We start from the raw sequence: 65,063 nt of genomic DNA, 5'->3' as shown, positions 1-65,063 counted from the left end.
CACTCTTCCCTCTTCAGAGAGGATGAGAACTGTGCAGTTTGGCATCAGATTCTGAGATTTTTCGAAAAAGGCCTCATAACTGTACCCATACTTGGTTTGATGCATTCTTCATTGTTTTCTATTTTCAAAGAGATTGAAATGATTCCAAGTGATAGGGAGACAGCCTTTACTATAGGAGTAGGCACATATATCAGGTAGAGATGACTGAAGGTGCAAATGATATACTCAAAACATATCTAAGAACTGATGAATTCGAACGTGGTGCTCATTCCTAGTCTCGGTCGATGTACCCTTGCACATATGTGGTAAAGTGTCAGGAGCGGATTTTATGGCTCATGCCAGTAGTCCCAAGAATATTGGAGGACAATGACTGCCCTCGCCCTTTACCCAAAGTTGTGTAAAGGCTGACGTATAACAAATAATTCCAGGATCATTCAATTTATGTAGAGGGAAAATTGAAATGGTCTTTCCTGTTGGAGGCTGGGTAAATTCTAGATAATAATGGCTAGGTGATAAGCCAGGGCACATGTTTGAGACATTCCCTAGTTTTATTGGTGTTCTTCAATTATGTCTTAGCTGCCAAAATCTTCCAGAGCATGTTGTGTTTACCTATCTCTCTCTCTCGCATGGAAACCATCTCAGTTGATCCATCATGGAAATGACAATTGGGCTTTGCTTTCTGTTATTTCTTGTTGTTGTTTCTGTTTTCCACCTGCGTACATTCTTCCTCTTATTGCAGCTCTCACACAGATGCACATCATCTCTTCTAACAAAATTTGCGTGTTACCCAAGATCCATGAAAACAACTATTCCTTTAAAAAACAAGGAAAGATATTTCTAAAGAACATGTTGCTAGCTGGTAGACCCACAGTCCTGATAATGGAGCAGACACGCTAACTCTCCAATGAAACAAGAACGAACCACACACTGAATCTTCTTAATATCCTCATGATGAACATAATTAATTCAGAACTTACACACACACACACACAGATATATATATATCTTACGACTAACAGACTTTTTGGAAGCAGGAGGATAGGACTCTTGGTAACTCTTGCTGGATACACAATTTCTACAACCATGGTTGAAAATTGAATATCCAATCAAGGACATCATGTAATCTCAGATGTGTAGTACAACATACTCTATTAAAAAGAAACCCATGAGTATTTGCCCACAGGCTAGTCAGTTAGTGCGTACAAAACATCTTCTTTTCATCAGATTTAACCTGAAGCATGGTAGATGATTCCAACGCTCTTCCAAGTGGAAGACTTGAGTTCCATGAATTGAGACATGGTAACATACATGTAGACAAAAAGGCACCTTTGGATTCCCCTCTCTTCCAAGATGAGGTTGCATGGCATGGAAGAAATCTAAAGTCAATTATGGAATACTCTGTTGGATAAACAAGGAAAGAATTCCATGCACAGAGGATAAATTTCAATGACACCCTGAAATCTCAAAGATACCATAGGGCTTACTGACTTTCACCTCTGTGCTACTTGTTCGTTTTGACTTTGAGAAACGAGGAGGAGTTAAGAATGACCATACTGCAATGCTATAGACAGTGCCTCTTCTTTGCTTTGTTGAACTTCCTTGCTGCCCACTGAGAGGAGTCCACACTGTGTCTGCTGGCACTGGCAAAGATGCTCTCACAGACAGCTTTTGAGGAAGCCATCAGAAGAAGAGAAATTTTTGCCCCAGTGGCTAAAATATGAGGGGATTGGAAGGGAGGAAATGAATTCAATAGTTGGTTCTGGGAAATACTGAACGGCTGGCAGACTTGAAGGTCGGGACACTTTAGAAAGTCAAGGTTGCCTAGACGCATTTCCTTTTCTGATAACCTTCATACTTATTATGTTGCAGGCTAAAACTTGGAGAGGTGCTTCCCTTCTGGCAGGACAGGTAAGCAGTGACGCTGCTTCCCATGGTGTCTTTTGTTTGTAGGCAGGCTGCAGTCTCGGCTGACTAAATATTTACTTACTGTGTACCTCTAGAGATGAGAATCATTTGACGTCCCTCTTATGGCTAAACAACCTAGGCTTCATCTTGCCTCTTGCTGGTGGAACACTTGTTATGGCCCTGGCATTGTAGGGGACTTAGCTAGGTAGTCCCAACCCAAGCAAGTGACAAGGATACTACCTAATACCATTAGTATGTTGATGTGCATTTGGAAAACCATTAGTTTGGTGAAGTTATTGGTCTATGTGACTTTCTTTTGTAGCTACCCTTGAAGCTTCCAATTCTAAATAATATATCCAGAAGTACTAAGAAAAGCCTTCTCCCAGCTCCTTCCCTTATGGACATTCAAGCTCAAAGAATTAAACTCTTCTTTCTGCCCTGAGTGGTTTTGGAACCCAAAGGAAGATGATAGGGTGTTAGGAGTCTAGACCCCTAGAGCACAGAACAATAACCCTCACAAATTTCATCTATCCTTGATCCTCTGGCGTGGATACTAAGAGAGCAACCCATGCGTTTTCACGTCCTTGTAAGTAGCATGGAAACTTGCAATCTTGCCCTCTAAAATTCAGGTGAATTGCCATAAAGTTTTCGCAGCCCCAAACAGAGCTGACAATGAACCATAATTATTCTTTTTATAAATGATTATGGATTATGTTGAGCCAGAAATCTAGTTGTCCATTGTCGGAAATCAAAACAAAACAAAACGAAGAATATTTTTGGTATTAAATGCATTGCCTTCCTTCATCTTGTAAACTGGGTGGATTTGAGTTCATTTGAAGAAACATGACATGAGAGTTGATAAGAAGAGAAGGTTCAGGAATCAGGAACACAGAACCCAACTCCTGTCCCTGTCAATGTCCTGTGGGATACCTGGAAATATATATGGACCTAAATGTAGCTTGGCTTGTGTGTTCCAATTTGTTGTCCAAGGAAATGTGGAACGAGCTGGTGGTCATGTGACATACATCACAAAATCCTCCAGAGCATTGACAATTGCAGGACAACTAGAAGGCTCAATACTGGGCACTGTAAGATGGAGAGGAACATACATGGAAGAAAGGAACAGGATGAGGAATCCTAAAGTAGGGTTAGGAGGAAGAGCATAGAATCAAAACCGCAAATTAGGATGTTGACAAAATCTTATCTAGATAGGAACAAAGTCATTTTGCTTACTTGAATGTTTTCTCTATTCTTAACAAAATCTCTGTTGTAAAGATTAAGTACATAAGTTCAGGGAACATTCACAGCTACCCGATTTGGGGCCAGTGACACCCACCAAATGCAATGTTTTGACCTCTATTTTTCTCATATTGTGTCAGAGGGGAAAGGCTCTTCAATCCTGTCACTGTGTTTCCCCACCACCTTTGACAGAATGAGCTACATGCCTCCTGCACAGTTGTGAAAATCCTTGTCAAGGCCCAAGAGTCTAGCTCTCTGGGGTTTCACTTGGTAGGTGAAAACTCATGTGTTGAGCGAAGGCCTTTCTGGATCTATGATGACAACAGGTATCTGAGGACGTTGACTGACTTGAGCAGATGTAATCTGAGGTCCAGATATGAGGTCCTTGTGAGACCCATGAGGATTTCAGAGCCTGCCTGGCACTCTTCCCTCTTCAGAGAGGATGAGAACTGTGCAGTTTGGCATCAGATTCTGAGATTTTTCGAAAAAGGCCTCATAACAGTACCCATACTTGGTTTGATGCATTCTTCATTTCTTTCTAATTTCAAAGAGATTGAAATGATTCCAAGTGATAGGGAGACAGCCTTTACTATAGGAGTAGGCACATATATCAGGTAGAGATGACTGTAGGTGCAAATGATATACTCAAAAAATATCTAAGAACTGATGAATTCGAACGTGGTGCTCATTCCTAGTGTCGGTCGATGTACCCTTGCACATATGTGGTAAAGTGTCAGGAGCGGATTTTATGGCTCATGCCAGTAGTCCCAAGAATATTGGAGGACAATGACTGCCCTCGCCCTTTACCCAAAGTTGTGTAAAGGCTGACGTATAACAAATAATTCCAGGATCATTCAATTTAGATAGAGGGAAAATTGAAATGGTCTTTCGTGTTGGAGGCTGGGTAAATTCTAGATAATAATGGCTAGGTGATAAGCCAGGGCACCTGTTTGAGACATTCCCTAGTTTTATTGGTGTTCTTCAATTATGTCTTAGCTGCCAAAATCTTCCAGAGCATGTTGTGTTTACCTATCTCTCTCTCTCGCATGGAAACCATCTCAGTTGATCCATCATGGAAATGACAATTGGGCTTTGCTTTCTGTTATTTCTTGTTGTTGTTTCTGTTTTCCACCTGTGTACATTCTTCCTCTTATTGCAGCTCTCACACAGATGCACATCATCTCTTCTAACAAAATTTGCGTGTTACCCAAGATCTATGAAAACAACTATTCCTTTAAAAAACAAGGAAAGATATTTCTAAAGAACATGTTGCTTGCTGGTAGACCCACAGTCCTGATAATGGAGCAGACACGCTAACTCTCCAATGAAACAAGAACGAACCACACACTGAATCTTCTTAATATCCTCATGATGAACATAATTAATTCAGAACTGACACACACACACACAGAGATATATATATATATCTTACTACTAACAGACTTTTAGGAAGCAGGAGGATAGGACTCTTGGTAACTCTTGCTGGATACACAATTTCTACAACCATGGTTGAAACTTGAATATCCAATCAAGGAAATCATGTAATCTCAGATGTGTAGTACAACACATTCTATTAAAAAGCAACCCATGAGTATTTGACCACAGGCTACTCAGTTAGTGCATACAAAACGTCTTCTTTTCATCAGATTTAACCTGAAGCATGGTAGATGATTCCAACGCTCTTCCAAGTGGAAGACTTGAGTTCCGTGAATCGAGACATGGTAACATACATGTAGACAAAAAGGCACCTTTGGATTCCCCTCTCATCCAAGATGAGGTTGCATGGCATGGAAGAAATCTATAGTAAATTATGGAATACTCTGTTGGATAAACAATGAAAGAATTCCATGCACAGAGGATAAATTTCAATGACACCCTGAAATCTCAAAGATACCATAGGGCTTACTGACTTTCACCTCTGTGCAACTTGTTCATTTTGACTTTGAGAAACAAGGAGTTAAGAAGGACCATACTGCAATACTATAGGCAGTGCCTCTTCTTTGCTTTGTCCAACTTCCCCGCTGCCAACTGAGAGGCATCCACACTGTGTCTGCTGGTACTGGCAAAGATGCTCTCACAGACAGCTTTTGAGGAAGCCATTAGATGAAGTGAAATTCTTGCAAGAGTGGCGAAAATCTGAGGGGATTGGAAGGGAGGAATTGAATTCAATAGTTGATTCTGGGAAAGACTGAACGGCTGGCAGACTTGAAGGTCGGGACACTTAGAAAGTCAAGGTTGCCTAAACGCATTTCCTTTTCTGATAAACTTCATACTTATTATGTTGAAGGCTAAAACTTGGAGAGGTGATTCCCTTCTGGCAGGACAGGTAAGCAGTGACGCTGCTTCCCATGGTGTCTTTTGTTTGTAGGCTGGCTGAAATCTCGGTTGACTAAATATTTACCTACTGTGTACCTCTAGAGATGAAAATCATTTGACGTCTTTCTCATGGCTAAACAACCTAAGATTCATCTTGCCTCTTGCTGGAGGAACACTTGCTATGGCCCTGGCTTTGTAGGGGACTTAGCTAGGTAGTCCCAACCCAAGCAAGTGACAAGGATACTACCTAATACCATTAGTATGTTGAGGTGCATTTGGAAAACCAACAGTTCGGTGAAGTTTTTGGCATATTTGACTTTCTTTTGAAGCTACCATTGAAGCTTCCAATTCTAAATAATATATCCAGAAGTACTAAGAAAAGCCTTCTCCCAGCTCCTTCCCTTCTCGACAATCAATCTCAATGAATTAAACTCTCATTTCTGCCCTGACAGGTGTGGAACCCAAAGGAAGATGATACGGTGTTAGGAGTCTCGACCCCTAGAGCACAGAACAATAACCCTCACAAATTTCATCTATCCTTGATTCTCTTGTGTGGATACAAAGAAAGCAACCCATGCGTTTTCATGTCCTTGTAAGTAGCATGGAAACTTGCAATCTTGCCCTCTAAAATTCAGGTGAATTGCCATAAAGTTTTCGCAGCCCCAAACAGAGCTGACAATGAACCATAATTTTTCTTTTTATAAATGATTATGGATTATGTTGAGCCAGAAATCTAGTTATCCATTGTTAGAAAAAACAAACCAAACCAAAACAAAACGAAGAATATTTTTTGTATTAAATGCAATGCCTTCCTTCATCTTGGAAACTGGGTGGTTTTGAGTTCATTTGAAGAAACATGACATGAGAGGTGATATGAAGAGCAGGTTCAGGAATCAGGCACGCAGAATCCAACTCCTGTCCCTGTCAATGTCCTGTGGGATGGACCAAAATGTAGCTTGGTTTGTGTGTTCCAATTTGTTGTCCAAGGAAATATGGAACGAGCTGGTGGTCATGTGACATATATCACAAAATCCTCCAGAGCATTGACAATTGCAGGACAACTGGAAGGCTCAATACTGTGCACTATAAGATGGAGAGGAACATACATGGAAGACAGGGAACAGGAGGAGGAATCCTATAAGCAGGGTAAAGAGGAAGAACATACAATCAAAACCGCAAATTAGGATGTTGAAAAAATCTTATCTAGATTGGAACAAAGTCATTTGGCTTACTTGAATGTTTTCTCTATTCTTACCAAAATCTCTGTTGTAAAGATTAAGTACATAAGTTCAGGGAATATTCACAGGTACCTGATTTGTGGCCAGTGACACCCAACAAATGCAATGTTTTGACCTCTATTTTTCTCATATGGTGTCAAAGGGGAAAGGCTCTTTAATCCTGTCCTATGTGTTTCCTCACCACCTTTGACAGAATGAGCTACATGCCTCCTGCACAGTTTTGAACTTCCTTGTCTAGGCCCAGGAGTCTAGCTCTCTGGGGTTTCACTTGGTAGGTGAAAACTCATGTGTTGAGCGAAGGCCTTTCTGGATCTATGATGACAACAGGTAATTGAGGACGTTGACCTACTTGAACAGATGCGATCTGAGGTCCAGATATGAGGTCCTCGTGAGACCCATGAGGATTTCAGAGCCTGCCTGGCACTCCTCCCTCTACAGACTGGATGAGAACTGTTCAGTTTGGCATCAGATTCGGAGACTTTTCGAAAAAGGCCTCATAACAGTACATATACTTGGTTTGATACATTCTTCATTGCTTTCTATTTTCAAAGAGAATGAAATCATTCCAAGTGATAGGGAGACAGCCTTTACTATAGGAGTAGGCACATATATCAGGTAGAGATGACTGTAGGTGCAAATGACGTAACCAAAAAATATCTAGGAACTGATGAATTCGAACGTGCTGCTCATTCCTAGTCTCGGTCAATGTACCCTTGCATTTATGTGGTAAAGTGTCAGAAGGGGATGTTATGGCTCATGCCAGTAGTCCCAAGAATATTGGAGGACAATGACTGTCCTCGCCCTTTACCCAAAGTTGTGTAAAGGCTGACGTATAACAAATAATTCCAGCATCATTCAATTTATGTAGAGGGAAAATTGAAATGGTCTTTCCTGTTGGAGGCTGGGTAAATTCTAGATAATAATGGCTACGTGAGAAGCCAGGGTACCTGTTGGAGACATTCCCTAGTTTTATTGGTGTTCATCATTTATGTCTTAGCTGCCAAAATCTTCCAGAGCATGGTGTGTTTACTTATCTCTCTCTCGCATGGAAACCATCTCAGTTGATCCAAAATGAGAAATGACAATTGGGCTTTGCTTTCTGTTATTTGTTGTTGTTTCTGTTTTCCTCCTGGGTACATTCATCCTCTTATTGCCGCTCTCACACAGATGCAAATCATCTCTTCTAACAAAATTTGCGTTTAACCCAAGTTCTATGAAAACAACTATTCCTTTAAAAAACAAAGGAAAGATATTTCTAAAGAACATGTTGCTATCTGGTAGACCCACAGTCCTGATAATGGATCAGACGTGCTAACTCTCCAATGAAATAAGAAAGAACCACACACTGAATCTTCTTAACATCCTCATGATGAACACAATTAATTCAGAACTGACACACACATATATGTATATATATATATCTTACTACTAACAGACTTTTACGAAGCTGGAGCATAGGACTCTTGGTAACACTTGCTGGATACACAATTTCTAAAGCCATGGTTGAAGCTTGAATATCCAATCAAGGACATCATGTAATCTCAGATGTGTAGTACAACATACTCGATAAAAAGCAACCCATGTGTATTTGACCACGGGCTAGTCAGCTAGTGCGAAGAAAACATCTTCTTTTCATCAGATTTAACCGGAAGCAGGGTAGATGATTCCAACGCTCTTCCAAGTGGAAGACTTGAGTTCCATGAATCGAGACATGGTAACATACATGTAGACAAAAAGGTACCTTTGGATTCCCCTCTCTTCCAAGATGAGGTTGCATGGCAGGGAAGAAATCTAAAGTCAATTATGGAACACTCTGTTGGATAAACAAGGAGAGAATTCCATGCACAGAGGACAAATTTCAATGACACCCTGAAATCTCAAAGATGCCATTGGGCTTACTGACTTTCACCTCTGTGCAACTTGGTCGTTTTGACTTTGAGAAAGGAGGAGTTAAGAATGACCATACTGCAATGCTATACTCACTGCTTCTTCTTTGCTTTGTCCAACTTCCTCGCTGCCCACTGAGAGGCGTCCACACTGTGCCTGCTGGCACTGGCAAAGATGCTCTCACAGACAGCTTCTGAGGAAGTCATCAGAAGAAGAGAAATCCTTGCCACAGTGGCTAAAATCTGAGGGGATTGGAAGGGAGGAAATGAATTCAATAGTTGGTTCTGGGAAAGACTGAACTGCTGGCAGACTTGAAGGTCGGGACACTTTAGAAAGTCAAGGTTGCCTAGACGCATTTCATTTTCTGATAACCTTCATACTTATTATGTTGCAGGCTAAAACTTGGAGAGGTGCTTCCCTTCTGGCAGGACAGGTAAGTGACTCTGCTTCCCATTGTGTCTTTTGTTTGTAGACAGGCTGCATTCTCGCCTGACTAAATATTTACCTACTGTGTACCACAAGAGTTGAGATTTATTTAACACCCCTCTCATGGCTAAACAACCTAGGCTTCATCTTGCCTATTGATGGTGGAAGACTTGCTATGGCCCTGGCATTGTAGGGGACTTAGCTAGGTAGAGCAAACCCAAGCAAGTGACAAGGATACTAACTAATACCATTAGTATTTTGAGGTGCATTTGGAAAACCAACAGTTGGGTGAAGTTATTGGCATATTTGACTTTCTTTTGAAGCTACCATTGAAGCTTCCAATTCTAAATAATATATCCAGAAGTACTAAGAAAAGCCTTCTCCCAGCTCCTTCCCTTATCGACATTCAAGCTAAAAAAATTAAACACTTATTTCTGCCCTGACAGGTGTGGAACCCAAAGGAAGATGATAGGGTGGTAGGAGTCTAGACCCCTAGAGCACAGAACAATAACCCTCACAAATTTCATCTATCCTTGAGCCTCTGGCGTGGATACTAAGAGAGTAACCCATGCCTTTTCATTTCATTGTAAGTAGCATGGAAACATGCAATCTTGCCCTCTAAAATTCAGGTGAATTGCCATAAAGTTTTCGAAAACCCAAACAGAGCTGAAAATGAACCATATTTATTCTTTTTATAAATGATTATGGATTATGTTGAGCCAGAAATCTAGTTGTCCATTGTCAGAACAAAACAAAACAAAACTAAGAATATTTTTGGTATTAAATGCAATGCCTTCCTTCATCTTGGAAACTGGGTGGTGTTGAGTTCATTTGAAGAAACATGACATGAGAGGTGATAAGAAGAAAAGATTCAAGAATCAGGCACACAGAACCCAACTCCTGTCCCTGTCAATGTCCTGTGGGATACCTGGTGATGTATATGGACCAAAATGTAGCTTGGCCTGTGTGTTGCTTTTTCTTGTCCAAGGAAATATGGAAGGAGCTGGTGGTCATGCGACATACATCACAAAATCCTCCAGAGCATTGACAATTCCAGGACAACTGGAAGGCTCAATATTGTGCACTGTAAGATGGAGAGGAACATACATGGAAGACAGGAAACAGGAGGAGGAAGTGTAAAGGCGGGTTAACATGAAGAGCATAGAATCAAAACCGCAAATTAGGATGTTGAAAAAATCTTATCTAGATATGAAAAAAAGTCATTTTGCTTTCTTGAATGTTTTCTCTATTCTTACCAAATCTTTGTTGTAAAGATTAAATACATAAGTTCAGGGAACATTCACAGGTACCCGATTTGGGGCCAGTGACACCACCAAAGGCAATGTGTTGACCTCTATTTTTCTCATATGGTGTCAAAGGGGAAAGGCTCTTTAATCCTGTCCTCTGTGTTTCCCCAGAACGTTTGACAGAATGAGCTCCATGCCTCCTGCACAGTTGTGAACTTCCTTGTCAAGGCCCAGGAGTCTAGCTCTCTTTGGTTTCACTTGGTAGGTGAAAACTCATGTGTTGAGCGAAGGCCTTTCTGGATCTATGATGACAACAGGTATCTGAGGAGGTTGACTGACTTGAACAGATGCGATCTGAGGTCCAGATATGAGGTCCTCGTGAGACCCATGAGGAGTTCAGAGCCTGCCTTGCACTCTTCCCTCTTCAGAGAGGATGAGAACTGTGCAGTATGGCATCAGATTCTGAGATTTTTCGAAAATGGCCTCATAACAATACCCATACTTGGTTTGATACAATCTTCATTGCTTTCTATTTTCAAAGAGATAGAAATGATTCCAAGTGATAGGGAGACAACCTTTACTATAGGAGTAGGCACATATATCAGGTAGAGATGACTGTAGGTGCAAATGACGTACTCAAAAAATATGTAAGAATTGATGAATTCAAACGTGCTGCTCATTCCTAGTCTCCGGCGATGTACCCTTGCACATATGTGGTAAAGTGTCAGGCTGGGAGGTTAGGGCTCATGCCAGTAGTCCCAAGAATATTGGAGGACAATGACTGCCCTCGCACTTTTCCCAAAGTTGTGTAAAGGCTGACGTATAACTAATAATTAAAGGATCATTCAATTTATATAGAGGGAAAATTGAAATGGTCTTTCCTGTTGGAGGCTGGGTAAATTCTAGATAATAATGGCTAGGTGAGAAACCAGGGCACCTGTTTGAGACATTCCCTAGTTTTATTGGTGTTCATCATTTATGTCTTAGCTGCCAAAATCTTCCAGAGCATGTTGTGTTTACCTATCTCTTTCTCGCATGGAAACCATCTCAGTTGATCCATCATGAGAAATGACAATTGGGCTTTGCTTTCTGTTACTTGTTGTTGTTGTTTTTCTTTTCCTCCTGGGTACATTCATCCTCTTATTGCCGCTCTCACACAGATGCAAATCATCTATTCTAACAAAATTTGCGTGTTACCCAAGATCTATGAAAACAACTATTCCTTTATGAAACAAGGAAAGATATTTCTAAAGAACATGTTGCTAGCTGGTAGACCCACAATCCTGATAATGGATCAGATGCGCTAACTCTTCAATGAAACAAGGAAGAACCACACACTGAATCTTCTTAACATCCTCATGATGAACACAATTAATTCAGAACTGACACACACATATATGTGTATATATATATATATATATATATATATATATATATATATATATATTACTACTAACAGACTTTTACGAAACTGTAGCATAGGACTCTTGGTAACACTTGCTGGATACACAATTTCTAAAGCCATGTTTGAAGCTTGAATATCCAATCAAGGACATCATGTAATCTCAGATGTGTAGTACAACATACTCGATAAAAAGCAACCCATGTGTATTTGACCACGGGCTAGTCAGTTAGTGTGTAGAAAACATCTTCTTTTCATCAGATTTAACCTGAAGCATGGTAGATGATTCCAACGCTCTTCCAAGTGGAAGACTTGAGTTTTTATGAATCGTGACATGGTAACATACATGTAGACAAAAAGGTACCTTTGGATTTCCCTCTCTTCCAAGATGAGGTTGCATGGCAGGGAAGAAATCTAAAGTCAATTATGGAACACTCTGTTGGATAAACAAGGAGAGAATTCCATGCACAGAGGACAAATTTCAATGACACCCTGAAATCTCAAAGATACCATTGGGCTTACTGACTTTCACCTCTGTGCAACTTGGTCGTTTTGACTTTGAGAAAGGAGGAGTTAAGAATGACCATACTGCAATGCTATACTCACTGCTTCTTCTTTGCTTTGTCCAACTTCCTCTCTGCCCACTGAGAGGCGTCCACACTGTGCCTGCTGGCACTGGCAAAGTTGCTCTCACAGACAGCTTCTAAGGAAGTCATCAGAAGAAGAGAAATCCTTGCCACAGTGGCTAAAATCTGAGGGGATTGGAAGGGAGGAAATGAATTCAATAGTTGGTTCTGGGAAAGACTGAAGTGCTGGCAGACTTGAAGGTCGGGACACTTTAGAAAGTCAAGGTTGCCTAGACGCATTTCATTTTCTGATAACCTTCATACTTATTATGTTGCAGGCTAAAACTTGGAGAGGTGCTTCCCTTCTGGCAGGACAGGTAAGTGACTCTGCTTCCCATTGTGTCTTTTGTTTGTAGACAGGCTGCATTCTCGCCTGACTAAATATTTACCTACTGTGTACCACAAGAGTTGAGATTTATTTAACACCCCTCTCATGGCTAAACAACCTAGGCTTCATCTTGCCTATTGATGGTGGAAGACTTGCTATGGCCCTGGCATTGTAGGGGACTTAGCTAGGTAGAGCAAACCCAAGCAAGTGACAAGGATACTAACTAATACCATTAGTATTTTGAGGTGCATTTGGAAAACCAACAGTTGGGTGAAGTTATTGGCATATTTGACTTTCTTTTGAAGCTACCATTGAAGCTTCCAATTCTAAATAATATATCCAGAAGTACTAAGAAAAGCCTTCTCCCAGCTCCGTCCCTTATCGACATTCAAGCTCAAAGAATTAAACTTTTATTTCTGCCCTGACAGGTATGGAACCCAAAGGAAGATGATAGGGTGTTAGGAGTCTAGACCCCTAGAGCACAGAACAATAACCCTACACATATTTCATCTATCATTGATCCTCTGGCGTGGATACTAAGAGAGCAACCCATGCGTTTTCACTTCCTTATAAGTAGCATGGAAACATGCAATCTTGCCCTCTAAAATTCAGGTGAATTGCCATAAAGTTTTCAAAAACCCAAACAGAGCTGACAATGAACCATATTTATTCTTTTTATAAATGATTATGGATTATGTTGAGCCAGAAATCTAGTTGTCCATTGTCAGAACAAAACAAAACAAAACTAAGAATATTTTTGGTATTAAATGCAATGCCTTCCTTCATCTTGGAACCTGGGTGGTGTTGAGTTCATTTGAAGAAACATGACATGAGAGGTGATAAGAAGAGAAGGTTCAGGAATCAGGCACACAGAACCCAACTCCTGTCCCTGTCAATGTCCTGTGGGATACCTGGTGATGTATATGGACCAAAATATAGCTTGGCCTGTGTGTTGCTTTTTGTTGTCCAAGGAAATATGGAAGGAGCTGGTGGTCATGCGACATACATCACAACATCCTCCAGAGCATTGACAATTGCAGGACAACTGGAAGGCTCAATATTGTGCACTGTAAGATGGAGAGGAACATACATGGAAGACAGGGAACCTGAGGAGGAAGTGTAAAGGCGGGTTAACATGACGAGCATAGAATCAAAACCGCAAATTAGGATGTTGAAAAATCTTATCTAGATAGGAAAAAAGTCATTTTGCTTTCTTGAATGTTTTCTCTATTCTTACCAAATCTTTGTTGTAAAGATTAAATACATAAATTCAAGGAACATTCACAGGTACCAGATTTGAGGCCAGTGACACCCACCAAAGGCAATGTGTTGACCTCTATTTTTCTCATATGGTGTCAAAGGGGAAAGGCTCTTTAATCCTGTCCTCTGTGTTTCCCCAGAACCTTTGACAGAATGAGCTACATGCCTCCTGCACAGTTTTGAACTTCCTTGTCAAGGCCCAGGAGTCTAGCTCTCTGGGATTTCACTTGGTAGGTGAAAACTCATGTGTTGAGCGAAGGCCTTTCTGGATCTATGATGACAACAGGTCTCTGAGGACGTTGACTGACTTGAACAGATGCGATCTGAGGTCCAGATATGAGGTCCTCGTGAGACCCATGAGGACTTCAGAGCCTGCCTTGCACTCTTCCCTCTTCAGAGAGGATGAGAACTGTGCAGTATGGCATCAGATTCTGAGATTTTTCGAAAAAGGCCTCATAACAATACCCATACTTGGTTTGATACACTCTTCATTGCTTTCTATTTTCAAAGAGATAGAAATGATTCCAAGTGATAGGGAGACAACCTTTACTATAGGAGTAGGCACATATATCAGGTAGAGATGACTGTAGGTGCAAATGACGTACTCAAAAAATATGTAAGAACTGATGAATTAGAACGTGCTGCTCATTCCTAGTCTCCGGCGATGTACCCTTGCACATATGTGGTAAAGTGTCAGGCTGGGAGGTTAGGGCTCATGCCAGTAGTCCCAAGAATATTGGAGGACAATGACTGCCCTCGCACTTTTCCCAAAGTTGTGTAAAGGCTGACGTATAACTAATAATTAAAGGATCATTCAATTTATATAGAGGGAAAATTGAAATGGTCTTTCCTGTTGGAGGCTGGGTAAATTCTAGATAATAATGGCTAGGTGAGAAACCAGGGCACCTGTTTGAGACATTCCCTAGTTTTATTGGTGTTCATCATTTATGTCTTAGCTGCCAAAATCTTCCAGAGCATGTTGTGTTTACCTATCTCTTTCTCGCATGGAAACCATCTCAGTTGATCCATCATGAGAAATGACAATTGGGCTTTGCTTTCTGTTACTTGTTGTTGTTGTTTTTCTTTTCCTCCTGGGTACATTCATCCTCTTATTGCCGCTCTCACACAGATGCAAATCATCTATTCTAACAAAATTTGCGTGTTACCCAAGATCTATGAAAACAACTATTCCTTTATGAAACAAGGAAAGATATTTCTAAAGAACATGTTGCTAGCTGGTAGACCCACAATCCTGATAATGGATCAGATGCGCTAACTCTTCAATGAAACAAGGAAGAACCACACACTGAATCTTCTTAACATCCTCATGATGAACACAATTAATTCAGAACTGACACACACATATATGTGTATATATATATATATATATATATATATATATATATATATATATTACTACTAACAGACTTTTACGAAACTGTAGCATAGGACTCTTGGTAACACTTGCTGGATACACAATTTCTAAAGCCATGTTTGAAGCTTGAATATCCAATCAAGGACATCATGTAATCTCAGATGTGTAGTACAACATACTCGATAAAAAGCAACCCATGTGTATTTGACCACGGGCTAGTCAGTTAGTGTGTAGAAAACATCTTCTTTTCATCAGATTTAACCTGAAGCATGGTAGATGATTCCAACGCTCTTCCAAGTGGAAGACTTGAGTTTTTATGAATCGTGACATGGTAACATACATGTAGACAAAAAGGTACCTTTGGATTTCCCTCTCTTCCAAGATGAGGTTGCATGGCAGGGAAGAAATCTAAAGTCAATTATGGAACACTCTGTTGGATAAACAAGGAGAGAATTCCATGCACAGAGGACAAATTTCAATGACACCCTGAAATCTCAAAGATACCATTGGGCTTACTGACTTTCACCTCTGTGCAACTTGGTCGTTTTGACTTTGAGAAAGGAGGAGTTAAGAATGACCATACTGCAATGCTATACTCACTGCTTCTTCTTTGCTTTGTCCAACTTCCTCTCTGCCCACTGAGAGGCGTCCACACTGTGCCTGCTGGCACTGGCAAAGTTGCTCTCACAGACAGCTTCTAAGGAAGTCATCAGAAGAAGAGAAATCCTTGCCACAGTGGCTAAAATCTGAGGGGATTGGAAGGGAGGAAATGAATTCAATAGTTGGTTCTGGGAAAGACTGAAGTGCTGGCAGACTTGAAGGTCGGGACACTTTAGAAAGTCAAGGTTGCCTAGACGCATTTCATTTTCTGATAACCTTCATACTTATTATGTTGCAGGCTAAAACTTGGAGAGGTGCTTCCCTTCTGGCAGGACAGGTAAGTGACTCTGCTTCCCATTGTGTCTTTTGTTTGTAGACAGGCTGCATTCTCGCCTGACTAAATATTTACCTACTGTGTACCACAAGAGTTGAGATTTATTTAACACCCCTCTCATGGCTAAACAACCTAGGCTTCATCTTGCCTATTGATGGTGGAAGACTTGCTATGGCCCTGGCATTGTAGGGGACTTAGCTAGGTAGAGCAAACCCAAGCAAGTGACAAGGATACTAACTAATACCATTAGTATTTTGAGGTGCATTTGGAAAACCAACAGTTGGGTGAAGTTATTGGCATATTTGACTTTCTTTTGAAGCTACCATTGAAGCTTCCAATTCTAAATAATATATCCAGAAGTACTAAGAAAAGCCTTCTCCCAGCTCCGTCCCTTATCGACATTCAAGCTCAAAGAATTAAACTTTTATTTCTGCCCTGACAGGTATGGAACCCAAAGGAAGATGATAGGGTGTTAGGAGTCTAGACCCCTAGAGCACAGAACAATAACCCTACACATATTTCATCTATCATTGATCCTCTGGCGTGGATACTAAGAGAGCAACCCATGCGTTTTCACTTCCTTATAAGTAGCATGGAAACATGCAATCTTGCCCTCTAAAATTCAGGTGAATTGCCATAAAGTTTTCAAAAACCCAAACAGAGCTGACAATGAACCATATTTATTCTTTTTATAAATGATTATGGATTATGTTGAGCCAGAAATCTAGTTGTCCATTGTCAGAACAAAACAAAACAAAACTAAGAATATTTTTGGTATTAAATGCAATGCCTTCCTTCATCTTGGAACCTGGGTGGTGTTGAGTTCATTTGAAGAAACATGACATGAGAGGTGATAAGAAGAGAAGGTTCAGGAATCAGGCACACAGAACCCAACTCCTGTCCCTGTCAATGTCCTGTGGGATACCTGGTGATGTATATGGACCAAAATATAGCTTGGCCTGTGTGTTGCTTTTTGTTGTCCAAGGAAATATGGAAGGAGCTGGTGGTCATGCGACATACATCACAACATCCTCCAGAGCATTGACAATTGCAGGACAACTGGAAGGCTCAATATTGTGCACTGTAAGATGGAGAGGAACATACATGGAAGACAGGGAACCTGAGGAGGAAGTGTAAAGGCGGGTTAACATGACGAGCATAGAATCAAAACCGCAAATTAGGATGTTGAAAAATCTTATCTAGATAGGAAAAAAGTCATTTTGCTTTCTTGAATGTTTTCTCTATTCTTACCAAATCTTTGTTGTAAAGATTAAATACATAAATTCAAGGAACATTCACAGGTACCAGATTTGAGGCCAGTGACACCCACCAAAGGCAATGTGTTGACCTCTATTTTTCTCATATGGTGTCAAAGGGGAAAGGCTCTTTAATCCTGTCCTCTGTGTTTCCCCAGAACCTTTGACAGAATGAGCTACATGCCTCCTGCACAGTTTTGAACTTCCTTGTCAAGGCCCAGGAGTCTAGCTCTCTGGGATTTCACTTGGTAGGTGAAAACTCATGTGTTGAGCGAAGGCCTTTCTGGATCTATGATGACAACAGGTCTCTGAGGACGTTGACTGACTTGAACAGATGCGATCTGAGGTCCAGATATGAGGTCCTCGTGAGACCCATGAGGACTTCAGAGCCTGCCTTGCACTCTTCCCTCTTCAGAGAGGATGAGAACTGTGCAGTATGGCATCAGATTCTGAGATTTTTCGAAAAAGGCCTCATAACAATACCCATACTTGGTTTGATACACTCTTCATTGCTTTCTATTTTCAAAGAGATAGAAATGATTCCAAGTGATAGGGAGACAACCTTTACTATAGGAGTAGGCACATATATCAGGTAGAGATGACTGTAGGTGCAAATGACGTACTCAAAAAATATGTAAGAACTGATGAATTAGAACGTGCTGCTCATTCCTAGTCTCCGGCGATGTACCCTTGCACATATGTGGTAAAGTGTCAGGCTGGGAGGTTAGGGCTCATGCCAGTAGTCCCAAGAATATTGGAGGACAATGACTGCCCTCGCACTTTTCCCAAAGTTGTGTAAAGGCTGACGTATAACTAATAATTAAAGGATCATTCAATGTATATAGAGGGAAAATTGAAATGGTCTTTCCTGTTGGAGGCTGGGTAAATTCTAGATAATAATGGCTAGGTGAGAAACCAGGGCACCTGTTTGAGACATTCCCTAGTTTTATTGGTGTTCATCATTTATGTCTTAGCTGCCAAAATCTTCCAGAGCATGTTGTGTTTACCTATCTCTTTCTCGCATGGAAACCATCTCAGTTGATCCATCATGAGAAATGACAATTGGGCTTTGCTTTCTGTTACTTGTTGTTGTTGTTTTTCTTTTCCTCCTGGGTACATTCATCCTCTTATTGCCGCTCTCACACAGATGCAAATCATCTATTCTAACAAAATTTGCGTGTTACCCAAGATCTATGAAAACAACTATTCCTTTATGAAACAAGGAAAGATATTTCTAAAGAACATGATGCTAGCTGGTAGACCCACAATCCTGATAATGGATCAGATGCGCTAACTCTTCAATGAAACAAGGAAGAACCACACACTGAATCTTCTTAACATCCTCATGATGAACACAATTAATTCAGAACTGACACACACATATATGTGTATATATATATATATATATATATATATATATATATTACTACTAACAGACTTTTACGAAACTGTAGCATAGGACTCTTGGTAACACTTGCTGGATACACAATTTCTAAAGCCATGTTTGAAGCTTGAATATCCAATCAAGGACATCATGTAATCTCAGATGTGTAGTACAACATACTCGATAAAAAGCAACCCATGTGTATTTGACCACGGGCTAGTCAGTTAGTGTGTAGAAAACATCTTCTTTTCATCAGATTTAACCTGAAGCATGGTAGATGATTCCAACGCTCTTCCAAGTGGAAGACTTGAGTTTTTATGAATCGTGACATGGTAACATACATGTAGACAAAAAGGTACCTTTGGATTCCCCTCTCTTCCAAGATGAGGTTGCATGGCAGGGAAGAAATCTAAAGTCAATTATGGAACACTCTGTTGGATAAACAAGGAGAGAATTCCATGCACAGAGGACAAATTTCAATGACACCCTGAAATCTCAAAGATACCATTGGGCTTACTGACTTTCACCTCTGTGCAACTTGGTCGTTTTGACTTTGAGAAAGGAGGAGTTAAGAATGACCATACTGCAATGCTATACTCACTGCTTCTTCTTTGCTTTGTCCAACTTCCTCTCTGCCCACTAAGAGGCGTACACAATGTGCCTGCTGGCACTGGCAAAGATGCTCTCACAGACAGCTTCTGAGGAAGTCATCAGAAGAAGAGAAATCCTTGCCACAGTGGCTAACATCTGAGGGGTTTGGAAGGGAGGAAATGAATTTAATAGTTGGTTCTGGGAAAGACTGAACTGCTGGCAGACTTGAAGGTCGGGACACTTTAGAAAGTCAAGGTTGCCTAGACGCATTTCCTTTTCTGATAACCTTCATACTTATTATGTTGCAGGCTAAAACTTGGAGAGGTGCTTCCCTTCTGGCAGGACAGGTAAGTGACGCTGCTTCCCATTGTGTCTTTTGTTTGTAGGCAGGCTGCATTCTCGCCTGACGAAATATTTACCTACTGTGTACCACAAGAGATGAGAATTATTTAACGTCCCTCTCATGGCTAAACAACCTAGGCTTCGTCTTGCCTCTTGATGGTGGAACACTTGCTATGGCCCTGGCACTGTAGGGGACTTAGCTAGGTAGTCCCAACCCAAGCAAGTGACAAGGATACTACCCAATACCATTAGTATTTTGAGGTGCATTTGGAAAACCAACAGTTGGGTGAAGTTATTGGCATATTTGACTTTCTTTTGAAGCTACCATTGAAGCTTCCAATTCTAAATAATATATCCAGAAGTACTAAGAAAAGCCTTCTCCCAGCTCCTTCCCTTATCGACATTCAAGCTCAAAGAATTAAACTCTTATTTCTGCCCTGACAGGTGTGGAACCCAAAGGAAGATGATAGGGTGTTAGGAGTCTAGACCCCTAGAGCACAGAACAATAACCCTCACAAATTTCATCTATCCTTGATCCTCTGGCGTGGATACTAAGAGAGCCACCCATGCGTTTTCACTTCCTTGTAAGTAGCATGGAAACATGCAATCTTGCCCTCTAAAATTCAGGTGAATTGCCATAAATTTTTCAAAAACTCAAACAGAGCTGACAATGAACCATATTTATTCTTTTTATAAATGATTATGGATTATGTTGAGCCAGAAATCTAGTTGTCCATTGTCAGAACAAAACAAAACAAAACTAAGAATATTTTTGGTATTAAATGCAATGCCTTCCTTCATCTTGGAAACTGGGTGGTGTTGAGTTCATTTGAAGAAACATGACATGAGAGGTGATAAGAAGAGAAGGTTCAGGAATCAGGCACACAGAACCCAACTCCTGTCCCTGTCAATGTCCTGTGGGATACCTGGTGATGTATATGGACCAAAATGTAGCTTGGCCTGTTTGTTGCTTTTTGTTGTCCAAGGAAATATGGAAGGAGCTGGTGGTCATGCGACATACATCACAAAATCCTCCAGAGCATTGACAATTCCAGGACAACTGGAAGGCTCAATACTGGACACTGTAAGATGGAGAGGAACATACATGGAAGACAGGGAACAGGAGGAGGAAGTGTAAAGGCGGGTTAACATGACGAGCATAGAATCAAAACCGCAAATTAGGATGTTGAAAAAATCTTATCTAGATAGGAAAAAAAGTCATTTTGCTTTCTTGAATGTTTTCTCTCTTCTTACCTAATCTTTGTTGTAAAGATTAAATACATAAGTTCAGGGAACATTCACAGGTACCCGATTTGGGGCCAGTGACACCCACCAAAGGCAATGTGTTGACCTCTATTTTTCTCATATGGTGTCAAAGGGGAAAGGCTCTTTAATCCTGTCCTCTGTGTTTCCCCAGAACCTTTGACAGAATGAGCTACATGCCTCCTGCACAGTTTTGAACTTCCTTGTCAAGGCCCAGGAGTCTAGCTCTCTGGGGTTTCACTTGGTAGGTGAAAACTCATGTGTTGAGCGAAGGCCTTTCTGGATCTATGATGACAACAGGTCTCTGAGGACGTTGACTGACTTGAACAGATGCGATCTGAGGTCCAGATATGAGGTCCTCGTGAGAACCATGAGGATTTCAGAGCCTGCTTTGCACTCTTCCCTCTTCAGAGAGGATGAGAACTGTGCAGTATGGCATCAGATTCTGAGATTTTTCGAAAAAGGCCTCATAACAGTACCCATACTTGGTTTGATACAATCTTCATTGCTTTCTATTTTCAAAGAGATAGAAATGATTCCAAGTGATAGGGAGACAACCTTTACTATAGGAGTAGGCACATATATCAGGTAGAGATGACTGTAGGTGCAAATGACGTACTCAAAAAATATGTAAGAACTGATGAATTCGAACGTGCTACTCATTCCTCGTCTCCGGCGATGTACCCTTGCACATATGTGGTAAAGTGTCTGAGGGGAGGTTAGGGCTCATGCCAGTAGTCCCAAGAATATTGGAGGACAAGGACTGCCCTCGCACTTTACCCAAAGTTGTGTAAAGGCTGACGTATAACTAATAATTAAAGGATCATTCAATTTATATAGAGGGAAAATTGAAATGGTCTTTCCTGCTGGAGGCTGGGTAAATTCTAGATAATAATGGCTAGGTGAGAAGCCAGGGCACCTGTTGGAGACATTCCCTAGTTTTATTGGTGTTCATCATTTATGTCTTAGCTGCCAAAATCTTCCAGAGCATGTTGTGTTTACCTATCTCTCTCTCGCATGGAAACCATCTCAGTTGATCCATCATGAGAAATGACAATTGGGCTTTGCTTTCTGTTATTTGTTGTTGTTGTATCTGTTTTCCTCCTGGGTACATTCATCCTCTGATATCCGCTCTCACACAGATGCAAATCATCTATTCTAACAAAATTTGCGAGTTACCCAAGATCTATGAAATCAACTATTCCTTTATGAAACAAGGAAAGATATTTCTAAAGAACATGTTGCTAGCTGGTAGACCCACAGTCCTGATAATGCATCAGATGCGCTAACTCTTCAATGAAACAAGAAAGAACCACACACTGAATCTTCTTAACATCCTCATGATGAACACAATTAATTCAGAACTGACACACACATATATGTATATATATATATATCTTACTACTAACAGACTTTTACGAAGCTGGAGCATAGGACTCTTGGTAACACTTGCTGGATACACAATTTCTAAAGCCATGGTTGAAGCTTGAATATCCAATCAAGGACATCATGTAATCTCAGATGTGTAGTACAACATACTCAATAAAAAGCAACCCAGTGTATTTGACCACGGGCTAGTCAGTTAGTGCGTAGAAAACATCTTCTTTTCATCAGATTTAACCTGAAGCATGGTAGATGATTCCAATGCTCTTCCAAGTTTAAGACTTGAGTTCCATGAATCGAGACATGGTAACATACATGTAGACAAAAAGGTACCTTTGGATTCCCCTCTCTTCCAAGATGAGGTTGCATGGCAGGGAAGAAATCTAAAGTCAATTATGGAACACTCTGTTGGATAAACAAGGAGAGAATTCCATGCACAGAGGACAAATTTCAATGACATCCTGAAATCTCAAAGATACCATTGGGCTTACTGACTTTCACCTCTGTGCAACTTGGTCGTTTTGACTTTGAGAAAGGAGGAGTTAAGAATGACCATACTGCAATGCTATACGCACTGCTTCTTCTTTGCTTTGTCCAACTTCCTCGCTGCCCACTGAGAGGCGTACACAATGTGCCTGTTGGCACTGGCAAAGATGCTCTCACAGACAGCTTCTGAGGAAGTCATCAGAAGAGGAGAAATCCTTGCCACAGTGGCTAAAATCTGAGGGGATTGGAAGGGAGGAAATGAATTCAATAGTTGGTTCTGGGAAAGACTGAACTGCTGGCAGACTTGAAGGTCGGGACACTTTAGAAAGTCAAGGTTGCCTAGACGCATTTCCTTTTCTGATAACCTTCATACTTATTATGTTGCAGGCTAAAACTTGGAGAGGTGCTTCCCTTCTGGCAGGACAGGTAAGTGACGCTGCTTCCCATTGTGTCTTTTGTTTGTAGGCAGGCTGCATTCTCGCCTGACTAAATATTTACCTACTGTGTACCACAAGAGATGAGAATTATTTAACGTCCCTCTCATGGCTAAACAACCTAGGCTTCATCTTGCCTCTTGATGGTGGAACACTTGCTATGGCCCTGGCATTGTAGGGGACTTAGCTAGGTAGTCCCAACCCAAGCAAGTGACAAGGATACTACCTAATACCATTAGTATTTTGAGGTGGATTTGGAAAACCAACAGTTGGGTGAAGTTATTGGCATATTTGTCTTTCTTTTGAAGCTACCATTGAAGCTTCCAATTCTAAATAATATATCCAGAAGTACTAAGAAAAGCCTTCTCCCAGCTCCTTCCCTTATCGACATTCAAGCTCAAAGAATTAAACTCTTATTTCTGCCCTGACAGGTGTGGAACCCAAAGGACGATGATAAGGTGTTAGGAGTCTAGACCCCTAGAGCACAGAACAATAACCATCACAAATTTCATCTATCCTTGATCCTCTGGCGTGGATATTAAGAGAGCCACCCATGCGTTTTCACTTCCTTGTAAGTAGCATGGAAACATGCAATCTTGCCCTCTAAAATTCAGGTGAATTGCCATAAATTTTTCAAAAACTCAAACAGAGCTGTCAATGAACCATATTTATTCTTTTTATAAATGATTATGGATTATGTTGAGCCAGAAATCTAGTTGTCCATTGTCAGAACAAAACAAAACAAAACTAAAAATATTTTTGGTATTAAATGCAATGCCTTCCTTCATCTTGGAAACTGGGTGGTGTTGAGTTCATTTGAAGAAACATGACATGAGAGGTGATAAGAAGAGAAGGTTCAGGAATCAGGCACACAGAACCCAACTCCTGTCCCTGTCAATGTCCTGTGGGATACCTGGTGATGTATATGGACCAAAATGTAGCTTGGCCTGTGTGTTGCTTTTTGTTGTCCAAGGAAATATGGAAGGAGCTGGTGGTCATGCGACATACATCACAAAATCCTCCAAAGCATTGACAATTCCAGGACAACTGGAAGGCTCAATACTGTGCACTGTAAGATGGAGAGGAACATACATGGAAGACAGGGAACAGGAGGAGGAAGTGTAAAGGCGGGTTAACATGAAGAGCATAGAATCAAAACCGCAAATTAGGATGTTGAAAAAATCTTATCTAGATAGGAAAAAAAGTCATTTTGCTTTCTTGAATGTTTTCTCTATTCTTACCAAAACTTTGTTGTAAAGATTAAATACATAATTTCAGGGAACATTCACAGGTACCCGATTTGGGGCCAGTGACACCCACCAAAGTCAATGTGTTGACCTCTATTTTTCTCCTATGGTGTCAAAGGGGAAAGGCTCTTTAATCCTGTCCTCTGTGTTTCCCCAGAACCTTTGACAGAATGAGCTACATGCCTCCTGCACAGTTTTGAACTTCCTTGTCAAGGCCCAGGAGTCTAGCTCTCTGGGGTTTCACTTGGTAGGTGAAAACTCATGTGTTGAGCGAAGGCCTTTCTGGATCTATGATGACAACAGGTTTCTGAGGACGTTGACTGACTTGAACAGATGCGATCTGAGGTCCAGATATGAGGTCCTCGTGAAACCTATGAAGATTTCAGAGCCTGCCTTGCACTCTTCCCTCTTCAGAGAGGATGAGAACTGTGCAGTATGGCATCAGATTCTGAGATTTTTCGAAAAAGGCTTCATAACAGTACCATACTTGGTTTGATACAATCTTCATTTCTTTCTATTTTCAAAGAGATAGAAATGATTCCAAGTGATAGGGAGACAACATTACTATAGGAGTAGGCACATATATCAGGTAGAGATGACTGTAGGTGCAATTGACGTGCTCAATAAATATGTAAGAACTGATGAATTATATGTAAGAACGTGCTGATCATTCCTAGTCTCCGGCGATGTACCCTTGCACATATGTGGTAAAGTGTCAGGAGGGGAGGTTAGGGCTCATGGCAGTAGTCCCAAGAATATTGGAGGACAATGACTGCCCTCGCACTTTACCCAAAGTTGTGTAAAGGCTGACGTATAACTAATAATTAAAGGATCATTCAATTTATATAGAGGGAAAATTGAAATGGTCTTTCCTGCTGGAGGCTGGGTAAATTCTAGATAATAATGGCAAGGTGAGAAGCCACGGCACCTGTTTGAGACATTCCCTAGTTTTATTGGTGTTCATCATTTATGTCTTAGCTGCCAAAATCTTCCAGAGCATGTTGTGTTTACCTATCTCTCTCTAGCATGGAAACCATCTCAGTTGATCCATCATGAGAAATGACAATTGGGCTTTGCTTTCTGTTATTTGTTGTTGTTGTTTCTGTTTTCCTCCTGGGTACATTCATCCTCTGATTGCCGCTCTCACACAGATGCAAATCATCTATTCTAACAAAATTTGTGTGTTACCCAAGATCTATGAAAACAACTATTCCTTTATGAAACAAGGAAAGATATTTCTAAAGAACATGTTGCTAGCTGGTAGACCCACAATCCTGAAAATGGATCAGAAGCGCTAACTCTCCAATGAAACAAGAAAGAACCACACACTGAATCTTCTTAACATCCTCATGATGAACACAATTAATTCAGAACTGACACACACATATATGTATATATATATATATCTTACTACTAACAGAATTTTACGAAGCTGGAGCATAGGACTCTTGGTAACACTTGCTGGATACACAATTTCTAAAGCCATGGTTGAAGCTTGAATATCCAATCAGGGACATCATGTAATCTCAGATGTGTAGTACAACATACTCGATAAAAAGCAACCCAGTGTATTTGACCACGGGCTAGTCAGTTAGTGCGTAGAAAACATCTTCTTTTCATCAGATTTAACCTGAAGCATGGTAGATGATTCCAACGCTCTTCCAAGTGGAAGACTTGAGTTCCATGAATCGAGACATGGTAACATACATGTAGACAAAAAGGTACTTTTGGATTCCCCTCTCTTCCAAGATGAGGTTGCATGGCAGGAAAGAAATCTAAAGTCAATTATGGAACACTCTGTTGGATAAACAAGGAGAGAATTCCATGCACAGAGGACAAATTTCAATGACATCCTGAAATCTCAAAGATACCATTGGGCTTACTGACTTTCACATCTGTGCAACTTGGTCGTTTTGACTTTGAGAAAGGAGGAGTTAAGAATGACCATACTGCAATTCTACTCGCTGCTTCTTCTTTGCTTTGTCCAACTTCCTCGCTGCCCACTGAGAGGCGTCCACACTGTGCCTGCTGGCACTGGCAAAGATGCTCTCACAGACAGCTTCTGAGGAAGTCATCAGAAGAATTGAAATCCTTGCCACAGTGGCTAAAATCTGAGGGGATTGGAAGGGAGGAAATGAATTCAATAGTTGGTTCTGGGAAAGACTGAACTGCTGGCAGACTTGAAGGTCGGGAAACTTTAGAAAGTCAAGGTTGCCTAGATGCATTTCCTTTTCTGATAACCTTCATACTTATTATATTGCAGGCTAAAACTTGGAGAGGTGCTTCCCTTCTGGCAGGACAGGTAAGTGACGCTGCTTCCCATTGTGTCTTTTGTTTGTAGGCAGGCTGCATTCTCGCCTGAAGAAATATTTACCTACTGTGTACCACAAGAGATGAGAATTATTTAACGTCCCTCTCATGGTTAAACAACCTAGGCTTCGTCTTGACTCTTGATGGTGGAACACTTGCTATGGCCCTGGCATTGTAGGGGACTTAGCTAGGTAGTCCCAACCCAAGCAAGTGACAAGGATACTACCTAATACCATTAGTATTTTGAGGTGCATTTGGAAAACCAACAGTTGGGTGAAGTTATTGGCATATTTGACTTTGTTTTGAAGCTACCATTGAAGCTTCCAATTCTAAATAATATATCCAGAAGTACTAAGAAAAGCCTTCACCCAGCTCCTTCCCTTATCGACATTCAACCTCAAAGAATTAAACTCTTATTTCTGCCCTCACAGGTGTGGAACCCAAAAGAAGATGATAGGGTGTTAGGAGTCTAGACCCCTAGAGCACAGAACAATAACCCTCACAAATTTCATCTATCCTTGATCCTCTGGCGTGGATACTAAGAGAGCCACCCATGCGTTTTCACTTCCTTGTAAGTAGCATGGAAACATGCAATCTTGCCCTCTAAATTTCAGGTGAATTGCCATAAAGTTTTCGAAAACCCAAACAGAGCTGACAATGAACCATATTTATTCTTTTTATAAATGATTATGGATTATGTTGAGCCAGAAATCTAGTTGTCCATTGTCAGAACAAAACAAAACAAACTAGAGAATATTTTTGGTATTAATTGCAATGCCTTCCTTCATCTTGGAAACTGGGTGGTGTTGAGTTCATTTGAAGAAACATGACATGAGAGGTGATACGAAGAGAAGGTTCAGGAATCAGGCACACAGAACCCAACTCCTGTCCCTGTCAATGTCCTCTGGGATACCTGGTGATGTATATGGACCAAAATGAAGCTTGGCCTGTGTGTTGCTTTTTGTTGTCCAAGAAAATATGGAAGGAGCTGGTGGTCATGCGACATACATCACAAAATCCTCCAGAGCATTGACAATTCCAGGACAACTTGAAGGTCAATACTGGGCACTGTAAGATGGAGAGGAACATACATGGAAGACAGGGAACAGGAGGAGGAAGTGTAAAGGCGGGTTAACATGAAGAGCATAGAATCAAAACCGCAAATTAGGATGTTGAAAAAATCTTATCTAGATAGGAAAAAAAGTCATTTTGCTTTCTTGAATGTTTTCTCTATTCTTACCAAATCTTTCTTGTAAAGATTAAATACATAAGTTCAGGGAAAATTCACAAGTGCCCGATTTGGGGCCAGTGACACCCACCAAAGGCAATGTGTTGACCTTTTTTTTCTTATATGGTGTCAAAGGGGAAAGGCTCTTTAATCCTGTCCTCTGTGTTTCCCCAGAACCTTTGACAGAATGAGCTACATGCCTCCTGAACTTCCTTGTCAAGGCCCAGGAGACTAGCTCTCTGGGGTTTCCCTTGGTAGGTGAAAACTCATGTGTTGAGCGAAGGCCTTTCTGGATCTATGATGACAACAGGTCTCTGAGGACGTTGACTGACTTGAACAGATGCGATCTGAGGTCCAGATATGAGGTCCTCGTGAGACCCATGAGGATTTCAGAGCCTGCCGTGCAATCTTCCCTCTTCAGAGAGGATGAGAACTGTGCAGTATGGCATCAGATTCTGAGATTTTTCGAAAAAGGCCTCATAACAGTACCCATACTTGGTTTGATACAATCTTCATTGCTTTCTATTTTCAAAGAGATAGAAATGATTCCAAGTGATAGGGAGACAACCTTCACTATAGGAGTAGGCACATATATCAGGTAGAGATGACTGTAGGTGCAAATGACGTACTCAAAAAATATGTAAGAACTGATGAATTCGAACGTGCTGCTCATTCCTAGTCTCCGGCGATGTACCCTTGCACATATGTGGTAAAGTGTCAGGAGGGGAGGTTAGGGCTCATGCCAGTAGTCCCAAGAATATTGGAGGACAAGGACTGCCCTCGCACTTTACCCAAAGTTGTGTAAAGGCTGACGTATAACTAATAATTAAAGGATCATTCAATTTATATAGAGGGAAAATTGAAATGGTCTTTCCTGTTGGAGGCTGGGTAAATTCTAGATAATAATGGCTAGGTGAGAAGCCAGGGCACCTGTTGGAGACATTCCCTAGTTTTATTGGTGTTCATCATTTATGTCTTAGCTGGCAAAATCTTCCAGAGCATGTTGTGTTTACCTATCTCTCTCTCACATGGAAACCATCTCAGTTGATCCATCATGAGAAATGACAATTGGGCTTTGCTTTCTGTTATTTGTTGTTATTGTTTCTGTTTTCCTCCTGGGTACATTCATCCTCTGATTGCCGCTCTCACACAGATGCAAATCATCTATTCTAACAAAATTTGCGTGTTACCCAAGATCTATGAAAACAACTATTCCTTTATGAAACAAAGAAAGATATTTCTAAAGAACATGTTGCTAGCTGGTAGACCCAAAATCCTGATAATGGATCAGATGCGCTAACTCTTCAATGAAACAAGAAAGAACCACATACTGAATCTTCTTAACATCCTCATGATGAACACAATTAATTCAGAACTGACACACACATATATGTATATATATATATATCTTAATACTAACAGACTTTTACGAAGCTGTAGCATAGGACTCTTGGTAACACTTGCTGGATACACAATTTCTAAAGCCATGGTTGAAGCTTGAATATCCAATCAAGGACATCATGTAATCTCAGATGTGTAGTGCAACATACTCGATAAAAAGCAACCCAGTGTATTTGACCACGGGCTAGTCAGTTAGTGCATAGAAAACATCTTCTTTTCATCAGATTTAACCTGAAGCATGGTAGATGATTCCAACGCTCTTCCAAGTGGAAGACTTGAGTTCCATGAATCGAGACATGGTAACATACATATAGACAAAAAGGTACCTTTGGATTCCCCTCTTTTCCAAGATGAGGTTGCATGGCAGGGAAGAAATCTAAAGTCAATTATGGAACACTCTGTTGGATAAACAAGGAGAGAATTCCATGCACAGAGGACAAATTTCAATGACATCCTGAAATCTCAAAGATACCATTGGGCTTACCTACTTTCACCTCTTTGCAACTTGGTCGTTTTGACATTGAGAAAGGAGGAGTTGAGAATGACCATACTGCAATGCTATATGCACTGCTTCTTCTTTGCTTTGTCCAACTTCCTCGCTGCCCACTGAAGGGCGTCCACACTGTGCCTGCTGGCACTGGCAAAGATGCTCTCACAGACAGCTTCTGAGGAAGTCATCAGAAGAAGAGAAATCCTTGCCACAGTGGCTAAAATCTGAGGGGATTGGAAGGGAGGAAATGAATTCAATAGTTGGTTCTGGGAAAGACTGAACTGCTGGCAGACTTGAAGGTCGGGAAACTTTAGAAAGTCAAGGTTGCCTAGATGCATTTCCTTTTCTGATAACCTTCATACTTATTATATTGCAGGCTAAAACTTGGAGAGGTGCTTCCCTTCTGGCAGGACAGGTAAGTGACGCTGCTTCCCATTGTGTCTTTTGTTTGTAGGCAGGCTGCATTCTCGCCTGACGAAATATTTACCTACTGTGTACCACAAGAGATGAGAATTATTTAACGTCCCTCTCATGGTTAAACAACCTAGGCTTCGTCTTGACTCTTGATGGTGGAACACTTGCTATGGCCCTGGCATTGTAGGGGACTTAGCTAGGTAGTCCCAACCCAAGCAAGTGACAAGGATACTACCTAATACCATTAGTATTTTGAGGTGCATTTGGAAAACCAACAGTTGGGTGAAGTTATTGGCATATTTGACTTTGTTTTGAAGCTACCATTGAAGCTTCCAATTCTAAATAATATATCCAGAAGTACTAAGAAAAGCCTTCACCCAGCTCCTTCCCTTATCGACATTCAACCTCAAAGAATTAAACTCTTATTTCTGCCCTCACAGGTGTGGAACCCAAAAGAAGATGATAGGGTGTTAGGAGTCTAGACCCCTAGAGCACAGAACAATAACCCTCACAAATTTCATCTATCCTTGATCCTCTGGCGTGGATACTAAGAGAGCCACCCATGCGTTTTCACTTCCTTGTAAGTAGCATGGAAACATGCAATCTTGCCCTCTAAATTTCAGGTGAATTGCCATAAAGTTTTCGAAAACCCAAACAGAGCTGACAATGAACCATATTTATTCTTTTTATAAATGATTATGGATTATGTTGAGCCAGAAATCTAGTTGTCCATTGTCAGAACAAAACAAAACAAACTAGAGAATATTTTTGGTATTAATTGCAATGCCTTCCTTCATCTTGGAAACTGGGTGGTGTTGAGTTCATTTGAAGAAACATGACATGAGAGGTGATACGAAGAGAAGGTTCAGGAATCAGGCACACAGAACCCAACTCCTGTCCCTGTCAATGTCCTCTGGGATACCTGGTGATGTATATGGACCAAAATGAAGCTTGGCCTGTGTGTTGCTTTTTGTTGTCCAAGAAAATATGGAAGGAGCTGGTGGTCATGCGACATACATCACAAAATCCTCCAGAGCATTGACAATTCCAGGACAACTTGAAGGTCAATACTGGGCACTGTAAGATGGAGAGGAACATACATGGAAGACAGGGAACAGGAGGAGGAAGTGTAAAGGCGGGTTAACATGAAGAGCATAGAATCAAAACCGCAAATTAGGATGTTGAAAAAATCTTATCTAGATAGGAAAAAAAGTCATTTTGCTTTCTTGAATGTTTTCTCTATTCTTACCAAATCTTTGTTGTAAAGATTAAATACATAAGTTCAGGGAAAATTCACAAGTGCCCGATTTGGGGCCAGTGACACCCACCAAAGGCAATGTGTTGACCTTTTTTTTCTTATATGGTGTCAAAGGGGAAAGGCTCTTTAATCCTGTCCTCTGTGTTTCCCCAGAACCTTTGACAGAATGAGCTACATGCCTCCTGAACTTCCTTGTCAAGGCCCAGGAGACTAGCTCTCTGGGGTTTCCCTTGGTAGGTGAAAACTCATGTGTTGAGCGAAGGCCTTTCTGGATCTATGATGACAACAGGTCTCTGAGGACGTTGACTGACTTGAACAGATGCGATCTGAGGTCCAGATATGAGGTCCTCCTGAGACCCATGAGGATTTCAGAGCCTGCCGTGCAATCTTCCCTCTTCAGAGAGGATGAGAACTGTGCAGTATGGCATCAGATTCTGAGATTTTTCGAAAAAGGCCTCATAACAGTACCCATACTTGGTTTGATACAATCTTCATTGCTTTCTATTTTCAAAGAGATAGAAATGATTCCAAGTGATAGGGAGACAACCTTCACTATAGGAGTAGGCACATATATCAGGTAGAGATGACTGTAGGTGCAAATGACGTACTCAAAAAATATGTAAGAACTGATGAATTCGAACGTGCTGCTCATTCCTAGTCTCCGGCGATGTACCCTTGCACATATGTGGTAAAGTGTCAGGAGGGGAGGTTAGGGCTCATGCCAGTAGTCCCAAGAATATTGGAGGACAAGGACTGCCCTCGCACTTTACCCAAAGTTGTGTAAAGGCTGACGTATAACTAATAATTAAAGGATCATTCAATTTATATAGAGGGAAAATTGAAATGGTCTTTCCTGTTGGAGGCTGGGTAAATTCTAGATAATAATGGCTAGGTGAGAAGCCAGGGCACCTGTTGGAGACATTCCCTAGTTTTATTGGTGTTCATCATTTATGTCTTAGCTGGCAAAATCTTCCAGAGCATGTTGTGTTTACCTATCTCTCTCACACATGGAAACCATCTCAGTTGATCCATCATGAGAAATGACAATTGGGCTTTGCTTTCTGTTATTTGTTGTTGTTGTTTCTGTTTTCCTCCTGGGTACATTCATCCTCTGATTGCCGCTCTCACACAGATGCAAATCATCTATTCTAACAAAATTTGCGTGTTACCCAAGATCTATGAAAACAACTATTCCTTTATGAAACAAGGAAAGATATTTCTAAAGAACATGTTGCTAGCTGGTAGACCCAAAATCCTGATAATGGATCAGATGCGCTAACTCTTCAATGAAACAAGAAAGAACCACATACTGAATCTTCTTAACATCCTCATGATGAACACAATTAATTCAGAACTGACACACACATATATGTATATATATATATATATATATATATATATATATATCTTAATACTAACAGACTTTTACGAAGCTGTAGCATAGGACTCTTGGTAACACTTGCTGGATACACAATTTCTAAAGCCATGGTTGAAGCTTGAATATCCAATCAAGGACATCATGTAATCTCAGATGTGTAGTGCAACATACTCGATAAAAAGCAACCCAGTGTATTTGACCACGGGCTAGTCAGTTAGTGCGTAGAAAACATCTTCTTTTCATCAGATTTAACCTGAAGCATGGTAGATGATTCCAACGCTCTTCCAAGTGGAAGACTTGAGTTCCATGAATCGAGACATGGTAACATACATATAGACAAAAAGGTACCTTTGGATTCCCCTCTTTTCCAAGATGAGGTTGCATGGCAGGGAAGAAATCTAAAGTCAATTATGGAACACTCTGTTGGATAAACAAGGAGAGAATTCCATGCACAGAGGACAAATTTCAATGACATCCTGAAATCTCAAAGATACCATTGGGCTTACCTACTTTCACCTCTTTGCAACTTGGTCGTTTTGACTTTGAGAAAGGAGGAGTTAAGAATGACCATACTGCAATGCTATACGCACTGCTTCTTCTTTGCTTTGTCCAACTTCCTCGCTGCCCACTGAAGGGCGTCCACACTGTGTCTGCTGGCACTGGCAAAGATGCTCTCACAGACAGCTTCTGAGGAAGTCATCAGAAGAAGAGAAATCCTTGCCACAGTGGCTAAAATCTGAGGGGATTGGAAGGGAGGAAATGAATTCAATAGTTGGTTCTGGGAAAGACTGAACTGCTGGCAGACTTGAAGGTCGGGAAACTTTAGAAAGTCAAGGTTGCCTAGATGCATTTCCTTTTCTGATAACCTTCATACTTATTATATTGCAGGCTAAAACTTGGAGAGGTGCTTCCCTTCTGGCAGGACAGGTAAGTGACGCTGCTTCCCATTGTGTCTTTTGTTTGTAGGCAGGCTGCATTCTCGCCTGACGAAATATTTACCTACTGTGTACCACAAGAGATGAGAATTATTTAACGTCCCTCTCATGGTTAAACAACCTAGGCTTCGTCTTGACTCTTGATGGTGGAACACTTGCTATGGCCCTGGCATTGTAGGGGACTTAGCTAGGTAGTCCCAACCCAAGCAAGTGACAAGGATACTACCTAATACCATTAGTATTTTGAGGTGCATTTGGAAAACCAACAGTTGGGTGAAGTTATTGGCATATTTGACTTTCTTTTGAAGCTACCATTGAAGCTTCCAATTCTAAATAATATATCCAGAAGTACTAAGAAAAGCCTTCACCCAGCTCCTTCCCTTATCGACATTCAACCTCAAAGAATTAAACTCTTATTTCTGCCCTCACAGGTGTGGAACCCAAAAGAAGATGATAGGGTGTTAAGAGTCTAGACCCCTAGAGCACAGAACAATAACCTTCACAAATTTCATCTATCCTTGATCCTCTGGCGTGGATACTAAGAGAGCCACCCATGCGTTTTCACTTCCTTGTAAGTAGCATGGAAACATGCAATCTTGCCCTCTAAATTTCAGGTGAATTGCCATAAAGTTTTCGAAAACCCAAACAGAGCTGACAATGAACCATATTTATTCTTTTTATAAATGATTATGGATTATGTTGAGCCAGAAATCTAGTTGTCCATTGTCAGAACAAAACAAAACAAACTATGAATATTTTTGGTATTAATTGCAATGCCTTCCTTCATCTTGGAAACTGGGTGGTGTTGAGTTCATTTGAAGAAACATGACATGAGAGGTGATACGAAGAGAAGGTTCAGGAATCAGGCACACAGAACCCAACTCCTGTCCCTGTCAATGTCCTCTGGGATACCTGGTGATGTATATGGACCAAAATGAAGCTTGGCCTGTGTGTTGCTTTTTGTTGTCCAAGAAAATATGGAAGGAGCTGGTGGTCATGCGACATACATCACAAAATCCTCCAGAGCATTGACAATTCCAGGACAACTTGAAGGTCAATACTGGGCACTGTAAGATGGAGAGGAACATACATGGAAGACAGGGAACAGGAGGAGGAAGTGTAAAGGCGGGTTAACATGAAGAGCATAGAATCAAAACCGCAAATTAGGATGTTGAAAAAATCTTATCTAGATAGGAAAAAAAGTCATTTTGCTTTCTTGAATGTTTTCTCTATTCTTACCAAATCTTTGTTGTAAAGATTAAATACATAAGTTCAGGGAACATTCACAGGTGCCCGATTTGGGGCCAGTGACACCCACCAAAGGCAATGTGTTGACCTCTATTTTTCTTATATGGTGTCAAAGGGGAAAGGCTCTTTAATCCTGTCCTCTGTGTTTCCCCAGAAACTTTGACAGAATGAGCTACATGCCTCCTGAACTTCCTTGTCAAGGCCCAGGAGACTAGCTCTCTGGGGTTTCACTTGGTAGGTGAAAACTCATGTGTTGAGCGAAGGCCTTTCTGGATCTATGATGACAACAGGTCTCTGAGGACGTTGACTGACTTGAACAGATGCGATCTGAGGTGCAGATATGAGGTCCTCGTGAGACCCATGAGGATTTCAGAGCCTGCCGTGCACTCTTCCCTCTTCAGAGAGGATGAGAACTGTGCAGTATGGCATCAGATTCTGAGATTTTTCGAAAAGGCCTCATAACAGTACCCATACTTGGTTTGATACAATCTTCATTGCTTTCTATTTTCAAAGAGATAGAAATGATTCCAAGTGATAGGGAGACAATCTTTACTATAGGAGTAGGCACATATATCAGGTAGAGATGACTGTAGGTGCAAATGACGTACTCAAAAAATATGTAAGAACTGATGAATTCGAATGTGCTGCTCATTCCTAGTCTCCGGCGATGTACCTTGCACATATGTGGTAAAGTGTCAGGAGGAGAGGTTAGGGCTCATGCCAGTAGTCCCAAGAATATTGGAGGACAAGGACTGCCCTCGCACTTTACCCAAAGTTGTGTAAAGGCTGACGTATAACTAATAATTAAAGGATCATTCAATTTATATAGAGGGAAAATTGAAATGGTCTTTCCTGTTGGAGGCTGGGTAAATTCTAGATAATAATGGCTAGGTGAGAAGCCAGGGCACCTGTTGGAGACATTCCCTAGTTTTATTGGTGTTCATCATTTATGTCTTAGCTGCCAAAATCTTCCAGAGCATGTTGTGTTTACCTATCTCTCTCTCGCATGGAAACCATATCAGTTGATCCATCATGAGAAATGACAATTGGGTTTGCTTTCTGTTATTTGTTGTTGTTGTTTCTGTTTTCCTCCTGGGTACATTCATCCTCTGATTGCCGCTCTCACACAGATGCAAATCATCTATTCTAACAAAATTTGCGTTTTACCCAAGATCTATGAAAACAACTATTCCTTTATGAAACAAGGAAAGATATTTCTAAAGAACATGTTGCTAGCTGGTAGACCCACAGTCCTGATAATGGATCAGATGCGCTAACTCTTCAATGAAACAAGAAAGAACCACACACTGAATCTTCTTAACATCCTCATGATGAACACAATTAATTCAGATATGACACACACATATATGTATATATATATATATATATATATATATATATATATATATCTTACTACTAACAGACTTTTATGAAGCTGGAGCATAGGACTCTTGGTAACACTTGCTGGATACACAATTTCTAAAGCCATGGTTGAAGCTTGAATATCCAATCAAGGACATCATGTAATCTCAGATGTGTAGTACAACATACTCGATAAAAAGCAACCCAGTGTATTTGACCACGGGCTAGTCAGTTAGTGCGTAGAAAACATCTTCTTTTCATCAGATTTAACCTGAAGCATGGTAGATGATTCCAACGCTCTTCCAAGTGGAAGTCTTGAGTTCCATGAATCGAGACATGGTAACATACATGTAGACAAAGAGGCACCTTTGGATTCCCCTCTCTTCCAAGATGAGGTTGCATGGCATGGAAGAAATCTAAAGTCAATTATAGAATACTCTGTTGGATAAACAAGGAAAGAATTCCATGCACAGAGCATAAATTTCAATGACACCCTGAAATCTCAAAGATACCATAGGGCTTACAGACTTTCACCTCTGTGCAACTTGTTCGTTTTGACTTTGAGAAACGAGGAGGAGTTAAGAATGACCATACTGCAATGCTATAGGCAGTGCCTCTTCTTTGCTTTGTTGAACTTCCTTGCTGCCCACTGAGAGGCGTCCACACTGAGTCTGCTGGCACTAGCAAAGATGCTCTCACAGACAGCTTTTGAGGAAGCCATCAGAAGAAGAGAAATTTTTGCCACAGTGGCTAAAATCTGAGGGGATTGGAAGGGAGGAAATGAATTCAATAGTTGGATCTGGGAAATACTGAACGGCTGGCAGACTTGAAGGTCGGGACACTTTAGAAAGTCAAGGTTGCCTAGACGCATTTCCTTTTCTGATAACCTTCATACTTATTATGTTGCAGGCTAAAACTTGGAGAGGTGCTTCCCTTCTGGCAGGACAGGTAAGCAGTGACGCTGCTTCCCATGGTGTCTTTTGTTTGTAGGCAGGCTGCAGTCTCGGCTGACTAAATATTTACCTACTGTGTACCTCTAGAGATGAGAATCATTTGACGTCCCTCTTATGGCTAAACAACCTAGGCTTCATCTTGCCTCTTGCTGGTGGAACACTTGTTATGGCCCTGGCATTGTAGGGGACTTAGCTAGGTAGTTCCAACCCAAGCAAGTGACAAGGATACTACCTAATACCATTAGTATGTTGATGTGCATTTGGAAAACCATTAGTTGGGTGAAGTTATTGGACTATGTGACTTTCTTTTGTAGCTACCCTTGAAGCTTCCAATTCTAAATAATATATCCAGAAGTACTAAGAAAAGCCTTCTCCCAGCTCCTTCACTTATGGACATACAAGCTCAAAGAATTAAACTCTTCTTTCTGCCCTGACAGGTGTGGAACCCAAAGGAAGATGATAGGGTGTTAGGAGTCTAGACCCCTAGAGCACAGAACAATAACCCTCACAAATTTCATCTATCCTTGATCCTCTGGCGTGGATACTAAGAGAGCAACCCATGCGTTTTCACGTCCTTGTAAGTAGCATGGAAACTTGCAATCTTGCCCTCTAAAATTCAGGTGAATTGCCATAAAGTTTTCGCAGCCCCAAACAGAGCTGACAATGAACCATAATTATTCTTTTTATAAATGATTATGGATTATGTTGAGCCAGAAATCTAGTTGTCCATTGTCGGAAAAATCAAAACAAAACAAAACAAAACGAAGAATATTTTTGGTATTAAATGCAATGCCTTCCTTCATCTTGGAAACTGGGTGGATTTGAGTTCATTTGAAGAAACATGACATGAGAGGTGATAAGAAGAGAAGGTTCAGGAATCAGGAACACAGAACCCAACTCCTGTCCCTGTCAATGTCCTGTGGGATACCTGGAAATGTATATGGACCAAAATGTAGCTTCGCTTGTGTGTTCCAATTTGTTGTCCAAGGAAATATGGAACGAGCTGGTGGTCATGTGACATACATCACAAAATCCTCCAGAGCATTGACAATTGCAGGACAACTGGAAGGCTCAATACTGGGCACTGTAAGATGGAGAGGAACATACATGGAAGAAAGGAACAGGAGGAGGAATCCTACAGTAGGGTTAAGAGGAAGAGCATAGAATCAAAACCGCAAATTAGGATGTTGAAAAAATATTATCTAGATAGGAACAAAGTCATTTTGCTTACTTGAATGTTTTCTCTATTCTTACCAAAATCTATGTTGTAAAGATTAAGTACATAATTTCAGGGAACATTCACAGCTACCCGATTTGGGGCCAGTGACACCCACCAAATGCAATGTTTTGACCTCTATTTTTCTCATATGGTGTCAGAGGGGAAAGGCTCTTCATTCCTGTCACTGTGTTCCCCCACCACCTTTGACAGAATGAGCTACATGCCTCCTGCACAATTTTGAACTTCCTTGTCAAGGCCCAGGAGTCTAGCTCTCTGGGGTTTCACTTGGTAGGTGAAAACTCATGTGTTGAGCGAAGGCCTTTCTGGATCTATGATGACAACAGGTATCTGAGGACGTTGACTGACTTGAGCAGATGTAATCTGAGGTCCAGACATGAGGACCTTGTGAGACCCATGAGGATTTCAGAGCCTGCCTGGCACTCTTCCCTCTTCAGAGAGGATGAGAACGGTGCAGTTTGGCATCAGATTCTGAGATTTTTCGAAAAAGGCCTCATAAAATACCCATACTTGGTTTGATACATTCTTCATTGCTTTCTATTTTCAAAGAGATTGAAATGATTCCAAGTGATAGGGAGACAGCCTTTTCTATAAGAGTAGGCACATATATCAGGTAGAGATGACTGTAGGTGCAAATGATATACTCAAAAAATATCTAAGAACTGATGAATTCGAACGTGGTGCTCATTCCTAGTGTCGGTCGATGTACCCTTGCACATATGTGGTAAAGTGTCAGGAGCGGATTTTATGGCTCATGCCAGTAGTCCCAAGAATATTGGAGGACAATGACTGCCCTCGCCCTTTACCCAAAGTTGTGTAAAGGCTGACGTATAACAAATAATTCCAGGACCATTCAATTTATATAGAGGGAAAATTGAAATGGTCTTTCCTGTTGGAGGCTGGGTAAATTCTAGATAATAATGGCTAGGGGATAAGCCAGGGCACCTGTTTGAGACATTCCCTAGTTTTATTGGTGTTCTTCAATTATGCCTTAGCTGCCAAAATCTTCCAGAGCATGTTGTGTTTAACAATCTCTCTCTCACGCATGTTAACCATCTCAGTTGATCCATCATGGAAATGACAATTGGGCTTTGCTTTCTGTTATTTCTTGTTGTTGTTTCTGTTTTCCACCTGCGTACATTCTTACTCTTATTGCAGCTCTCACACAGATGCACATCATCTCTTCTAACAAAATTTGCGTGTTACCCAAGATCTATGAAAACAACTATTCCTTTAAAAACAAGGAAAGATATTTCTAAAGAACATGTTGCTAGCTGGTAGACCCACAGTCCTGATAATGGAGCAGACACGCTAACTCTCCAATGAAACAAGAACGAACTACACACTGAATCTTCTTAATATCCTCATGATGAACATAATTAATTCAGAACTGACACACACACACAGATATATATATATATATATATATATATATATATATATATATATATCTTACTACTAACAGACATTTAAGAAGCAGGAGGATAGGACTCTTGGTAACTCTTGCTGGATACAAAATTTCTACAACCATGGTTGAAATTTGAATATCCAATCAAGGACATCATGTAATCTCAGATGTGTAGTACAACATATTCTATTAAAAAGCAACCCATGAGTATTTGACCACAGGCTAGTCTGTGGTGCATACAAAACATCTACTTTTCATCAGATTTAACCTGAAGCATGGTAGATGATTCCAACGCTCTTCCAAGTGGAAGACTTGAGTTCCGTGAATCGAGACATGGTAACATACATGTAGACAAAAAGGCACCTTTGGATTCCCCTCTCATCCAAGATGAGGTTGCATGGCATGGAAGAAATCTATAGTAAATTATGGAATACTCTGTTGGATAAACAATGAAAAAATTCCATGCACAGAGGATAAATTTCAATGACACCCTGAAATCTCAAATATACCATAGGGCTTACTGACTTTCACCTCTGTGCAACTTGTTCGTTTTGACTTTGAGAAACGAGGAGGAGTTAAGAATGACCATACTGCAATGCTATAGGCAGTGCCTCTTCTTTGCTTTGTTGAACTTCCTTGCTGCCCACTGAGAGGCGTCCACACTGTGTCTGCTGGCACTGGCAAAGATGCTCTCACAGACAGCTTTTGAGGAAGCCATCAGAAGAAGAGAAATTTTTGCCACAGTGGCTAAAATCTGAGGGGATTGGAAGGGAGGAAATGAGTTCAATAGTTGGTTCTGGGAAATACTGAACGGCTGGCAGACTTGAAGTTCGGGACACTTTAGAAAGTCAAGGTTGCCTAGACGCATTTCCTTTTCTGATAACCTTCATACTTATTATGTTGCAGGTTAAAACTTGGAGAGGTGCTTCCCTTCTGGCAGGACAGGTAAGCAGTGACGCTGCTTCCCATGGTGTCTTTTGTTTGTAGGCAGGCTGCAGTCTCGGCTGACTAAATATTTACCTACTGTGTACCTCTAGAGATGAGAATCATTTGACTTCCCTCTTATGGCTAAACAACCTAGGCTTCATCTTGCCTCTTGCTGGTGGAACACTTGTTATGGCCTTTGCATTGTAGGGGACTTAGCTAGGTAGTCCCAACCCAAGCAAGGATACTACCTATTACCATTAGCATGTTGAGGTGCATTTGGAAAACCAACAGTTGGGTGAAGTTATTGGCATATTTGACTTTCTTTTGAAGCTACAATTGAAGCTTCCAATTCTAAATAATATATCCAGATATACTAAGAAAAGTCTTTTCCCAGCTCCTTCCCTTATCGACATTCAAGCTCAAAGAATTAAACTCTTATTTCTGCCCTGGCAGGTTGGAACCCAAAGGAAGATGATAGGGTGTTAGGAGTCTAGACCCCTAGAGCACAGAACAATAACCCTCACAAATTTCATCTATCCTTGTTCCTCTGGCGTGGATACTAAGAGAGCGACCAATGTATTTTCAAGTCCTTGTAAGTAGCATGGAAACTTGCAATCTGCCCTCCAAAATTCAGGTGAATTGCCGTAAAGTTTTCGTAGCCCCAAACATGACATGAGAGGTGATAAGAAGAGCAGGTTCAGGAATCAGGCACACAGAATCCAACTCCTGTCCCTGTCAATGTCCTTTGGGATACCTGGTGATATATATGGATCAAAATGTAGCTTGGTTTCTCTGTTCCAATTTGTGTCCAAGGAAATATGGAATGAGCTGGTGGTCATGTGACATACATCACAAAATCCTCCAGAGCATTGACAATTGCAGGACAACTGGAAGGCTCAATACTGGGCACTGAAAGATAGAGAGGAACATACATGGAAGACAGGGAACAGGAGGAAGAATCCTAAAGGAGGGTAAAGAGGAAGAGCATAGAATCAAAACCGCAAATTAGGATGTTGAAAAAATCTTATCTAGATAGGAACAAAGTCATTTTGCTTACTTGAATGTTTTCTCTATTCTTGCCAAAATCTCTGTTGTAAAGATTAAGTACAGAATTTCAGGGAACATTGAGAGGCACCCGATTTGGGGGCAGTGACACCCACCGAATGCAATGTTTTGACCTCTATTTTTCTCATATGGGGTCAAAGGGGAAAGGCTCTTTAATCCTGTCCTCTGTGTTTCCCCACCACCTTTGACAGAATGAACTACATGCCTCCTGCTCAGTTTTGAACTTCCTTGTCAAGGCCCAGTAGTCTAGCTCTCTGGGGTTTCATTTGGTAGGTGAAAACTCATGTGTTGATCAAAGGCCTTTCTGGATCTATGATGACAACAGGTATCTGAGGACGTTGACTGACTTGAACAGATGCGATATGAGGTCCAGATATGAGGTCCGTGTGAGACCCATGAGGATTTCAGAGTCTGCCTGGCACTCTTCCCTCTTCAGAGAGGATGAGAACTGTGCAGTTTGGCATCAGATTCTGAGATTTTTCGAAAAAGGCCTCATAACAGTACCCATACATGGTTTGATACATTCTTCATTGCGTTCTATTTTCCAAGAGATTGAAATGATTTCAAATGATAGGGAGAGAGCCTTTACTATAGGAGTAGGCACATATATCAGGTAGAGATGACTGTAAGTGCAAATGATGTACTCAAAAACTGTCTAGGAACTGATGAATTCGAACGTGCTGCTCATTCCTAGTCTCGGTCGATGTACCCTTGCACATATGTAGTAAAGTGTCAGGAGGGGATGTTATGGATCATGCCAGTAGTCCCAAGAATATTGGAGGACAATATATGCCCTCGCCATTTACCCAAAGTTGTGTAAAGGCTGACGTATAACAAATAATTCCAGGACCATTCAATTTATATAGAGGGAAATTTGAAATGATCTTTCCTGTTGGAGCCTGGGTAAATTCTACATAATAATGGCTAGGTGATAAGCCAGGGCACCTGTTTGAGACATTCCCTAGTTTTATTGGTGTTTATCAAGTATGTCTTAGCTGCCAAAATATTCCAGAGCATGTTGTGTTTACCTATCTCTCTCTCGCATGGAAACCCTCTCAGTTGATCCATCATGAGAAATGACAATTGGGCTTGGCTTTCTGTTATTCGTTGTTTTTGTTTCTATTTTCCTCCTTGGTACATTCATCCTCTTATTGCTGTACTCACACAGATGCAAATCATCTCTTTTAACAAAATTTGCGTGTTACCCAATATCTATGAAAACAACTATTCCTTTAAAAAACAAAGGAAAGATATGTCTATAGAACATGTTGCTAGCTGGTAGACCCACAGTCCTGATAATGGATCAGACGCGCTAATTTTCCAATGAAACAAGAAAGAACCACACACTGAATCTTCTTAATATCCTCATGATGAACACAATTAATTCAAAACTGACACACACACACACACACATATATATAAATATATATATATATATATATACATATATATATCTTACTACTAACAGACTTTTAGGAAGCAGGAGCATAGGACTTTTGGTAACACTTGCTGGATACACAATTTCTAAAGCCATGGTTGACGCTTGAATATCCAATCAAGGACATCATGTAATCTCAGATTTGTAGTACAACATACTCGATAAAAAGCAACCCATGAGTATTTGACCACGGGCTAGTCAGTTAGTGAGTAGAAAACATCTTCTTTTCATCAGATTTAACCTGAAGCATGGTAGATGATTCCAACGCTCTTCCAAGTGGAATACTTGAGTTCCATGAATCGATACATGGTAACATACATATAGACAAAAAGGCACCTTTGGATTCCCCTCTCTTCCAAGATGAGGTTGCATGGCAGGGAAGAAATATAAAGTCAATTATGGAACACTCTGTTGGATAAACATGAGAGAATTCCATGCACAGAGGACAAATTTCAATGACACCCTGAAATCTCAAAGATACCATAGGGCTTATTGACTTTCACCTCTGTGCAACTTGTTCATTTTGACTTTGAGAAACCAGGAGTTAAGAATGACCATACTGTACAGTATGACTCATGGCTAATGCCCTGGTGGTAGCTCCAACAGCTGTCAATGAGATGGTAGTAACAATGGTGGCTGTAGTTCCAAGATCCCTTTTCTGTCTGAAGAGAGTCATAGCGTGAGGGGCATCAATGGGCACAGGCACCCAGCGAGGCATGCGAGTAACCAGGGCATACCTAAATTTACTAGCATTCCAGCATTGGGCAAAAAAGCAAGTATCATTACCACAATTACTTGACTCTATCTGGCTAATAATGAATAAAAATGCGGGATATAGACAAACAGGTGTGGGCTTATAGGAAATATTATGAGAAGCCTTAACCCCTCGTTGGAACATCCTGCGTCAGTTCTAGAACTAGCAGTGGTGGTGTCCGAGGTCTGAGTAAGTTCAGGAGACCATTGCCCCCAGGGGCGAGACGTGCTCCATGCCAATTGACTAACTCCATGTTTTCCTCCAATTTTGAAATTCATTTAAGGTTATTAAATTATTTTTTTCCTTTTTTCTTAAATTTTTCATCAATTACACTTTATTCATTCTGCATCCCCCCATTAGCCCCTCCCTCCTCTCCTCCCAATCCCACCCTCCCTCCTCCCTCTGCTTGCATGCCACTCCCCAAGTCCACTAATAGGGGAGGATCTCCTCTCCTTTCTTATTGTAGTCTGTCAGTTCAGACCCTGAATAATCATTAAGCCAATGTAGCTCATGCCTTTGTTGTACATAAAGGAATTAATGCTCAACTAAAAGGAAGCTTGATGGTGTTCAATCAGAGGATTGACCTCTTGTAGGAGCAAATAGATACCCTATGGCAAATCGCTCAACCTGGCTGTCAATGAAAGTATGCTGGACTTTGTGTCACTAGCATACAACATGAGAATTTTTCCTGTGCTGCAAATCTGTCTAAACAATTGTCGAGCTATATTTTAGATAATTGGACTGGAGAATTCGATACTACGATGGAGCAGCTGAGAGTGGCCATTGTCACAGTAAATTCTACCAGAGTGGACGCAGGACTAGCCACAGGATTATCAACATGGATTGCTGCAGCAATGAACCATCTGAAGGAATGGGCGGGCATGGGAGTGTTAGCAGGCCTTCTGGTGTTGGTCTCCTTGGTTTGCCTGTGGTATATATGCAAGATTAGAGTCTCACAACAGTGTGATGCAGCCATGATCATTCAGGCCTTTACAGCCATGAAGCAGGACATTCTCCCCAAGCATGGTTGGATACCATAAAAAGCTAAAATGATAAGCTCAGGATGCGAGGCTAAGCACTGCACTCAGGGTCAGCCTCTTTGGACCCAGAGAAGAGCATGTCTGATTGGATGCAGGTTGATGCCCCAGGTCCCGCCTCTGAGAAAAAGGTATCGGACGGGTCTGATGCTCTTTGGGTGGATGACACCTAAATGAACATCTGTACAAAGTCCCAATTTATTTCTAATATCAGAGATCAGACCTCTACTCTTGCCTGATGCGTCTAAAACAAAAAGGGGGAACTGTAGAGAGCTGCGGAATGCTATGCCTTAAAGATGGAGCTGGTTTCCGCCTTCCACCTTCCTGATGGTGAGTGCTCTCTGTCACGAACAACTCCACATTTGGCTAAGGCCGAGGATCTGGCTTGCTTCCATGTATGTGGACCTATCTGCATTGCCCCCGTGGCACGCCTGGGTTGGCTACCCAGAGGCTATTTAAGCTGTGGGCTGACTTTCCCCAGGGTCCGAGGATTCTTCAATGTTCCTGAATAAACAGCATTGAAAAAAAAAAAAGAATGACCATACTGCAATGCTATAGGCAGTGCCTCTTCTTTGCTTTGTCCAACTTCCCTGCTGCCCACTGAGAGGCGTCCACACTGTGTCTGCTGGCACTGGCAAAGATGCTCTCACAGACAGCTTTTGAGGAAGCCATCAGAAGAAGTGAAATTCTTGCCACAGTGGCTAAAATCTGAGGGGATTGGAAGGGAGAAAATGAATTCAATAGTTGGTTCTGGGAAAGACTGAACGGCTGGAAGACTTGAAGGTCGGGACACATTAGAAAGTCAAGGTTGCCTAGACGCATTTCCTTTTCTGATAACCTTCATACTTATTATGTTGCAGGCTAAAACTTGGAGAGGTGCTTCGCTTCTGGCAGGACAGGTAAGCAGTGACGCTGCTTCCCATGGTGTCTTTTGTTTGTAGGCAGGCTGAAATCTCGGCTGACTAAATATTTACCTACTGTGTACTTTTAGAGATGAGATTTATTTGACGTCCCTCTCATGGCTAAACAACCTAGGCTTCATCTTGCCTCTTGCTGGAGGAACTCTTGCTATGGCCCTGGCTTTGTAGGGGACTTAGCTAGGTAGTCCCAACCCAAGCAAGTGACAAGGATACTACCTAATAACATTAGTATGTTGAGGTGCATTTGGAAAACCAACAGTTGGGTGAAGTTATTGGCATATTTGACTTTGTTTTGAAGCTACCATTGAAGCTTCCAATTCTAAATAATATATCCAGAAGTACTAAGAAAAGCCTTCTCCCAGCTCCTTCACTTATCGACAATCAATCTCAATGAATTAAACTCTTCTTTCTGCCCTGACAGGTGTGGAACCCAAAGGAAGATGATACGGTGTTAGGAGTCTCGACCCCTAGAGCACAGAACAATAACCCTCACAAATTTCATCTATCCTTGATTCTCTTGAGTGGATACTAAGAAAGCAACCCATGCGTTTTCACGTCCTTGTAAGTAGCATGGAAACTTGCAATCTTGCCCTCTAAAATTCAGGTGAATTGCCATAAAGTTTTCGCAGCCCCAAACAGAGCTGACAATGAACCATAATTTTTCGTTTTATAAATGATTATGGATTATCTTGAGCCAGAAATCTAGTTATCCATTGTCAGAAAAAAACAAAACAAAACAAAGAATATTTTTGGTATTAAATGCAATGCCTTCCTTCATCTTGGAAACTGGGTGGTTTTGAGTTCATTTGAAGAAAAATGACATGAGAGGTGATAAGAAGAGCAGGTTCAGGAATCAGGCACACAGAATCCAACTCCTGCCCCTGTCAATGTCCTGTGGGATACCTGGTGATGTATATGGACCAAAATGTAGCTTGGTTTGTGTGTTCCAATTTGTTGTCCAAGGAAATATGGAACGAGCTGGTGGTCATGTGACATACATCACAAAATCCTCCAGAGCATTGAAAATTGCAGGAAAACGGGAAGGCTCAATACTGGGCACTGTAAGATGGAGAGGAACATACATGGAAGACAGGGAACAGGAGGAGGAATCCTAAAGGAGGGTAAAGAGGAAGAGATTAGAATCAAAACCGCAAATTAGGATGTTGAAAAAATCTTATCTAGATAGGAACAAAGTCATTTGGCTTACTTGAATGTTTTCTCTATTCTTACCAAAATCTCTGTTGTAAAGATTAAGTACATAAGTTCAGGGAATATTCACAGGTACCTGATTTGTGGCCAGTGACACCCAAAAAATGCAATGTTTTGACCTCTATTTTTCTCATATGGTGTCAAAGGGGAAAGGCTCTTTAATCCTGTCCTCTGTGTTTCCCCACACCCTTTGACAGAATGAGCTACATGCCTCCTGCACAGTTTTGAACTTCCTTGTCTAGGCCCAGGAGTCTAGCTCTCTGGGGTTTCACTTGGTAGGTGAAAACTCATGTGTTGAGCGAAGGCGTTTCTGGATCTCTGATGAAAACAGTATCTGAGGACGTTGACTGACTTGAACAGATGCGATCTGAGGTCCAGATATGAGGTCCTCGTGAGACCCATGAGGATTTCAGAGCCTGCCTGGCACTCCTCCCTCTACAGACAGGATGAGAACTGTGCAGTTTGGCATCAGATTCGGAGACTTTTCGAAAAAGGCCTCATAACAGTACATACACTTGGTTTGATACATTCTTCATTGCTTTCTATTTTCAAAGAGAATGAAATGATTCCAAGTGATAGGGAGACAGCCTTTACTATAGGAGTAGGCATATATATCAGGTAGAGATGACTGTAGGTGCAAAAGACGTAACCAAAATATATCTAAGAACTGATGAATTCGAACGTGCTGCTCATTCCTAGTCTCGGTCGATGTACCCTTGCACATATGTGGTAAAGTGTCAGGAGGGGACGTTATGGCTCATGCCAGTAGTCCCAAGAATATTGGAGGACAATGACTGCCCTCGCCCTTTACCCAAAGTTGTGTAAAGGCTGACATATAACAAATAATTCCAGCATCATTCAATTTATATAGAGGGAAAATTGAAATGGTCTTTCCTGTTGGAGGCTGGGTAAATTCTAGATAATAATGGCTAGGTGAGAAGCCAGGGTACCTGTTGGAGACATTCCCTAGTTTTATTGGTGTTCATCATTTATGACTTAGCTGCCAAAATCTTCCAGAGCATGTTGTGTTTACTTATCTCTCTCTCGCATGGAAACCATCTCAGTTGATCCAAAATGAGAAATGACAATTGGGCTTTGCTTTCTGTTATTTGTTGTTGTTTCTGTTTTCCTCCTGGGTACATTCATCCTCTTATTGCCGCTCTCACACAGATGCAAATCATCTATTCTAACAAAATTTGCGTTTAACCCAAGTTCTATGAAAACAACTATTCCTTTAAAAAACAAAGGAAAGATATTTCTAAAGAACATATTGCTATCTGGTAGACCCACAGTCCTGATAATGGATCAGACATGCTAACTCTCCAATGAAACAAGAAAGAACCACACACTGAATCTTTTTAACATCCTCATGATGAACACAATTAATTGAGAACTGACACACACACACACACACTAATATATATACGCATATATATATATATATATCTTGCTACTAACAGACTATTAGGAAGCAGGAGCATAGGACTCGTGGTAACATTTGTTGGATACACAATTTTTAAAGCCATGGTTGAAGCTTGAATATCCAATCAAGGACATCATGTAATCTCAGATGTGTAGTACAACATCCTCGATAAAAAGCAACCCATGAGTATTTGACCACGGGCTAGTAGGTTAGTGCGTAGAAAACATCTTCTTTTCATCAGATTTAACCTGAAGCATGGTAGATGATTCCAACGCTCTTCCAAGTGGAAGACTTGAGTTCTATGTATCGAGAAATGGTAACATTCATGTAGACCAAATGGAACCTTTGGATTCCCCTCTCTTCCAAGATGAGGTTGCATGGCAGGGAAGAAATCTAAAGTCAATTTTGGAACACTTTGTTGGATAAACAAGGAGAGAATTCCATGCACAGAGGACAAATTTCAACAACACCCTGAAATCTCAAAGATACCGTAGGGCTTACTGACTTTCACCTCTGTGCAACTTGTTCATTTTGACTTTGAGAAACAAGGAGTTAAGAAGGACCATACTGCAATGCTATAGGCAGTGCCTCTTCTTTGCTTTGTCCAACTTCCCCGCTGCCAACTGAGAGGCATCCACACTGTGTCTGCTGGCACTGGCAAAGATGCTCTCACAGACAGCTTTTGAGGAAGCCATTAGAAGAAGTGAAATTCTTGCCAGAGTGGCGAAAATCTGAGGGGATTGGAAAGGAGGAAATGAATTCAATAGTTGATTCTGGGAAAGACTGAACGGCTGGCAGACTTGAAGGTCGGGACACTTAGAAAGTCAAGGTTGCCTAGACACATTTCCTTTTCTGATAACCTTCCTACTTATTATGTTGCAGGCTAAAACTTGGAGAGGTGCTTCCCTTCTGGCAGGACAGGTAAGCAGTTACGCTGCTTCCCATGGTGTCTTTTGTTTGTGGCTGGCTGAAATCTCGGTTGTCTAAATATTTACCTACTGTGTACTTCTAGAGATGAGATTTATTTGACGTCTCTCTCATGGCTAAACAACCTAAGCTTCATCTTGCCTCTTGCTGGAGGAACACTTGCTATGGCCCTGGCTTTGTAGGGGACTTAGCTAGGTAGTCCCAACCCAAGCAAGTGACAAGGATACTACCTAATACCATTAGTATGTTGAGGTGCATTTGGAAAACCAACAGTTGGGTGAAGTTTTTGGCATATTCGACTTTCTTTTGAAGCTACCATTGAAGCTTCCAATTCTAAATAATATATCCAGAAGTACTAAGAAAAGCCTTCTCCCAGCTCATTCCCTTATCGACAATCAATCTCAATGAATTAAACTCTCATTTCTGCCCTGACAGGTGTGGAACCCAAAGGAAGATGATACGGTGTTAGGAGTCTCAACCCCTAGAGCACAGAACAATAACCCTCACAAATTTCATCTATCCTTGATTCTCTTGAGTGGATACTAAGAAAGCAACCCATGCGTTTTCATGTCCTTGTAAATAGCATGGAAACTTGCAATCTTGCCCTCTAAAATTCAGGTGAATTGCCATAAAGTTTTCGCAGCCCCAAACAGAGCTGACAATGAACCATAATTTTTCTTTTTATAAATGATTATGGATTATGTTGAGCCAGAAATCTAGTTATCCATTGTCAGAAAAAACAAACCAAACCAAACCAAAACAAAACAAAACGAAGAATATTTTTGTTATTAAATGCAATGCCTTCCTTCATCTTGGAAACTGGGTGGTTTTGAGTTTATTTGAAGAAACATGACATGAGAGGTGATATGAAGAGCAGGTTCAGGAATCAGGCACGCAGAATCCAACTCCTGTTCCTGTCAATGTCCTGTGGGATACCTGGTGATGTATATGGACCAAAATGTAGCTTGGTTTGTGTGTTCCAATTTGTGTGTTCCAAGGAAATATGGAACGAGCTGGTGGTCATGTGACATACATCACAAAATCCTCCAGAGCATTGACAATTGCAGGACAACTGGAAGGCTCAATACTGTGCACTATAAGATGGAGAGGAACATACATGGAAGACAGGGAACAGGAGGAGGAATCCTATAAGCAGGGTAAAGAGGAAGAACATACAATCAAAACCGCAAATTAGGATGTAGAAAAAATCTTATCTAGATAGGAACAAAGTCATTTGGCTTACTTGAATGTTTTCTCTATTCTTACCAAAATCTCTGTTGTAAAGATTAAGTACATAAGTTCAGGGAATATTCACAGGTACCTGATTTGTGGCCAGTGACACCCAACAAATGTAATGTTTTGACCTCTATTTTTCTCATATGGTGTCAAAGGGGAAAGGCTCTTTAATCCTGTCCTCTGTGTTTCCCCACAACCTTTGACAGAATGAGCTACATGCCTCCTGCACAGTTTTGAACTTCCTTGTCTAGGCCCAGGAGTCTAGCTCTCTGGGGTTTCACTTGGTAGGTGAAAACTCATGTGTTGAGCGAAGGCCTTTCTGGATCTATGATGACAACAGGTATCTGAGGACGTTGACTGACTTGAACAGATGCGATCTGAGTTCCAGATATGAGGTCCTCGTGAAACCCATGAGGATTTCAGAGCCTGCCTGGCACTCCTCCCTCTACAGACTGGATGAGAACTGTGCAGTTTGGCATCAGATTCGGAGACTTTTCGAAAAAGGCCTGATAACAGTACATATACTTGGTTTGATACATTCTTCATTGCTTTCTATTTTCAAAGAGAATGAAATGATTCCAAGTGATAGGGAGACAGCCTTTACTATAGGAGTAGGCACATATATCAGGTAGAGATGACTGTAGGTGCAAATGACGTAACCAAATAATATCTAGGAACTGATGAATTCGAACGTGCTACTCATTCCTAGTCTCGGTCAATGTACCCTTGCACATATGTGATAAAGTGTCAGAAGGGGATGTTATGGCTCATACCAGTAGTCCCAAGAATATTGGAGGACAATGACTGCCCTCGCCCTTTACCCAAAGTTGTGTAAAGGCTGACGTATAACAAATAATTCCAGCATCATTCAATTTATATAGAGGGAAAATTGAAATGGTCTTTCCTGTTGGAGGCTGGGTAAATTCTAGATAATAATGGCTAGGTGAGAAGCCAGGGTACCTGTTGGAGACATTCCCTAGTTTTATTGGTGTTCATCATTTATGTCTTAGCTGCCAAAATCTTCCAGAGCATGTTGTGTTTACTTATCTCTCTATCGCATGGAAACCATCTCAGTTGATGCAAAATGAGAAATGACAATTGGGCTTTGCTTTCTGTTATTTGTTGTTGTTTCTGTTTTCCTCCTGGGTACATTCATCCTCTTATTGCCGCTCTCACACAGATGCAAATCATCTCTTCTAACAAAATTTGCGTTTAACCCAAGTTCTATGAAAACATCTATTCCTTTAAAAAACAAAGGAAAGATATTTCTAAAGAACATGTTGCTATCTGGTAGACCCACAGTCCTGATAATGGATCAGACGTGCTAACTCTCCAATGAAATAAGAAAGAACCACACACTGAATTTTTTTAACATACTCATGATGAACACAATTAATTCAGATCTGCCACACACACACACACACACACATATATATATGTATATATATATATCTTGCTTCTAACAGACTTTTAGGAAGCAGGAGCATAGGACTCGTGAAAACATTTGTTGGATACACAATTTTTAAAGCCATGGTTGAAGCTTGAATATCCAATCAAGGACATCATGTAATCTCAGATGTGTAGTACAACATACTCGATAAAAAGCAACCCAAGAGTATTTGACCACGGGCTAGTCAGTTAGTGCGTAGAAAATATCTTCTTTTCATCCGATTTAACCTGAAGCATGGTAGATGATTCCAACACTCTTCCAAGTGGAAGACTTGAGTTCCATGTATCGAGAAATGGTAACATTCATGTAGACCAAATGGAACCTTTGGATTCCCCTCTCTTCCAAGATGAGGTTGTATGGCAGGGAAGAAATCTAAAGTCAATTTTGGAACACTCTGTTGGATAAACAAGGAGAGAATTCCATGCACAGCGGACAAATTTCAATGACACCCTGAAATCTCAAAGATACCGTAGGGCTTACTGACTTTCACCTCTGTGCAACTTGTTCATTTTGACTTTGAGAAACAAGGAGTTAAGAAGGACCATACTGCAATGCTATAGGCAGTGCCTCTTCTTAGCTTTGTCCAACTTCCCCGCTGCCAACTGAGAGGCATCCACACTGTGTCTGCTGGCACTGGCAAAGATGCTCTCACAGACAGCTTTTGAGGAAGCCATTAGAAGAAGTGAAATTCTTGCCAGAGTGGGGAAAATCTGAGGGGATTGGAAGGGAGGAAATGAATTCAATAGTTGATTCTGGGAAAGACTGAATGGCTGGCAGACTTGAAGGTCGGGACACTTAGAAAGTCAAGGTTGCCTAGACGCATTTCCTTTTCTGATAACCTTCATACTTATTATGTTGCAGGCTAAAACTTGGAGAGGTGCTTCCCTTCTGGCAGGACAGGTAAGTGACGCTGCTTCCCATTGTGTCTTTTGTTTGTAGGCAGGCTGCATTCTCGCCTGACTAAATATTTACTTACTGTGTAACACTAGAGATGAGATTTATTTAACGTCCCTCTCATGGCTAAACATCCTAGGCTTCGTCTTGCCTCTTGATGGTGGAACACTTGCTATGGCCCTGGCATTGTAGGGGACTTAGCTAGGTAGTCCCAACCCAAGCACGTGACAAGGATACTACCTACTACCATTAGTATTTTGAGGTGCATTTGGAAAACCAACAGTTGGGTGAAGTTATTGGCATATTTGACTTTCTTTTGAAGCTACCATTGACGCTTCCAATTCTAAATAATATATCCAGAAGTACTAAGAAAAGCATTCTCCCAACTCCTTCCCCTTTCGACATTCAAGCTCAAAGAATTAAACTTTTTTTTCTGCCCTGACAGGTGTGGAACCCAAAGGAAGATGATAGGGTGTTAGGAGTCTAGACCCCTAGAGCACAGAACAATAACCCTCACAAATTTCATCTATCATTGATCCTCTGGCGTGGATACTAAGAGAGCAACCCATGCGTTTTCACTTCCTTGTAAGTAGCATGGAAACATGCAATCTTGCCCTCTAAAATTCAGGTGAATTGCCATAAAGTTTTCAAAAACCCAAACAGAGCTGACAATGAACCATATTTATTCTTTTTATAAATGATTATGGATTATGTTGAGCCAGAAATCTAGTTGTCCATTGTCAGAACAAAACAAAACAAAACTAAGAATATTTTTGTTATTAAATGCAATGCCTTCCTTCATCTTGGAACCTGGGTGGTGTTGAGTTCATTTGAAGAAACATGACATGAGAGGTGATAAGAAGAGAAGGTTCAGGAATCAGGCACACAGAACCCAACTCCTGTCCCTGTCAATGTCCTGTGGGATACCTGGTGATGTATATGGACCAAAATATAGCTTGGCCTGTGTGTTGCTTTTTGTTGTCCAAGGAAATATGGAAGGAGCTGGTGGTCATGCGACATACATCACAAAATCCTCCAGAGCATTGACAATTGCAGGACAAATGGAAGGCTCAATACTGTGCACTGTAAGATGGAGAGGAACATACATGGAAGACAGGGAACAGGAGGAGGAAGTGTAAAGGCGGGTTAACATGACGAGCATAGAATCAAAACCGCAAATTAGGATGTTGAAAAAATCTTATCTAGATAGGAAAAAAGTCATTTTGCTTTCTTGAATGTTTTCTCTATTCTTACCAAATCTTTGTTGTAAAGATTAAATACATAAATTCAAGGAACATTCACAGGTACCCGATTTGGGGCCAGTGACACCCACCAAAGGCAATGTGTTGACCTCTATTTTTCTCATATGGTGTCAAAGGGGAAAGGCTCTTTAATCCTGTCCTCTGTGTTTCCCCAGAACCTTTGACAGATTGAGCTACATGCCTCCTGCACAGTTTTGAACTTCCTTGTCAAGGCCCAGGAGTCTAGCTCTCTGGGATTTCACTTGGTAGGTGAAAACTCATGTGTTGAGCGAAGGCCTTTCTGGATCTATGATGACAACAGGTCTCTGAGGACGTTGACTGACTTGAACAGATGCGATCTGAGGTCCAGATATGAGGTCCTCGTGAGACCCATGAGGAGTTCAGAGCCTGCTTGCACTCTTCCCTCTTCAGAGAGGATGAGAACTGTGCAGTATGGCATCAGATTCTGAGATTTTTCGAAAAAGGCCTCATAACAATACCCATACATGGTTTGATACAATCATCATTGCTTTCTATTTTCAAAGAGAAAGAAATGATTCCAAGTGATAGGGAGACAACCTTTACTATAGGAGTAGGCACATATATCAGGTAGAGATGACTGTAGGTGCAAATGACGTACTCAAAAAATATGTAAGAACTGATGAATTAGAATGTGCTGCTCATTCCTAGTCTCCGGCGATGTACCCTTGCACATATGTGGTAAAGTGTCAGGCTGGGAGGTTAGGGCTCATGCCAGTAGTCCCAAGAATATTGGAGGACAATGACTGCCCTCGCACTTTTCCCAAAGTTGTGTAAAGGCTGACGTATAACTAATAATTAAAGGATCATTCAATTTATATAGAGGGAAAATTGAAATGGTCTTTCCTGTTGGAGGCTCGGTAAATTCTAGATAATAATGGCTAGGTGAGAAACCAGGGCACCTGTTTGAGACATTCCCCAGTTTTATTGGTGTTCATCATTTATGTCTTAGCTGCCAAAATCTTCCAGAGCATGTTGTGTTTACCTATCTCTTTCTCGCATGGAAACCATCTCAGTTGATCCATCATGAGAAATGACAATTGGGCTTTGCTTTCTGTTACTTGTTGTTGTTGTTTTTCTTTTCCTCCTGGGTACATTCATCCTCTTATTGCCGCTCACACAGATGCAAATCATCTATTCTAACAAAATTTGCGTGTTACCCAAGATCTGTGAAAACAACTATTCCTTTATGAAACAAGGAAAGATATTTCTAAAGAACATGTTGCTAGCTGGTAGACCCACAATCCTGATAATGGATCAATCGTGCTAACTCTCCAATGAAACAAGAAAGAACCACACACTGAATCTTCTTAACATCCTCATGATGAACACAATTAATTCAGAACTGACACACACATATATGTATATATATATATCTTACTACTAACAGACTTTTACGAAGCTTGAGCATAGGACTCTTGGTAACACTTGCTGGATACAGAATTTCTAAAGCCATGGTTGAAGCTTGAATATCCAATCAAGGACATCATGTAATCTCAGATGTGTAGTACAACATACTCGATAAAAAGCAACCCAGTGTATTTGACCACGGGCTAGTCAGTTAGTGCGTAGAAAACATCTTCTTTTCATCAGATTTAACCTGAAGCATGGTAGATGATTCCAACGCTCTTCCAAGTGGAATACTTGAGTTCCATGAATCGAGACATGGTAACATACATGTAGACAAAAAGGTACCTTTGGATTCCCCTATCTTCCAAGATGAGGTTGCATGGCAGGGAAGAAATCTAAAGTCAATTGTGGAACACTCTGTTGGATAAACAAGGAGAGGATTCCATGCACAGAGGACAAATTTCAATGACACCTTGAAATCTCAAAGATACCATTGGGCTTACTGACTTTCACCTCTGTGCAACTTGGTCGCTTTGACTTTGAGAAAGGAGGAGTTAAGAATGACCATACTGCAATGCTATACTCACTGCTTTGTCTTTGCTTTGTCCAACTTCCTAGCTGCCCACTGAGAGGCGTCCACACTGTGCCTGCTGACACTGGCAAAGATGCTCTCACAGACAGCTTCTGAGGAAGTCATCAGAAGAAGAGAAATCCTTGCCACAGTGGCTAAAATCTGAGGGGATTGGAAGGGAGGAAATGAATTCAATAGTTGGTTCTGGGAAAGACTGAACTCCTGGCAGACTTGAAGGTCGGGACACATTAGAAAGTCAAGGTTGCCTAAACACATTTCCTTTTCTGATAACCTTCATACTTATTATGTTGCAGGCTAAAACTTGGAGAGTTGCTTCCCTTCTGGCAGGACAGGTAAGTGACGCTGCTTCCCATTGTGTCTTTTGTTTGTAAGCAGGCTGAATTCTCGCCTGACTAAATATTTACCTACTGTGTACCACTAGAGATGAGATTTATTTAACATCCCTCTCATGGCTAAACAACCTAGGCTTCATCTTGCCTCTTGATGGTGGAACACTTGCTATGGCCCTGGCATTGTAGGGGACTTAGCTAGGTAGTCCCAACCCAAGCAAGTGTCAAGGATACTACCTAATACCATTAGTATTTTGAGGTGCATTTGGAAAACCAACAGTTGGGTGAAGTTATTGGCATATTTGACTTTCTTTTGAAGCTACCATTGAAGCTTCCAATTCTAAATAATATATCCCGAAGTACTAAGAAAAGCCTTCTCCCAGCTCCTTCCCTTATCGACATTCAAGCTCAAAGAATTAAACTCTTCTTTCTGCCCTGACAGGGGTGGAACCCAAAGGAAGATGATAGGGTGTTAGGAGTCTAGACCCCTAGAGCACAGAACAATAACCCTCACAAATTTCATCTATCCTTGATTCTCTGGCGTGGATACTAAGAAAGCAACCCATGCATTTTCATGTCCTTGTAAGTAGCATGGAAACTTGCAATCTTGCCCTCTAAAATTCAGGTGAATTGCCATAAAGTTTTCGAAAACCCAAACAGAGCTGACAATGAACCATATTTATTCTTTTTATAAATGATTATGGATTATGTTGAGCCAGAAATCTAGTTGTGCATTGTCAGAACAAAACAAAACAAAACTAAGAATATTTTTGGTATTAAATGCAATGCCTTCCTTCATCTTGGAACCTGGGTGGTGTTGAGTTCATTTGAAGAAACATGACATGAGAGGTGATAAGAAGAGAAGGTTCAGGAATCAGGCACACAGAACACAACTCCTGTCCCTGTCAATGTCCTGTGGGATACCTGGTGATGTATATGGACCAAAATGTAGCTTGGCCTGTTTGTTGCTTTTTGTGGTCCAAGGAAATATGGAAGGAGCTGGTGGTCATGCGACATACATCACAAAATCCTCCAGAGCATTGACAATTGCAGGACAAATGGAAGGCTCAATACTGTGCACTGTAAGATGGAGAGGAACATACACGGAAGACAGGGAACAGGAGGAGGAAGTGTAAAGGCGGGTAAAGAGGAAGAGCATAGAATCAAAACCGCAAATTAGGATGTAGAAAAAATCTTATCTAGATAGGAAAAAAAGTCATTTTGCTTTCTTGAATGTTTTCTCTCTTCTTACCAAATCTTTGTTGTAAAGATTAAATACATAAGTTCAGGGAACATTCACAGGTACCCGATTTGGGGCCAGTGACACCCACCAAAGGCAATGTGTTGACCTCTATTTTTCTCATATGGTGTCAAAGGGGAAAGGCTCTTTAATCCTGTCCTCTGTGTTTCCCCAGAACCTTTGACAGAATGAGCTACATGCCTCCTGCACAGTTTTGAACTTCCTTGTCAAGGCCCAGGAGTCTATCTCTCTGGGGTTTCACTTGGTAGGTGAAAACTCATGTGTTGAGCGAAGGCCTTTCTGGATCTATGATGACAACAGGTATCTGAGGACGTTGACTGACTTGAACAGATGCGATCTGAGGTCCAGATATGAGGTCCTCCTGAGACCCATGAGGAGTTCAGAGCCTGCCTTGCACTCTTCCCTCTTCAGAGAGGATGAGAACTGTGCAGTATGGCATCAGATTCTGAGATTTTTCGAAAAAGGCCTTATAATGGTACCATACTTGGTTTGATACAATCTTCATTGCTTTCTATTTTCAAAGAGATAGAAATGATTCCAAGTGATAGGGAGACAACCTTTACTATAGGAGTAGGCACATATATCCGGTAGAGATGACTGTAGGTGCAAATGACGTACTCAAAAAATATGTAAGAACTAATGAATTATATGTAAGAACGTGCTGCTCATTAGTAGTCTCCGGCGATGTACCCTTGCACATATGTGGTAAAGTGTCAGGAGGGGAGGTTAGGGCTCATGCCAGTAGTCCCAAGAATATTGGAGGACAATGACTGCCCTCGCACTTTACCCAAAGTTGTGTAAAGGCTGACGTATAACTAAAAATTAAAGGATCATTCAATTTATATAGAGGGAAAATTGAAATGGTCTTTCCTGCTGGAGGCTGGGTAAATTCTAGATAATAATGGCTAGGTGAGAAGCCAGGGCACCTGTTTGAGACATTCCCTAGTTTTATTGGTGTTCATCATTTATGTCTTAGCTGCCAAAATCTTCCAGAGCATGTTGTGTTTACCTATCTCTCTCTCGCATGGAAACCATCTCAGTTGATCCATCATGAGAAATGACAATTGGGCTTTGCTTTCTGTTATTTGTTGTTGTTGTTTCTGTTTTCCTCCTGGGTACATTCATCTTCTTATTGCCACTCTCACACAGATGCAAATCATCTATTTTAACAAAATTTGCGTGTTACCCAAGATCTATGAGAACAACTATTCCTTTATGAAACAAGGAAAGATATTGTTAAAGAACATGTTGCTAGATGGTAGACCCACAATCCTGATAATGGATCAGACGCGCTAAATCTCCAATGAAACAAGAAAGAACCACACACTGAATCTTCTTAACATCCTCATGATGAACACAATTAATTCAGAACTGACACACACATATATGTATATATATATATATATATATCTTGCTACTATCAGAGTTTTACGAACCTGGAGCATAGGACTCTTGGTAACACTAGTTGGATACACAATTTCTAAAGCCATGGTTGAAGCTTGAATATCCAATCAAGGACATCATGTAATCTCAGATGTGTAGTACAACATACTTGATAAAAAACAACCCATGTGTATTTGACCACGGGCTAGTCAGTTAGTGCGTAGAAAACATCTTATTTTCATCAGATTTAACCTGAAGCATGGTAGATGATTCCAACGCTCTTCCAAGTGGAAGACTTGAGTTCCATGAATCGAGACATCGTAACATACATGTAGACAAAAAGGTACCTTTGGATAGCCCTCTCTTCCAAGATGAGGTTGCATGGCAGGGAAGAAATCTAAAGTCAATAATGGAACACTCTGTTGGATAAACAAGGAGAGAATTCCATGCACAGAGGACAAATTTCAATGACACCCTGAAATCTCAAAGATACCATTGGGCTTACTGACTTTCACCTCTGTGCAACTTGGTCGTTTTGACTTTGAGAAAGGAGGAGTTAAGAATGACCATACTGCAATGCTATACTCACTGCTTCTTCTTTGCTTTGTCCAACTTCCTCGCTGCCCACTGAGAGGCGTCCACACTGTGCCTGCTGGCACTGGCAAAGATGCTCTCACAGACAGCTTCTGAGGAAGTCATCAGAAGAAGAGAAATCCTTGCCCCAGTGGCTAAAATCTGAGGGGATTGGAAGGGAGGAAATGAATTCAATAGTTGGTTCTGGGAAAGACTGAAGTGCTGGCAGACTTGAAGGTCGGGACACTTTAGAAAGTCAAGGTTGCCTAGACGCATTTCATTTTCTGATAACCTTCATACTTATTATGTTGCAGGCTAAAACTTGGAGAGGTGCTTCCCTTCTGGCAGGACAGGTAAGTGACGCTGCTTCCCATTGTGTCTTTTGTTTGTAGGCAGGCTGCATTCTCGCCTGACTAAATATTTACCTACTGTGTACCACTAGAGAAGAGATTTATTTAACGTCCCTCTCATGGCTAAACAACCTAGGCTTCATCTTGCCTCTTGATGGTGGAACACTTGCTATGGCCCTGGCAATGTAGGGGACTTAGCTAGGTAGTCCCAACCCAAGCAAGTGACAAGGATACTACCTAATACCATTAGTATTTTGAGGTGCATTTGGAAAACCAACAGTTGGGTGAAGTTATTGGGATATTTGAATTTCTTTTGAAGCTACCATTGAAGCTTCCAATTCTAAATAATATATCCAGAAGTACTAAGAAAAGCCTTCTCCCAGCTCCTTCCCTTATCGACACTCAAGCTCAAAGAATTAAACTCTTATTTCTGCCCTGACAGGTGTGGAACCCAAAGGAAGGTGATAGGGTGTTAGGAGTCTTGACCCCTAGAGCACAGAACAATAACCCTCACAAATTTCATCTATCCTTGATCCTCTGGCGTGGATACTAAGAGAGCAACCCATGCGTTTTCACTTCCTTGTTAGTAGCATGGAAACATGCAATCTTGCCCTCTAAAATTCAGGTGAATTGCCATAAAGTTTTCGAAAACCCAAACAGAGCTGACAATGAACCATATTTATTCTTTTTATAAATGATTATGGATTATGTTGTGCCAGAAATCTAGTTGTCCATTGTCAGAACGAAACAAAACAAAACTAAGAATATTTTTGGTATTAAATGCAATGCCTTCCTTCATCTTGGAAACTGGGTGGTGTTGAGTTCATTTGAAGAAACATGACATGAGAGGTGATACGAAGAGAAGGTTCAGGAATCAGGCACACAGAACCCAACTCCTGTCCCTGTCAATGTCCTGTGGGATACCTGGTGATGTATATGGACCAAAATGTAGCTTGGCCTCTGTTTTGCTTTTTGTTGTCCAAGGAAATATGGAGGGAGCTGGTGGTCATGCGACATACATCACAAAATCCTCCAGAGCATTGACAATTGCAGGACAACTGGAAGGCTCAATACTGGGCACTGTAAGATGGAGAGGAACATACATGGAAGACAGGGAACAGTGGGAGGAAGTGTAAAGGCGGGTTAACATGAAGAGCATAGAATCAAAACCGCAAATTAGGTTGTTGAAAAAATCTTATCTAGATAGGAAAAAAAGTCATTTTGCTTTCTTGAATGTTTTCTCTCTTCTTACCAAATCTTTGTTGTAAAGATTAAATACATAAGTTCAAGGAACATTCACATGTACCCGATTTGGGGCCAGTGACACCCACCAAAGGCAATGTGTTGACCTCTATTTTTCTCATATGGTGTCAAAGGGGAAAGGCTCTTTAATCCTCTCCTCTGTGTTTCCCCAGAACCTTTGACAGAATGAGCTACATGCCTCCTGCACAGTTTTGAACTTCCTTGTCAAGGCCCAGGAGTCTAGCTCTCTGGGGTTTCACTTGGTAGGTGAAAACTCATGTGTTGAGCGAAGGCCTTTCTGGATCTATGATGACAACAGGTATCTGAGGACGTTGACTGACCTGAACAGATGCGATCTGAGGTCCAGATATGAGGTCCTCGTGAGACCCATGAGGAGTTCAGAGCATGCCTTGCACTCTTCCCTCTTCAGAGAGGATGAGAACTGTGCAGTATGGCATCAGATTCTGAGATTTTTCGAAAAAGGCCTCATAACATTACCATACTTTCTTGATACAATCTTCATTACTTTCTATTTTCAAAGAGATAGAAATGATTCCAAGTGATAGGGAGACAACCTTTACTATAGGAGTAGGCACATATATAAGGTAGAGATGAATGTAGGTGCAAATGACGTACTCAAAAAATATGTAAGAACTGATGAATTCGAACATGCTGCTCATTCCTAGTCTCCGGCGATGTACCCTTGCACATATGTGGTAAAGTGTCAGGAGGGGAGGTTAGGGCTCATGACAGTAGTCCCAAGAATATTGGAGGACAATGACGGCCCTTGCACTTTACCCAAAGTTGTGTAAAGGCTGACGTATAACTAATAATTAAAGGATGATTCAATTTAAATAGAGGGAAAATTGAAATGGTCTTTCCTGTTGGAGGCTGGGTAAATTCTAGATAATAATGGCTAGGTGAGAAGCCAGGGCACCTGTTGGAGACATTCCCTAGTTTTATTGGTGTTCATCATTTATGTCTTAGCTGCCAAAATCTTCCAGAGAATGTTGTGTTTACCTATCTCTCTCTCGCATGGAAACCATCTCAGTTGATCCATCATGAGAAATGACAATTGGGCTTTGCTTTCTGTTATTTGTTGTTGTTGTTTCTGTTTTCCTCCTGGGTACATTCATCCTCTTATTGCCGCTCGCACACAGATGCAAATCATCTATTCTAATAAAATTGGCGTGTTACCCAAGATCTATGAAAACAACTATTCCTTTAAAAAACAAAGGAAAGATATTTCTAAAGAACGTGTTGCTAGCTGGTAGACCCACAATCCTGATAATGGATCAGACGGGCTAACTCTCCAATGAAACAAGAAAGAACCACACACTGAATCTTCTTAACATCCTCATGATGAACACAATTAATTCAGAACTGACACACACATATATGTATATATATATATATATCTTACTACTAACAGACTTTTACGAAGCTGGAGCATAGGACTCTTGGTAACACTTGCTGGATACACAATTTCTAAAGCCATGGTTGAAGCTTGAATATCCAATCAAGGACATCATGTAATCTCAGATGTGTAGTACAACATACTCGATAAAGAGCAACCCATGTGTATTTGACCACGGGCTAGTCAGTTAGTGCGTAGAAAACATCTTCTTTTCATCAGATTTAACCTGAAGCATGGTAGATGATTCCAACGCTCTTCCAAGTGGAAGACTTGAGTTCCATGAATCGAGACATGGTAACATACATGTAGACAAAAAGGTACCTTTGGATTCCCCTCTCTTCCAAGATGAGGTTGCATGGCAGGGAAGAAATCTAAAGTCAATTATGGAACACTCTGTTGGATAAACAAGGAGAGAATTGCATGCACAGAGGACAAATTTCAATGACACCCTGAAATCTCAAAGATGCCATTGGGCTTACTGACTTTCACCTCTGTGCAACTTGGTCGTTTTGACTTTTTGAAAGGAGGAGTTAAGAATGACCATACTGCAATGCTATACTCACTGCTTCTTCTTTGCTTTGTCCAACTTCCTCGCTGCCCACTGAGAGGCGTCCACACTGTGCCTGCTGGCACTGGCAAAGATGCTCTCACAGACAGCTTCTGAGGAAGTCATCAGAAGAAGAGAAATCCTTGCCCCAGTGGCTAAAATCTGAGGGGATTGGAAGGGAGGAAATGAATTCAATAGTTGGTTCTGGGAAAGACTGAACTGCTGGCAGACTTGAAGGTCGGGACACTTTAGAAAGTCAAGGTTGCCTAGACGCATTTCCTTTTGTGATAACCTTCATACTTATTATGTTGCAGGCTAAAACTTGGAGAGGTGCTTCCCTTCTGGCAGGACAGGTAAGCAGTGACGCTGCTTCCCATGGTGTCTTTTGTTTGTAGGCAGGCTGCAGTCTCGGCTGACTAAATATTTACCTACTGTGTACCTCTAGAGATGAGAATCATTTGACGTCCCTCTTATGGCTAAACAACCTAGGCTTCATCTTGCCTCTTGCTGGTGGAACACTTGTTATGGCCCTGGCATTGTAGGGGACTTAGCTAGGTAGTCCCAACCCAAGCAAGTGACAAGGATACTACCTAATACCATTAGTATGTTGATGTGCATTTGGAAAACCATTAGTTGGGTGAAGTTATTGGACTATGTGACTTTCTTTTGTAGCTACCGTTGAAGCTTCCAATTCTAAATAATATATCCAGAAGTACTAAGAAAAGCCTTCTCCCAGCTCCTTCTCTTATGGACATTCAAGCTCAAAGAATTAAACTCTTCTTTCTGCCCTGACAGGTGTGGAACCCAAAGGAAGATGATAGGGTGTTAGGAGTCTAGACCCCTAGAGCACAGAACAATAACCCTCACAAATTTCATCTATCCTTGATCCTCTGGCGTGGATACTAAGAGAGCAACCCATGCGTTTTCACGTCCTTGTAAGTAGCATGGAAACTTGCAATCTTGCCCTCTAAAATTCAGGTGAATTGCCATAAAGTTTTCGCAGCCCCAAACAGAGCTGACAATGAACCATAATTATTCTTTTTATAAATGATTATGGATTATGTTGAGCCAGAAATCTAGTTGTCCATTGTCGGAAATCAAAACAAAACAAAACAAAACGAAGAATATTTTTGGTATTAAATGCATTGCCTTCCTTCATCTTGGAAACTGGGTGGATTTGAGTTCATTTGAAGAAACATGACATGAGAGGTGATAAGAAGAGAAGGTTCAGGAATCAGGAACACAGAACCCAACTCCTGTCCCTGTCA

At 41.1% G+C, this 65,063-nt stretch overlaps 17 non-coding genes across 17 annotated transcripts; all 17 read left to right on the top strand.

The window, feature by feature from the left end:
• The first annotated feature begins 3,451 nt into the window (after positions 1-3,451).
• LOC132647616 (small nucleolar RNA SNORD109A) lies at positions 3,452-3,516 on the top strand. The gene has a single exon (XR_009585963.1). It is a non-coding gene; the product is annotated as a small nucleolar RNA SNORD109A (small nucleolar RNA).
• A 3,490-nt stretch (positions 3,517-7,006) lies between these two features.
• Positions 7,007-7,071, top strand: LOC132647437 (small nucleolar RNA SNORD109A). Its single transcript, XR_009585805.1, has one exon. It is a non-coding gene; the product is annotated as a small nucleolar RNA SNORD109A (small nucleolar RNA).
• A 3,485-nt stretch (positions 7,072-10,556) lies between these two features.
• On the top strand, positions 10,557-10,621 carry LOC132647786 (small nucleolar RNA SNORD109A). Its single transcript, XR_009586129.1, has one exon. It is a non-coding gene; the product is annotated as a small nucleolar RNA SNORD109A (small nucleolar RNA).
• Positions 10,622-14,141: 3,520 nt separating this feature from the next.
• Positions 14,142-14,206, top strand: LOC132647823 (small nucleolar RNA SNORD109A). The gene has a single exon (XR_009586164.1). It is a non-coding gene; the product is annotated as a small nucleolar RNA SNORD109A (small nucleolar RNA).
• A 3,518-nt stretch (positions 14,207-17,724) lies between these two features.
• LOC132647821 (small nucleolar RNA SNORD109A) lies at positions 17,725-17,789 on the top strand. Its single transcript, XR_009586162.1, has one exon. It is a non-coding gene; the product is annotated as a small nucleolar RNA SNORD109A (small nucleolar RNA).
• Positions 17,790-21,300: 3,511 nt separating this feature from the next.
• Positions 21,301-21,365, top strand: LOC132647820 (small nucleolar RNA SNORD109A). The gene has a single exon (XR_009586161.1). It is a non-coding gene; the product is annotated as a small nucleolar RNA SNORD109A (small nucleolar RNA).
• A 3,488-nt stretch (positions 21,366-24,853) lies between these two features.
• LOC132647780 (small nucleolar RNA SNORD109A) lies at positions 24,854-24,918 on the top strand. Its single transcript, XR_009586124.1, has one exon. It is a non-coding gene; the product is annotated as a small nucleolar RNA SNORD109A (small nucleolar RNA).
• Positions 24,919-28,398: 3,480 nt separating this feature from the next.
• Positions 28,399-28,463, top strand: LOC132647819 (small nucleolar RNA SNORD109A). The gene has a single exon (XR_009586160.1). It is a non-coding gene; the product is annotated as a small nucleolar RNA SNORD109A (small nucleolar RNA).
• Positions 28,464-31,940: 3,477 nt separating this feature from the next.
• Positions 31,941-32,005, top strand: LOC132647818 (small nucleolar RNA SNORD109A). The gene has a single exon (XR_009586159.1). It is a non-coding gene; the product is annotated as a small nucleolar RNA SNORD109A (small nucleolar RNA).
• A 3,497-nt stretch (positions 32,006-35,502) lies between these two features.
• Positions 35,503-35,567, top strand: LOC132647436 (small nucleolar RNA SNORD109A). The gene has a single exon (XR_009585804.1). It is a non-coding gene; the product is annotated as a small nucleolar RNA SNORD109A (small nucleolar RNA).
• Positions 35,568-39,090: 3,523 nt separating this feature from the next.
• LOC132647615 (small nucleolar RNA SNORD109A) lies at positions 39,091-39,155 on the top strand. The gene has a single exon (XR_009585962.1). It is a non-coding gene; the product is annotated as a small nucleolar RNA SNORD109A (small nucleolar RNA).
• Positions 39,156-42,489: 3,334 nt separating this feature from the next.
• LOC132647359 (small nucleolar RNA SNORD109A) lies at positions 42,490-42,554 on the top strand. Its single transcript, XR_009585727.1, has one exon. It is a non-coding gene; the product is annotated as a small nucleolar RNA SNORD109A (small nucleolar RNA).
• Positions 42,555-47,853: 5,299 nt separating this feature from the next.
• Positions 47,854-47,917, top strand: LOC132647416 (small nucleolar RNA SNORD109A). Its single transcript, XR_009585784.1, has one exon. It is a non-coding gene; the product is annotated as a small nucleolar RNA SNORD109A (small nucleolar RNA).
• Positions 47,918-51,448: 3,531 nt separating this feature from the next.
• LOC132647395 (small nucleolar RNA SNORD109A) lies at positions 51,449-51,513 on the top strand. Its single transcript, XR_009585763.1, has one exon. It is a non-coding gene; the product is annotated as a small nucleolar RNA SNORD109A (small nucleolar RNA).
• Positions 51,514-55,015: 3,502 nt separating this feature from the next.
• LOC132647817 (small nucleolar RNA SNORD109A) lies at positions 55,016-55,080 on the top strand. Its single transcript, XR_009586158.1, has one exon. It is a non-coding gene; the product is annotated as a small nucleolar RNA SNORD109A (small nucleolar RNA).
• Positions 55,081-58,564: 3,484 nt separating this feature from the next.
• LOC132647745 (small nucleolar RNA SNORD109A) lies at positions 58,565-58,629 on the top strand. Its single transcript, XR_009586088.1, has one exon. It is a non-coding gene; the product is annotated as a small nucleolar RNA SNORD109A (small nucleolar RNA).
• A 3,502-nt stretch (positions 58,630-62,131) lies between these two features.
• LOC132647778 (small nucleolar RNA SNORD109A) lies at positions 62,132-62,196 on the top strand. Its single transcript, XR_009586122.1, has one exon. It is a non-coding gene; the product is annotated as a small nucleolar RNA SNORD109A (small nucleolar RNA).
• Positions 62,197-65,063: the final 2,867 nt, after the last annotated feature.

The sequence above is a fragment of the Meriones unguiculatus genome, chromosome 14, assembly GCF_030254825.1.
Source record: "Meriones unguiculatus strain TT.TT164.6M chromosome 14, Bangor_MerUng_6.1, whole genome shotgun sequence".
NCBI classification, from domain to species: domain Eukaryota; kingdom Metazoa; phylum Chordata; class Mammalia; order Rodentia; family Muridae; genus Meriones; species Meriones unguiculatus.
Note: the sequence above shows the minus strand (reverse complement) of the source record. Positions and strands in the feature narration are given on the sequence as shown.